Source organism: Falco rusticolus, chromosome 6, assembly GCF_015220075.1.
Source record: "Falco rusticolus isolate bFalRus1 chromosome 6, bFalRus1.pri, whole genome shotgun sequence".
Taxonomy (NCBI): domain Eukaryota; kingdom Metazoa; phylum Chordata; class Aves; order Falconiformes; family Falconidae; genus Falco; species Falco rusticolus.
In genome coordinates, this window is record NC_051192.1 from 82,208,277 (window position 1) to 82,280,365 (window position 72,089).

At 41.0% G+C, this 72,089-nt stretch overlaps 1 protein-coding gene across 1 annotated transcript; it reads right to left on the reverse strand.

The window, feature by feature from the left end:
* Positions 1 to 9,516: 9,516 nt before the first annotated feature.
* ELOVL4 (ELOVL fatty acid elongase 4) lies at positions 9,517 to 45,143 on the reverse strand. The gene is made up of 6 exons (XM_037392510.1): positions 44,711 to 45,143; positions 27,347 to 27,534; positions 23,924 to 24,004; positions 17,235 to 17,406; positions 14,912 to 15,039; positions 9,517 to 14,409 (listed from the first exon to the last, which is right to left on the reverse strand). The coding sequence occupies exons 1-6, from the start codon at positions 44,820 to 44,822 to the stop codon at positions 14,134 to 14,136; spliced, it is 957 nt and encodes a 318-aa protein (XP_037248407.1). The 5' UTR covers positions 44,823 to 45,143; the 3' UTR covers positions 9,517 to 14,133.
* Positions 45,144 to 72,089: the final 26,946 nt, after the last annotated feature.

Genomic DNA, 72,089 nt, shown 5'->3' on the forward strand with positions numbered 1-72,089 from the left:
AGGACCCTGCCCCTGAGGGGGAAGGGGCAGCAGAGGCAGCGTGTGATGGACTGACCCCAGTTCCCATTGCCTGTCCAGCTGTGGGGGAGCAGGTAGAGAAATGGGAAGGGAAGTTGAGCTTGGGAAGAAAGGAGGGCTGAGGGGAAGGTGTTTTAAGATTTGGTTTTAATTCTCATTATCCTACGCTGATTTGAATTATAATAAATTAAACTAATTTCCCCAAGTCAAGTCTGTTTTGCCTATGATGGTAATAGCTGAGTGATCTCCCCATCCTCACCTTGACCCACGAGCCTTTCACTTTATTTTCTCCCCCCTGCCCAGATGAGGCGGGGGGTGATGGAGCAGCTTTGGTGGGCACCTGCTGTCCAGCCAGGGTCACCACACAGAGATGTGCCAGCTCAAGCATCAAAGAGACAGTCTGTTTTACAGAGCAAGCAGAAATGTTTGTTTCCGTGTGATTTCAAGCATAAGCCACAAACACGTACAGCAAAAACCAAATTGGCTTAGCCAGCACTCCAAAGGGTGTGAGCTGCCACCCATGGTAATTCCAGCGCGATGCCTGCCGCCTTCCCCTTTGCCAAAGGCCGCTGGAATGATTCACACGCTCATCCCCTGCTTCCTAAACCGCACACATCGCTCGCTCTTTGCCTTGGACCCAACATTTCCAGATGGTTTTTAGAAGGCGTGTGTGTGTGTGTGTGTCCTCCTGAACGCGGCGTTCCCAGGCTGTGGCGGGAGGCAGGGCTGGCAGCGGGGAAGCTGCCCTCGCCCCGGCCTTACTCACCACCTCACACTCGCTTCTCCCCACCGAGGGACAGGGGATGGGACGGGGCTGTGCCCTCCCTCCCCACCGGCAAGAGCTGAGGCAAGAGCTGCCGGGAACCCTCCGGCTCACCTCAGCAAGGGGTGCCTTGCCCTTTTCTGATTAGGCTGCCAAGGTATGATGCTGACCCAAACAGAAAGCCACAACCCGTGGGCACCTCCTTCCCCTGCTTTACTGCTGGGTGGAGGAAGGAACCGCCACGCTTCCATATCCTCCTTCCTCTTTTTCCTACTGGATCCCCCTGTGCCAGCCCAACTGCTCACCATTTCAAAGAACCTTCAAAATTTTCCCTAAAAAGCAGTAATTTTTTTTTTTTTTTTTTTTTTTGGTAGTTAGAACAGATGGCAACGAGCACATTTAAGCGGAACAAGGAGCTCTGCCTCTCTCTGGCCCTGCAAGGGAAGCTGTAGGGCGCTGGCACGGTGGGTGGGCAGCGCTTCCCATGGCGGTGGGATCGCACAGCCAGGCTCTCCCAGTGCCTCCAGTGACTGATCCACTTGGCAAAGTAGCTCTTCTGGTTAACATTTAACTCCTTAATCCTTTTCTCTCCCTTTCCAGAAGCGACAGCTTTTCTGTTTGCGCCTCCATTGCATCACTACCCCCCACTACAGCTGCCCTGCATTTTTTTGCCTAACAGCATGTAATTAATCAGCTCAGGTTTGTAATAAAATACGACGCCCATTTAATAGACTGAGTCACCAGTAGTGCCAAGCAAAATTGGCCGGTGGGAAGGATAGCAAGGGAGATAACACAGGGCTGTCAGCAGGCAAGGGGCAGGCCTTCCTTGCCCAGCCAGCACTCTTCAGACGCAACCTGGGCGACACCAAGACCCAACCTGCTCATGTTTCCTTGTTCCTCAGCGAGGTTTTGGCACGGTTTCCTGCCTTAGCCAGCGCTTCTATGACAGGAACGGTGTTGGTCAATCCTTTCCATAAGCAATGGGCATGAGCGGAGGGTTAGGCTGGGAGCTGCGAAAGAAACAGAATGAGTGTAGTGGAGAAGTGACCGCCACCCCCGCGGGGACACCTGCCCTTCAGAGGAGGGGGAAGGGTCGGACCCCTCTGAGGGGATGAGACTTTCAGCAGGAGGCACAAGCCGATCTCTATTTGTAGCCCTTTTTGCTGCCAGCTGTGGTACAGTCACATCGTTACTCATCATTAGAGGGTGATAAAATACACATACACCCCTGTAAAAACAGCTGATCACCGGCCCTGTACTTTATGTGCTTTGGAGCCACAAGACAAAAGCAGCTCCATGACATAAAAATCTTCCTCTTGTGGCTCAGAAATAGTCAAAGCTAACGCGGAGTCGTTCTTGTGCGGCTGGTGAAGGCTTTAGGGCTTGCATACGAACAGCTGAACTGAATGTATCTGGGACTGTCATCAGTAACACCAGGATGATGTTGGGGGTTTTACAACTTACTTTGCAAGAGCTGCAGAAAGATACGGCAACAGCAGATTAATTTCATTTTTAACATTAGAAATACAGAAAATAGCCTGCATCGACTGAACATATGGTAAAATACATGCACCTTCGAAAGAAAAGCGAAAAGGACATCATAATTTCAATAACACAGATGCCTGGGCATGTACATCTGGCATACATGGCAAAAATAAACACTTGTTGATTTTCTGGTTAACACAACTGCTGTTGTGTTAGAAGCTTTTTAAGCAAATAATTTTAGCTCTATTTCAAGCAATTATGAATATTTCCATATGATTGCTTTTCAGCTGTTAGAAAATGCTTATCTAGAATTTTTTTATGATGTAAGCTAATTAACATCCCAAATAAAATATTTTTATTTATTAATGAATTAAGATACTGGGATTTAGTGCTTGTTTTCAGCAAGCATTCAGTGAAATGCCCATTTAATGCTGTGCAAACTAATTTGGTCTCTTATCCTGGACCAGAAACTGCAAAAGTTGTGACTGTACAAATCACATGTAGCAGGATATGCATGGCACGAGAGGATTCAGGCTGCTCTGTGGAGGGGCAGGAGAGCAAATGCTCTGCCAGTTCTCGGTGTTCCCCCATTCCACTGTGTCCAGGGAGGCAGCAGTGGCCCAGGGACCTCATTCCCAGCCTGTTGGTGTGACAAGTCCCACACAGAGCTTGCAGACGCAGCGGCAGCCCTGTGTTAGCCTGCCACGGCTGCAGAAAGAACAGAATCAAGAGGAGGGAGTCACCCTTACCCAAATTCTTGCAAGTCTTGTTCCTGGTTGTTTACCAAGTATCCCAACCACTTTGTCTTTTTTTTTTTTTTTTTTTTTATTATTGGAAAAAAAATATTAACAAAGAACTAGCACTAACACAAATTACCCACCCCGGTTTTTATTGTTGACTAAGTAATCTCCTTACTTTGCAAGTACTGCCAGCAGGAGTAAGGCCATTGTTAAGGCCCATTTAATTATTGTTAAGGCACGACACTGCAGAAAGGGAGTCTGCTCAAAACTTTTCAGTCCTCTCTCATCCTTGTCTGTATCCACTGGAAAACATACAAGCCTCCTGCAGTTAAAGAACACAGTAGCCATTCCAGGTAAATGAGAGGTCTTCTCATTTGGTCTCCTTTCCCTCTTCAGGTAAAAAAATACCCCAAAGCTAAACACCCAAGAGCGGTCTTTTACTGGTGTCGAGAAGCTCCTGAAAGAGTAGCTTTGGATTTTGGTGGCAGGGGACACTAGAAAAAACACTTCAAGGTTGCCTATCAGTTAATTTTTTAAAGCTAAGGAGGTGGAGCTGCAGAAACGCCCTACCTATTGATGCTAGAACATTATTTAGCTCTTCCTTAGAAAACATCAGCAGCTAGGAAAGGCTCCAAGTTTTCCTAAGGAAAGGCTGCAGTGAAATGCGTCATCCAGCTGTCTGTGCCTTCACCACCGCTCACCTGTATCCATCCCTATGTAGCGTAATTTGGTGACAGCTCACAGGTTGTGCGAAACCTGCTAAATCCAAGTGCCGCCTAGAAAATGTTTTGCAAGTGGATGCAGTTTCCAGTTACGGGAATTTTCACCTTCCCCACTAAATCGCCTGGAGCAGAAATTCAGCACCAGTTATTTTTATTTATTTATTTGAATTCCTGTTCAGTCAATCCAGTAAGTCCCCAAAAGGAAAACCAGTCCCAAGAAACAGGAATGCCCAGTGATGAGAATGTTGTCATTTTAAAAGGGTATCAGGGCCAAATATTCCTATGATTTCTAAGTCTTTCACCTTCCATGGGATGCCAGGGCCATCCCACTGGGTGTGTATTGAACCCTCCTTGCTAACACAAAATGCTGCTTCTGCTCCAGAATCTGAAATTCTAGCCTAAACATTCAGACTGCATTATAACAGCTAAAAAAAGAAACCAAGAAATACAATTAGCACACCCCCATCTCTGATTGCTTCAGAAAAAAAAAAGATTAATGATAGACTCATTCTTCACAACTGTAAAGGCTATTTTATCACAGCAACAAAGAGAAACAGGTTTCAGCTGGGGCTTTAAAACCTTATACTGATTTTCTTAAAATAAATAGCATCAGTAAGCAATAATGAGGGCATTTCTTAATTTGGTTGCTTCTGCTACTAAAATAGCAGGGGGCACAAAAAAGAACAGTAAGTGATAACCTCAGTGAGCACACTTTAAGGGATATTCCTTCTTTACCTTATTCCTCAATGCTGAAGAAAGAGATGACAAAGTTGTGCTAAATGTAATGACTTAAGAAATATGTATTTATTTGTTTAAATCAAGGATTTAGGACACAAAAAAAGCCGTTTTTTCTGAATTCCTGGTTCTTAAATGTAATTTTGCAGCTAGTAATGGTACTTACCTCTATACCCTCCTCTAGCCACAGTGTTGGAAAAAAGCTGTGGACGACTTTCTGGCAGATTATGGATGTTTCTTTTCTTAATTTATAACTCAGATCCAGAATGCGCTGCTCACCAGGTCGTAACAATGCTGGTAACTAATCTTAGTGACTAGCATTATGTATCCGTGTCTGAGTTTTTCTCGCTAAAGGATATACTCTACAGCGTTCTGTGCCTGTTCTAAGAAACAAAAAAAGAACCACATTGCCTCAAGACGGTATGCTGCCAAAAATTACACCAGAATTTAAATTGAGAACAGAGCCCAAAAATCACTTGTTGGGCTAAACCAACCTGTTGTTTTCAGCATCCTTGCAGTTCAAAGCAAGCAAACCACTAATGCTTGGTGCATCCGTTTGTAACCCAGCGTTATGTTCCTACCCCCCACGAAAAACACACGTCAAGATATGATGTGAAGAAAACACCAAGAGTATTTTAGCTGGATTAAAATACCCACATTGGCCCCAGTCAGTTGTTAAAATTCCAAACAAAACACGTTACAAAGTAAATCAATTCCTTCTGTTTGATGCATCACCTCCTAGAGTTGCAGAGTAGCCATCTTCTAATACTCGCAATGAACTGCTGACAGCTCAGTGCTGCTCCCTGGTAGCTGCTCCCAGTTGCAGGACCAGGGGCTTGTAAAATCAAAGTCTCAATGTGTTGAAAGAGTAAGAAATTGCCTCAAACAGGTGCCAAAAATGAGCTGAATCATACTTTTGCAAGGTAACATGTGAGTCTAAGTACAAAAAAACCAAGATACAGGCTTGCTTAATTTAGAATTCAAATGGTCATCCTAATGTTCAGTTCAGGGATTTTAGTAAATCAGTATCTCCGTAACTATCAACAGGCTTTAGACAACACCTCCCAGATCCAAGAGATTTATAGACCTCAGAGACAGCTAACTTATGCTGTCTGCTTACCATTACAGTACTATAGGTGTATTCCATAGTGCCGGTGCAACCAGAGGCATTCAGGAGAGTTTGAGCTAGAGGCACCGCACATACAATCTCATCTCTCGATCCCTTATTAAAAGCAAATTTAATAAAAGTGTCAGAAAGCAGATAAAAAAATATCTGCCCATGCGCTGGTCCACAGCACAAAGCAGGTTTTCCTCAGTAAGGAATCTGCCACAGCCAACACTGTAGAAGTTCAAAATACGTTGCCACTTCTCCTAGTGTTTTACTAGTAATAACACCTTCACTGTAAAGTCTTTAAAAACAACTAAATAGAAGGTTTGGGTTCTTTTAAAAAAATTATTTTCTGAATATCTTGGTGTGCAATGTGAGGTCTAGATGGTAAGTGAGCTCTTACAAATTCTGTTAGCATCACGGAGTGTCCTTCGCTAGTAAAAATCCTCACTGAAAAAAGTGAAACTTCACCAAGAGAACACCAAAAAGCATCAAAAAGTCAGGATGAGAATTTTTACCTGTGCAAGAAAATATTTGTATGAGTTACCTGACTTCGAAATAAAAAACAAAAGACAGATTTATATGAAAATCTGTTTTTTATTAAACTGATCACAGAAGAGAATAGCTCAGTATAAAATCTCTAACAAAGTGATTTTATAGTGCAGTAAACTCTTCGTCTCTCCCAGCAATAAGCTCTGGTTATGAATGTACAATACATCTTCATATCATAGAAAACAAAACTGGAGTTTGTCCTTGTAGCCCATTTTTTTTTTAAGCAGGAAGACAAAATTTAATAAAAGCTGTTCTTTTTCTAGCTTATTATATCCACAACACCCAGTTTTGTAGTGAAGCTCTGAGACAGTTAGACACGCAATATTGTTAATACTCAACCTGCTCAAACTGTGTGGCTGCTATTTGGTACTTCAGACTGTAAGAAAAGTCACTTCAAATGTCCCAGTGACAAATCACAGCAGTAAATTATCTCCTGAACACACAGAGCAATCTTCACCCAAGGAGCCACCTTCGCAGAGCAGAAAGGCATGCACCGGGGTTACAGAGAGCATAGGGGAAAAAAGGGGAGGTTTTCAGTAAAAAAACTAGCTACTACATAAAGCCATAAAGCCTCATTTTCTGAGGAAATCCTAAAAGGTGGTTTGGTTTGGTGTCCTCCCCCCCCCATATTTAACTGGATTAGTTCTAGCACATTTGGTTTATGTCAAGCAACTAGGAACTGAAAAGCACGTAAGCTCTTTATGAGTACTGAGCCCAGAGCCACATTTTCTCCAAACTCTGTACCTCAAGCCACCAGCAGAAAACATTTGAACAGCCTCTGCCAAGTTTGATGTTTTGAGAGTAGGCAAAACTGCAAAAAAAAAAAAATTCCTCTTTGGCTCAAGGACTTCTCCTGCCCCTTCTGCCAAATGTATGGAAACCGGGTCAGACACCAACTCCCAGGTGAGAACTTGCCGTCCAAGTAAAGAAAATTCCTAATGGGATGGATGGACTCAGATTGCTGTTCCCTGTGTCCGAGAGCAGCATCTGAGGCAAAGTCAGTATACCAAGTGATGCCCTGGACTTGAAACCCCTGACTGTACATCCCACTCTGGAATAATTTAGTGAGCGAGTGCCTGACCTGAAGACACATTTACGTAAAAGAAACAAAGCAATAACAGGAGCTCTGCAAAAAAGGTTTTTAGCAGTTATATAGCAATTTTCATCTTCACAAAGCTTTGTGTTACTGCAAGAAGTTCCTCAGAAGCTCTGAAGAAGATTAGTAATCAGAAAATACAGAGTAAATATTGTGAGTCCTGTTAATGCAGGACTATGATGTTTGTCATTACTTCTTCTACAAGCATTTGTGGTTAGATAGACAGCTCTATTGTAATTTAACACAAAGCAATTTTTATGCACTTCAGAATGTACTTATCCAGAAGTACACTACTTGTATACTGTTACAGCATCAATAAAAAATAAATACACAGCAGTAACAGTTAGAGTCATTTAATTCCTGCAACATCTAGAGGCAAGGGCAAAAACTAGAGAAGCAACTGCTTCATGTTCTCTAGCTTTTGGCCCAAGCTACTTCTTGTATTTCTCTAGTTTCCTCTCATGAACACACACCAAAAGGTGCCAGCATAAAGGTGATTTCCTCATGAAACAAATTAAGATGACATTACTGCAAGAATAACAGTTCTCAATCTAAAGATGAGGACAGACAACGTGTATCTTTGAATCATTTAAAGAATCAAAAGATTTCTTCTCATTTAGCAGACTAAAACCTACCTGATACTGATCTGACAGACAGCAGTGATGCCATACAAGCTTCTATCAACTATGACACACGGAATCAAAATGCAAAGAGCTTTTTCCCCCTTAAAGCTGTACTGACTGTACGGTGCTCTGGCAGGAGCTGCTGGCGCCGTTTTAATACTATCAGAGCAGCATGCACTAATCAGGCCCTGGACAACTGGCACCACAATCATCAAGAGCTGTAAATCTTGCTTATCAATAAGCATCTTTGTAATTAAGTGAAATGTAAAAGTGTGTGTGCATTCTTTAGGCTACCTAGAAGTCTCAAGCATAAAAAAAAGACAGTGAAAGGCACTAGTCCATAGTAAGTACTGTCTTCAAAACTGTCTCTGAGTACAGGCTTCACTTGCATCTAAGACTATAGCCTGCGTTCACCTACTCCCTTGTGGTAGCTCCAGTGCTTTGAGCTGAGCAAGCAAAACCCCTTCCCCCAACCCCAGTTTCCTGGATGTTAAGAAGGAAGTAATACAATAAAGAAAACCAAACATGAAAAACAGAGGATCCAGTCTATTCTACCCAGTCACCTGACACATCGAACTTGATCATGTATGCTTACTGTTAGTCACCAGTGGGGAATAAGTATTATGGAAAAGATGCCTTAACACCACCAGTGCATGTTAATCACCTAACATACACAAACCCTGCTCTGAACATGGAGTGCATGTTTTGATTCCAGGGAGGGTGTAAGCAGTGGATTGAAGCAACAGCTGCAAATTATGCAAGAGATAATTGACCACACCATATTTTGCTGTGATGGCAGACTTGATTCGTTACTACCCAACATCCAGAGTAGCTATTCGCACTTGGGTGCTAGGAGTGCAACACGGGTGCATCTCAGTATTATATGGTTGCCTACAGAGACCATACTCGGTGGACTAGTTACAAAGGAACTTATTGTACACAGTGACATGCAACATGAGTTACATGTTGCGGTGTACAATACCTACTACCTAAAGTGCTCCAGATTCTCCAGGATGAGACATATCACATGAACGCAATGCAGTGTCCAGCAAAATCAAAATCATGGAGTTTATTGTATTCCTGATTGTTAATACGTCCAAGGCTGAATAATCTGGAGCCTTGAGTACAGAGCCTCCTACCACCGCCTTTTCAAAGTAGAAGACTGCTTGAGAAGATTTCTTAGCTAGAACCATTATATTCAGGCATCACAGCCATTTGTCACTTTGCTGATCCTTCCCTCCCTCTCTGCACCTCCAAGGCAGAAGCCATTCGGGGAGAGAAGCAAAGGCCAACCCCATCCAACACTTTCAGTTCATCTGAGCCTTAAGATGGTGTTTGGACCAAATCTGATGCCGATACCTGTGCTGTACAGCCAGAATATAGACCTAGGAGACTTGTTTTTTAAAGCAGACATTCTATTTTCAGTCGGGTCCCTAAGGGTGACTTCAAAACCACCAGACTACCATTTTGGTGCAAAAACCAGCATTAGAAAGTTTTTGTAACCTTAAAATGGGACAATGTGCCACAAAAATGTTTTTCCTCAAAATTCTGGGCTACATAACAAATTACATAAAAACCCACCTGTGCAACACTGTAAAATTAGCAAGCACCCCAAAGCAAAATGGGACACAGAAGAACATTCTACAGAACGTACAAAACCAAACTCAAACAGCATGAAAAAAGTAATGTTTATTTTAGTTGTTTACAAAAGCATGAACACCTTATGCAAAAGCAGCATCCTGAACCATACATTTCCCTCATCCTCCTGGGATATTGGCAGAAAGCAGGTATTTTCTCTGTTCTTTGGGGTTAAGTGTACTCGGCTGAGGTAAATGGGAACCACCCCACCAATTTCCACGGAGCGGAGCGCCAACTGCTTACGTTACCCAACAGGCTGACTCATCAGACCGCAACGCGATGAGATGTCATATGGGTGACTTGCTTTAGGTGCCGAATTGGATTAGTCAGTGCTTCTACCAAGATAAATACACTACCCAGATACTTAATAAGCTCCCCATTCTCTTAAACTTTAACTGAAACATCGCATTTTCATTGTTCAAACATTGTGACTCTTACCCCACGCTAACTTCACGCAAGGTTTAACTTTATGCACCGTGAACAGTTTTACTGAAGTTTAAGAGAAAGCAAGTGTGCTCAGAAGCGGGTTTTTTAGGAGTGAGACCTTTCAGCGCAACAGCTATTCACTCCTTTCTTACCTGCCTCCCCAGCACACGGAGGTCGAGTGCTTACTCTGAGGAAATGTGCCCTAAGGTTAACCTGAAAAAAAAAAAAAATGTGCAGTACTTTTATTTCGCCTTCATCTTTTTCTCCTGATCTTAAGCTGGAAGTAGTTAACGGTCATATAATCAAATAGGCCATGCTTTGAAACCTACAGAGAAACGTTTATTTATTTTAAAAGCGTTTTGTTAAAAAGAGAATTTGATTGCAATGACTTCAGAGACTTACCTGAAGCAAGTTACTCATATTGTTTCCTAAAATGATCCCTACTACAAAACAGCATAATTCCTCAGCTCCTCTGAGTTGAGGTCCCTCCCTTCAGAATCTACAACTGGTGCTTCAAAATTTTTATTACACTGGGAGAAATGGCTCTGGCTTGTCCGCCATCCTATGTCTAAAACAACTGACAAATACTAGATCAAATATCATTCTTGCAGACATAAATATAGATCAATGAAAACTGGGTTTTTTACTGCTTGAGCTGTACAAACTTTCTATTAGCTCCTGCCAACTTCACATTAAAGAAACGTAATTTATTTCACATATTGAAAGAACCTGCTAAGAACCCATATATATATACATATACACACAATGTATGTGTACACATATATATACACACACATATATAATTTGTGTTTATTTTACACTGACAAAGCACTAAAAGAATCCAACAACTGTCACTGCTAGAGATGAGGCTAAATGAAATGATATTACTTATATGGCATCAAATAATTATAAGACTCCAGTCCAAGAGCTTTAGAACTATTTGCAAAAAAGTATCTTTCATCAGCAAGAGCTCCAAATGGTTTCAGTTTCACTTTTAAATAAATTGGAAGCATTTTGCAAAAAAAATTTAAAACCCCATCCAAAGTAGATTTTATAATTTAAATTTTAGCTCTGTGTATAGCAAACACACACATTTATACATATATTCTATTACTTTCATGGCAAAATTCTAAGGTGCCTTGGACTAAATGATGACTTTAATGAATCTGGCAGTATCTCACGTGTGCATCATTGCTTCAAATTTTTTAAAACAAAAAAAGATGTACAAGTTCAGCCCTGTATTCTGTGAGTCTGGCTGCATAGTTAGAACCAGAAGTATTGCACTCAAGACCATGCCTACAAAAATGCACATTTAGTAAGGCCATTATATTCAAGATCATAATGGGACTCAAGTCACATAAATAATCAAATGTATCATAAATAGACCTCAAAAAGCCTTATTGCAGATGATGGACTCAAAACAGCAGTGTTCCTGCAACTTAATAATGGATTTTTTTCCATTAAATGCCCATCTCAAACTGGTTTTACCCACAGGGCCAGACAACGTGATGTGTATGTATGCATGCATTCTCACAATGCATTGTTTCATTTTTTCTTAAAAATTACCAAGTGCCCCAGAGTTTAAAGGTAGGATTCTACTCAAGTTCTGCCACTAAGGTTCAAGTTGGTACCAACTCCAAGCAGTTTCCATGCACGATGAGGGGAGAGAAGATCTGACTTCCAGTTACTTAACTATTTGCCAACATGCAAGACAGAATTGTTACTTTATAGAGTGTAGCAAAGATGTAACTGAACCTGTACCTGAATACTTCTCAGAATGCTCTTTCAGAGTTAGATCATATTAAGAGTATCAGTGTATCCGATCTGGTTTACCAAAAGACAGAGTAAACAACCGAATTATCACAATCCAAGGAATGATACAGACTTACAAGTTAGCTGCCCACATCCTATGGCAAATAGAAAGAAGCTACCCTTTAATCAAAGTGGGGTATGCTACCTTGAATTTACAGTAGGGCAAGTGTATTCCCACCAGCCACTACCGTGGAGATGCAGGTGTGCTGTAAATCTGCTCGCTTGCTTTGTAGTTATTCGCTCCTTCAGCCATTCCAAAGTTACCCAGTCAGCCAGCATTTTGCCTTGGTTAAGGGTAGTGGCATTTGTCCAAGAAGGAAGGGTAGATCACTATCCCTCTTCCCCATGCCGCACTACATAAATACACAGAGTTTTATGCAAATGCAAAAAGCATCAGTACAAAGGCTCGAAGAATCACAAGACACAGCAGATAAGAAACTTAATGGCCACATGCATTACAGTTCAGCAGTGACATTCTTTCGCAATCCTATATTCTGCCACAAAATCCACAGTGGTGGAGATTATGGATGAACTAACCTTCCAACTGAATCAACTCCAGCATTAGGAATTATTTCCGAATACAACAGACTATATCCAACACTTTTTCCTGGGACCTGTTTTTTGAGTGTAGACAGTTTTTTGTCTAGACAAGAGACAAACCCAAGACACAGAAGATGTGACCTGTTCGCATATTATAAACAGACAAACAGATAATCGAGATGCAAAAACTATTAAACATATTAAACACGTCACACACTTCATACCTACAGCTCCACGTACTTTTTTCCTGCAACAATGGTGTCACTTGCCAGATGCAAGTTTGTCACTAACTATGAACATGTTTTTGACCAGAGCCGGGAGGAATGCATTTAGACAGCAACAATGCAGCTCTTGCAGTGATGAGCAAGGAACACGGGAGTTCAGGATATGGTTTCTAATTCCATCCTTGTCTTACACTCACTGCTTGAGGAACAGCTCAAAACACCTCTTTTAGTAATCACATTATTTGGAAGGAGAAAAACACTTTCCATATTTTCTTCACAAAAGGAGCAGTAAGAAGTCCATTAATGTATCATGTAAGATGAAAAGCCATCTAAAAGGCTTCTATTTATTTTAACAGTTTTAATTAGAAAGTGATTAGCAGAATCACTTTGTCAATCAGGTTGAAAAGAGCGAAGAATATTTTGGGAACAGAGTTTCAGAAGCTCATCTCTGACATTCACATTAAAATGGTGGCCTGAGCACTAACATTACTCTGTCTGCAAGTGTCTGAACAAACAGAGTTTTGATGGGTATCAAGCAGTAGTAGCATTTTCAACATTTTATGTTTGCTGTATTTAGTACTTTTAAACTGAATTCACTCTCTCAGTAAAGTGACTGTCTTGTAGTTTGCATGACCACCCCCTCCTCCCCAGAATTTCTAAATGGAATTACATACTGTTGTTTTCTCTCCACCGTAGTATTATCTTACCATTTTCAGTATCAGTCAGCACCACAGGTTTAATGCAGGTCAAGGACAACAAGCAGCAGGTCTACTTTTACTGCTTGCTTCAAACAATGTATTGTCTCATATTTACACATTCTTCAAATGTGTTCTTCACTTAGTTATACTAAAAGTATCGCTCCAAAATGTAAGTTTACATTGAAAAAGGTTATTGATGACTCGACCTAAAAATATCACCAAAAATCCCTTTTACTCCACAAGAAATCATGTTTTAACCTGAATTAGTGTTAATAGATATTTATATTAGAGGACTCCATATTTCAGAAACCAGTTATTTAATGCTCAATATTCTTTTCAGCAGATGAAGAGGTAGGTATATTTCCACATGAGAAAAAAAAAAAAAAACAACAAACCCAAAACAAACTGTAACAGACACTCAATTAAATCAAGTAATGTCTGAAAAGTCAAACACTGTTCTGACAGCACATAAACATAATGTGTCTGAAGATACCCTCCAAGGAGGACAAGAAAAGTTGCGCATTCTGATTAGATAATATGTCATAATTTGAAATTTAATAATTTTCTGGAAAGAAAACACAAGTATCGAAACGCTACTTCCTTCCCCTCCCTCCCCCAAGGAAATGTGGGTGCCAACAAAACTGCCTGTATCAATGGTAGTATTAACTTTTGGACTGCTAAACACAGAATCAACTGCAATTCTTCCTTACATTCACCAACACCAGCAGTCTACAAGTTTACACAGAGACCATATGCATGATAATTACATAATTACAATAGAAATTCAACTTTAGTGTTGTTCTTAAAACAATCTTCATAAATAATGAAAATATCTGTGTTCTAGCTCTTCAGTAACCTAAGGTTAATTGGTACAGATAGTGGTTTTTTTTCTTCCTTTTATAAACCAAACTGGAGGTTCCTCACTGCCAACAATGGTTAAGGCCTGGATCAAGTTACTCTCCTTTTGCTTTTCCCTTTTTCTGCTTTTTTCCATTTTCCACCACTGCATTATTTTCTGGTTTGCTTATTCCATTTGCAACAGCACCATTTGCTATTTTGCCATTCTTTATGGGTTCCTTGGGCAGCTTATATGTCCGATAGTAGAAGTTACCAAACAGGAAAATGAAGGTGACAGCATAGAAAATTACACCCCAGTGCATCCACTTAGGGAAAGGACAATCAATATAAATAGACAAGGCTGTATGGCCAATAGTCACATGGAACTGCACCTGAAAGACAGAAAATATAGAATCAAAAAGGTCTGGATATATTCTGTAAGTCTGACTGCACCAACGTATATCAATGCATTAAGTTATGAAAACTGCTAAACTGGGAGGTGGCAGGGAAGCTGTATTTGGTTGTCACATCATGCATACACACGTACAATTGACCAGGCACATCAAATTTATTGCAGTACCTGGCACCAGTTTTCAGAAACAGGAAAATGAGAAGACATTAAGAGATGTAGATTTTCTCTACCTTTTGAAAAGGTTTCTGCAATACACTTGAAACAAAATAGTATTAAACTTTACTCACACAGTTCTTATCTATGCTGCATATGTTTTGAGAAACGGAATAAAATCTTCCATCTCCAGAAAGTATTCTAACTTGAGATGCGAGTACTAGACAGCTAAGAACTTTTGGAAAGAGCAGCATCTGTTCCAAAGCTCTGCAAATGCAAATCCACTCAGAGACAATACTTTCTGAGATAAGGGGAGAAATTTTACTTACCAACTGCAATATAGTCAAGTATCGTTTCCACCACAGGTATTTCTGAAATTTAGGGCCACAGGCAGCTAATCCATAATACATATACATAATGACATGGATAAATGCATTCATCTGAGCTCCGAAAAAAGCTGTGAGGAACAGAAGGGAAGGTTGCTATGTAATTTTGAAAAAAAAGAGAGAAATAATTTCTAGTATTATTCATGTGACGGTAAAAGTTATAAAGCACAGGAAACGCCAGGATTCCATCTTTGATATATTCAATATTGTAACATAGACCTGACTGCCAACACGTGCTGACACAAATACCTTTTCATGCAAGTAGTATGCCATATCTTCCATGGAACTACTTACACAAAATCTTTTTGCAAGACTTTTGTTGAACAGATACAAATTTTGTGGATTCTACATTAGTTATTGTAGTATAACTGCAATTGTTTCGCTAAAGAATTATTAAAAACTGTATTTGACAGTGCAAACTATGAAGTATCAGATTCTGAACTTAAATCTTTTAAACTGTATTTAAATGTACAAAGTTCACTTCTCAGCAAGAAGAAACTCATGTGGATGTCTGATTAAATAGGCCAAAAAAAAAAAAAATCATACAAAGCAAAACTTCACTTGTGGTTATAAGACATTTAAAGGCATTGCCAAGTGAATTTGTCTATTTGCTCATCTTTAGTTTCCTTATTTATGATCTAGCATTCTTAAATATGTAAATATATAGTATCACTTTTTCCAGAATGATCCATGCTGGAAACAAGGATGACAGTTCTCATTTGCATTAAGATCTCTTTGCTCTGTCAAGATTAGCAGCCATTTAACAGAAACAAATTGTATCTTGTTAAGGTATTCTTACACTGCCAGAGAGGCTCAAAAAGGCTCTAATGTATAATATATTAGGGCAATACAGACAATAGCTGCTGACATCAAACAGCTCAGATGCCCATGTGGTCTAGGCCCAGTTAATTATAATAGGGTCTAGTTTGTAATAGATCTGTCTACGTAAGCAATGTGCTGTCAACCAGAAAAGAGAAGAAAATAGATCTACCCACGTTTATGCAGTAATGCTACATAAATGCAAAAAAAGCAACTCTTGCTTTTCCTTTTGCAGAGGCTAGAAACTAAGAGGAAGCACAAGAACACCAAAACTTGAAAAAAAATTGGAAATAGTTTCAACTGTTGTACCTAGCATGAAAAGTCTGAAAAGGCAACAAGGGAGAGGGCACTTTGAGATATCCAGGGAATTTCTAAGTAAGACTACAAGTAAGCAAAATAGACTTATCTTAGGGGTGCAGTAGCCAATAAAGATAATTAAATGTCTGGTTGAGTACCTGCGTCCTGCAGACTACTTGGGAGAAATTCAAGGATAGTCACAGATACTCATTTTAAATATTTCTTCTTTTGAATATAAGTAACCACTCAGTACAAGGTATCTATAGTAAATGAGAGCATAAAACCCCCATGCATTAAGTATTAGTGTCGTTTGCCAAAAAAACCCCAAGTATTAGTTTGGTGTGGTGTTTACTGTATGTAATTTTCAGTTTTAAGCCTAGAAAGCACATCACAAACAAAACAGGGTATTTTCCCTGAACCGTCAGCTCTGTAGAGCTTATAATTTGAGAGACAGGGCAAAACAACAGGAACAAGGGCACAATGCAGGCAAGGGAGGATATGGCAAATACATTGGAATAAAATTCTTCAATGAGGGCTTTAGAAAGGAAGCAAGGAAAAAAGGCTGATAATGAATTGTGTCTTTGTGACTTTATGACTTGTGTCTTTATGACTTTATGACTAGGTTTTAAAAGTTAATTGACAGATTTATTTGCTCACCTTCAAGGGAAAGTTTCAGAATTTTATACATGCCTCTCTATAAAAAAAGAAAGCAAACCCCAAACTCAGATACAATGCCAAAATAACATCTCCATTAACTGCATTACATTTGCACACAGATTGTGGCTCATAATTAGATTTTGCAGTTCTCTGTATCTGCAAAAATTAAAGTTAGGTAAGGTATGTTCATCTTTCTATTTCATAGAATAAGGATAATTTTGAAGACAGAACTTCAGGCTTGCAATTGATGCCCATGATGAAAAAAAAAAAAAAAAGTTTTGCAATTCATTAGATTACTGCCCTGTTATCTTTTCCTCCCCCATGTTTCCCACAGAGGAAGACTACACATTAAAACTGCTGCACTGCTTCAGTGCTATTTAAACAGTCTTGTGTATTACAATGTTAAGCCTATGATTTTTTTTTCCATTGCTCCCAAACAATAATAATTCTCCTTTGTGTCCAGTCAAAAGGGTGTGGGAGGAAGGGAACTCACCTTGTCCACCTGCAACCCACTTAATACCAATCCACCACAAGGTGAACATGGTGAAATGGTGATAGACATGAAGGAAACTAATTTGGTTAAATTTCTTCCTCAGAATGAAGAATACTGTATCCAAATATTCAATTCCTTTAGAGACATAATACCACCATAAAGCAGCAGCTATCTGCAATGAGAAAAAAAGACAAAACAGAAGTCTCAGTGATTCCAAGCTGAATAAAGTTCCCTCCACCTATCTGCTGCAAGAGAAGGCTACTTCTCCAAATGCTGGCAAATGTTGAGGTGGAGTCATCAAGCATCTGATAATACAAGAACAACAAAAGCAACACTCTATTAATCTATTTTGCACATGGAAGTATTATTTTGAGTCTACTACGCACAAATCACAACTGTAAAAAAGTGTGAACATAATTAAAAGCTTTGCAGTTTCTGACCAGTTTACCAGTTAAGCACAGTGAGTCTGTGTCCTCATTCTTTATCCTAAGCTTTGCAGGAGAAGACTACCACAGGGCTTCTCTTACTAATGAGACAATACTGAAGTGGTCAAAACAACGAGGCAGAAACATGATGCTAAAATGAAGTTGCAAAGGTTGAAACCTTATATAAAATTCTTTCAGTACCACAGGCATATGGGTGGGAAGACACCAAATCACTATTACGAGCTAGATGCAGCACAGATTTTACATCCCTTAGAGCAATATTCCCCCTCAGCTTCTGGCCTGCCCACTAACCCCCTCTAGAAAGCAGCATTTCCCCAGCGGCTCTGTGCCATTCAGGGAACAGAAGAAATGAGACCACAGAAGCCACACTAGCTGCAGAGATATAATCCATCTACTCACCCATCTACTACCAGGGCAGTGCTACACACCCAAAATTCTTTCTCTAATCCACCCATCACAGTGAATCTTGCTCAAGATGCAACATAAACATGGCTTCCCACTGAAATTGGGATAATGTTGTACCAGGGAAAGCCCAGCAGCTCTGTGTAACAATGTGCCAATACTATGATATGGGAGTATGGTGGTGGCAGGGACACCCTTCCACATCCCAAAGCACAGCAACAAGTCTGGCTCCTGGCATAATAAGTCATCCAGCTTGTTATGCAAGGGTGGGACCAGAACATAGCCCAGATGGTGACTCACACAGAGAATGAAGAGAGAAAAGAAAAAAAAAAAAAGTTGGAAATGGCTGGCACCACCAGCAAGGAGAGCAGGCAATGTCACAACACACCTATTTGTAAGAAGTTCCCTAGTCTTTCAGGACTCATCTGATGGCAAATCAGACTTTCTTACCGTAACACGGTGTGAAATAACCCCACCACCCCCGCAGTCCCCAGGAGAGAGAGAAGAAGAAAAGTCAGGACAACGGTAGCTTCCCTTCCCGAATAGATATACACTGTCAGGCAAGTGAGAGAAAGGGGAACGAGCGGTACAGAGAAATGCTACCGCTCTGTAGGATGTTTTTCTCCACCTCTCCAAACTAGCAGGAAAGGGACGCATCTCACCTCAGAGCGAGTTTGTCACAGCCATAACTGGACTGGTGAGCATTTTAGGAAAGATTACAGCAGATGCAAAAAAGCAACACAGGAGCAGAAGAGCGCCACAGATCTGCACCGTGGACTGCGATTTCCCTAAGGGACTGCACAACTTACTGTTGCCAAACTGCAGACTTCTATATATCCATTAATGATTGCTCTTCTCACTCTCTGGCTGTGATTTAGCCTATTTCAGATCTCAGGGAGAGGAGGCAGATTTTGTCAATTTTATATAAAAAGATACTAATATCTGTCATAGTTGGAGAGAGGCTTAACGAAAGAAAAGTGACTCCCACAGATCTTGGGAGTTCCCAGACACACAGGCAAGCTGCAGGAACCATCTCTATACATAAATATATATACATATGTATGTGTTGCTCAACATCCAGTACGGTTCTGCCTCTGGGACAGGTGTTTAATAGCACCCACACCAAGGCTTTGTCTCACACCCATGGATTAGCATAACAGTCCTGCCTATTTTACAGATCTTTGCTAAAGCTGCATCTCTTAAATAAATTAAGATAAGCATCTTTTCATCTCACAAGTCAACAATAAACACTTTGGACTGTATCCATAAAATGACAAGGCAGCACTACAACACTCAAGCTCTTTGGAGGTCCTTCCTTCCAATAAACTTTTTAAAAAATCAATAGGTCAGTTACAAACAAACTGCCATAAAATCTCTTATAAAGCTGATGTGCATTTTGTTAAAAAAGCACCAGTGAAACAATAAACCAAATAGCCAATAAGCACATAGCCAATTTAATGTACGACACAGAGCAAAATGCAGGTGGAGAAAAATCCAACAAAACCCCTTACGTTTTATGCCCAAGATGCCACAGGTTCACTATATGCTTCTAGACAAGTCATTTAACAACACCTCATGCCACTTCGCCGGAATTCCACTTGCACTGCACAGAAAGCAATGGATCAAATGGATCAAAATCAGCTGAACTTTTGATCAAAATGCTTCCCCACCACTTAAGAACAAAAATAGCCTTCATTTCCTTGCAGGATTATACCTCCTGATTCTCCTGTTCCTCTACATTTGTTTGCCTGACAGCTCTTCTTCTCTCTTCCTATCGTCAAATTTTAACACCATTTATTCTCAAACCTGATAGTTTTCGTGTACTGATGATCTATTTCAGTGCTGCCAATGACTTACGCAGTTGTTTTTATCATTAGCTTATAGATGCAGAAAAATATGGAACTGAAATTCAGTCATTTGCTTGAGGCCATGCATGCAATCAGCAACAGAGGGCAGAAATAAAGTAGAACAATACACCGATAAGTAAGCTATGGCAGCAGCAGATGGCTACTATTAAACAGCTTCTACAAAGCATCAGAAGTTAGGACCTAACTTGTAGCCTTTCTGTGGACACAGCACGAAAGAGAGATTTAGCTTACTGAAATTAATAATACTAGTCACAACCATACCTTTTCTGGCAATTTTCATATGTGCCAATCTAAATCTGTTAAAACACCAGATGGCACAGAAAGATTACATTACAGCCTAGGATTAAGGGGGTCAACAAGAGGTCCAATCCCGTGACCTCTGCCTGCTGCAGGGTTTTTGAACAGAGGGTGTTTTAACATAGGACTGTTCCTGCACCCTCTTCCCTAATTTCAGGCTGGGACAGGTACTTCTTAGAAGGTAACACAACATGAAAAATTAAAGTGGTTTTTAAAGAGAACTTTTTTCCCTCCTTCAGCTAGAGAATTTTGTTTACAGGACCACGAGGTCTATTTTGTTAAGTCAAGTTCCCTTTCCATAGAAGTTTGCAGTAAATTATATTTGCTTCATAAGAGGAAACTACTCAAGCTCTAGACATAAATACAAACAATGCAGATTACAGTTACAGTCCAGAAGACGATCATAGCTCAGCTTTATGATAACAATTAGCACACTTAAAACTAGGAAGTAACTAATTCACACAGCCCCAAATTTTCAATTCTCAGATCTTCAGAAAAGCTAATAAAATAGATGAACTTTGACCTGGGAAACAAGGAAACACAAGTGTAAGCGGAGAGGGAAGTGACTACTCACAGACACTAACATACCTTAAGTTCGAACGTTAGGAAATTGTTCGCCCCAAATACTAGAGCTTCCAAGTGAATACTACAAAGCATGGACTTTAACACCTCAGCCTTTTGCATTTATTATTTTGACTCCTAAGAGATAACCAAAAAAGTTCTTCCAACATGCAGCTGCAGCTCTTTCAAAATGCCTTCTTGGGGATTTCTTCCCCCTTTTCTTTCTTGAGTACATTTCATAAACATTTTTTTCTATAACCAATTACAAAACACACTCAAATTCCTGCTAGCAGTCAGTAAGGTGTCTACCTACTACACCCAGAAGATAAGACCTTTAGAAAGTTTATTTCCGCAACTGTGGAATCTAATTTCCATCCCTGCTTGCTCCAGTCATCCATTACTTCTTGTAGAACAATAGCCAGGGAAGCCTGAATGAGATTAACAAGTGTAGGTAGGTTCAAAACAGTAAGTAGGAGGACCAATTTCTTTACGCTATGTGTAAACTACTTACACAATTAATTGTCAGTGAAAGCCAAAAGTTTGATAAAGTCAAAGAAAATGTACAGAAGAATATCCCACTAAAATCTGTCAAAACAAAGAGGCTATGTCTGACTGAAGAGATCTGCGAGCTACAGATTGCTGGTGTTGCTAAACGATACAGGGGAAGTGCTGCCACATGCCCTTACACTGTTCCCTTGAAATCACCACTGCCTTACCGTCTTGACACAATGCAGGTTGGAGAGCAGACGAAAGACATTCTCTGGCACCCAAGATAGCCAAACTTTTTTTTTTTGGAACTGCTTACCAGCTCTCTGTACTCCTTTGAGGAACAAAGGATGGTTTCTTGACCCCTCACTTTGAGCAAGAGCTTTGGTCAAAAAAGTGGCCACTGCATGGCAACATCATAGTGGCACATTTTCAAAAAAAGATAGAAACAGAGGTCATATCAGGGCTTTCATGCTGCCATGAAGACCACCATATACAATTAGTTTCACATTTCTCAATACCTGTTCTAGCTTTTTAAGCCCCACAATAAAGTCATATATGAAGCTGTTGCTTTCCAGAGCTTGTTCCATAATGCCTTCTGGGATCAGTACTGATTCCATTTGAGTTAGTCCCAGTCTCCTTTATCTGACTAATACAGGACTTATTTACTCAATGTCTTACAAATAAAGTTATTGCATTTGTTGCACTGTTGCAGTGCAGCACTCCCCTTCAGAGAAAACCCAGTGCCAACAGACGCTAGACACTTAGTGTCCAGATCTATTAAAAGATTATGACAGATGTGCTACAAGGTTTATCAATTCTAAACTCAAAACCGAAAAAAAGAAGCCTGCATACTTACATTTTAAAATTGCTTTTGCAGGTTTATATTACCATAAATGATGGTGAAAGGACTCCAGAAGGTTTTGGTTGTTTGGGGTTCTTTTTGTCCTCAGTGCAAAAACTAACAACATACCTTCTAAATGCAGAGCATGATAGCTGTAAAGTAGGCCAGAAATGTATCCCAGGGTCTGTAGTTAGACAAAGTATGCTTGTGGAAAGTGTAGTTTTCTACTTGCAACTTGTTGACCTAGGTTGAGAATTCACTCACAAGAACTACCAGCTAACCATCAAAAAAAAGGGTCTTGATGATACGATACAGTTACTGCCACAACTTGAGAGGGGTCCATTTCCCCAGCTTTCTCAACTCTCTCAGCTGCAAACCAAACATGTTGCAACTTAAAACTTTATTTCTAAAGCTTAGGCAAATCCACAATCTCACAAAAAACTTGAAAACTTTGAAAGTCCAAAAAGTAGGTATTGCTAGGGCAACCTTTCTTTTTTGAACATATCATATGCAATGAGCATATTGGGGTTTGCCTTTATTTCACTGTACAATAATGCTTTGTTTGTCATAATGAACAAAACAGAAGATAATTCTTCTGAGCAGGTCTGACCCTCCTCACAACCTCCCACAAAAAAGCGCACCTGAAAGTAAGGCTATGAAAAAAGTCATTACCTCTTGTACTTAGCTAACATAAAAATTCCTTCAATATATGCCATACCAGTCCTCAATGTCATCCAGCTGAGTACAGCGGCATTCTATTTTGCTTGTCTATTAAAAAAAACCCTGCCAAGCATTTGTCATAGTGATTCAAATGGTGAGTGCACAGTACTGGCAAAGGTGAAAGACAGGAGACTACCATAAGGCCAATAAAAATCTACACACAGAGTTGTTCTGCAGTATCAGACATTATACATAAGATCTAAGACTCAAACCTATCCTTCTCAATACCACTCCTGCTACGTGCACAAGTTTTTGAGTAGTACTACCCATGAACAGCCACCTTGTAGACAGACATTTTTTTGAAATGTGTTATAAATATTAAACCTGTTTGGACTATAACACACTTCCATTACATTTTCAGGAACATGTTCTAATCTGTAGGTGAAACTTGCAAGAACACCTGAGAGATTCTCAAGTGTCAGCTCTGCTGGAAGATAAGGTTTAGTACATGAGCTAATCAACAGCATTATGGAAAATAACAAGCATCTGCATTTTTATTTTAATTTGAATGCTTTCCAAAAAACACACGTTTGAAATCTAGGCTTCTACAAAATGAAACGTACTGATAATACATTTGCCAGAAGCCAGCACGACCTCATGAAGGCAAAGAGAGATAAAGGAGACAAAAAGTTGCCTGACCAGCATGGGTGAAGCGCAACCACAAGATATGCTGACAAATCGTACTTGCTCTGATCTAGCTAGAGCACTACACCTTTACTGCGGTTACCCTGGTATCATAAACTTCAGCAAGGTCTACGATCCAAAGTATGTATACAGAGTTTATCCTGGATTGTACAACCACAGATGAAGCCAAGGATGGTATCTTTAAGACTACCCTTACTTGTAGCAGTCAGATGAAAGTTAATGCAAATACACTGATGCACTTTGATTAAACCTGCTATGCACAATGTAGTCAAACCTGAAGCGGTCTGTGAGAATGTAACGGGATACAGTCACGGCTGACAGGAGCACTTCGGAAACAGTATTTTCAGACAAGATTTAAACAATCATGTAGTGCTATATATTACACACATTCATATACAAATACATAAAAGAAATACTCACCCTAACTTCATAAACATTATCTGAATAATCCACGGTCTGGCAGACATAGCTGTACCCTCGAGCTCTTGATGCTAAAAACAGCTGAAAATATTAAAGTCATACATGAGGGGAAAGATGCTACATAAAACATGCTCATAACAACTATCAGCAAATTTCTTGCTACATCAAACTTACCTGAAAAGAAATACTTAAAAAGTTCTTATCAGTCCTGAGAACACTATTGAAGAAAGCCAACATGTAGTTCTAACAACCTGTTGTTACACAGTACCTATGTTTTTCTAGTAAAGTAAAAAGAAAATACTCATGCATGTTTCCCTGCATGTATCTGCCCAGATAATTAGAGCCCCGTACAAATTAATGAGAATTCTGGTATGACCTTAAGCTATTCAAACACAAGTATCCTTTCCGATGGCTCTAGCTTCAGAAACAGAAAATACCTAATTGCTTTCACTATGAATGACAGAAATGCTACTCTCATGATGGATTCTAGAGAACTCTCTCCAAGAGACAGGGATTAGATAATTTGGATCTGCTATTCTTAAAACAGCACACCAATCAGAACTGGGAACAAAAACCTAAACAGCCAATGATGAGCACCCATAAAACATGAGAGAAACCAGATGAAGACAAGTTGCCCGTTTTGTGTCAACTGAAATGGCCTAAAGTACATAAAGTGCTCCTGCAGGGCTGCTCCAAATAAAAAGCATGTTGCAATAACCTGAACAGAAGAGAAACTTGACATTTGAGCAAGTGTCCATTGGAAAGAAGAACACTTGCTTAGAGCTGTACAAGTTTCATTACTACTTCCAATCTTGATATTCGTAAATATTATGATCCAAGACTGTTTAAAGCCAGGTAATCCCACCCTGTTAAGTACCAAAAAAGACATCAGTGGAGCTGACATAACCTGCAAATTGTGAGTTGCAAAAGTAGAGACAAAAAGATCTCCGAAATAAACATGGGTAGGCACTGACTATTCTTACTGCTAACCTGACTTCCACCTCATTTAGACTGAACTTAAGTGTACTTTGGTATCTTGTCTCGCACACAGCACTAGGAGTGCAATCAGATGCAGAGATAATTGTTATCCAGATAAAATCAACATACAAAACCTTGTGAAACTTTGGACTTACTTGCTGCATGTGCCTAAATACGGAAGTGAAAGAATTGTCCACAGAAATGATCTCACAAAAGAAACTGAACTACTTTTGCATCATCCAAGTCCATTTACAAACTGCTGTAACACCACAACTCTCCAGCGAGGTCCCACACAGGCACAAGCACATTTGATAATATCAGAGAAGAGCAAGGGACAGTTCGGTCCACATTGTTAGAGAAACTAACCAATTTCTACTGTGACCTGGGTAATTTGACAAAGGTTCAACTCAGCAAAAGGGAGTAAATTGACTTCACCAGGCTGCTTCAAAGTAGAGTAAGAAATTCATGATTTTGTGGCAGAATAGGTCTATGCATCTGGAACTTCTGCATGTTCTAAGCAAAATTTTCTCCCAATTTGAGTCTGAATTTGAGTTCAATGTATGTGAGTCTTAGACTATACTACTTAGCAGTACTTTAAAGATTTACCATTTTAACATAAGTTATCACAGATGAACAATACAGCTTGCCATCAGGATGATTATTTATATAACATTTAAAGGCATTTCACATAAAAATTCTGTTCTCAGCAATACCTGGAAATTTTACAGTCATTCACAAAATACAAACTATGTGTCATTCCACTCCTAACAATTACATTACTCATGGCAGTTAAAAGAGTGGCACACTGGTATTGTAAACCTCACACAGACCGAAGCAGAAGTTGCCTAGTTAATGGGAGTAACTGAAACTTGGAACACCTTCCTCCTATCAGTCTCTAAGGTCAAGAAAAGAAAAATCCTGTAAATGTTGTATCTGTAGCCTTAACATCAATTGAGTAACAACCTACCATTTGAAATAGCAGGAAACTAGAACCTCTGTGTTTAAAATTATGATCTGTCAGCCTATCAGCAGCGTATTTGCAGTCCCATTCATTTTAATGCTGATTCTATGATTTGGGAATGCCATACAAACATGTGTTTCCCTATAAGCAACATAGGGTTTAAAATTAATTGACCCCAAGTCTGGTATAATTCAGCTTACCTATAAAACTAATTTAAGAGAGTAAGTGAAAAAGACAGGCATGGAAAAAACACTGCAGAATTCATTTCAGAGGAGTTTCAGATTTAACCTGACAAAATTATTGGATTTCATCCATTCCCACAACTATCCTTGGGTATCAGCATTACATTTGATTGTATCTGTAGTATTTTATTACTTAGTTGAACAGTTCAAGGAAACAGCTTAGATGAAATGACAACTGAGGAGTGATGGCTAAAATTTTACTGAACCGTGTCTTAAGGAAGGCTGAAATCAGTTAATGATTTTATTATAGAACCTTTGGAGAAGGGTCAGTATGCAGTTCATCAGATAGGCCATCAGCATGCCATCAGATGTGCTGCATTTCCTGGCAAAAGTACAGAACAGACCAGCCAGAAAAAGAGTTCTGCAATGCTGTAATTTTAACTGCTCTGTTCAGTTGCTTACTTCTGGAAACAGATTTTGCAAATTTATGATCCAAGGTCTTCCAGAAAGACAACTGTCAATCTGCATGAGCCAAGACGTAGCAGCATAAACTAAAGAAGCTGATTCTTAGCATCAGCTATATTCTGGACAGCTATCCTTAAATTATGATTACCAAACTGTTAAGTAATCCCACTTAGCTACTGCTAAAGAGCTGATCCACTGCATTGTTACTCGTCATTTCCTCTTGGTTAGGTTTTCTGTACAGGATAAATGCAGCAACACTGAAGTTTATTAAAATTAACACACTCAAAACATTGCAACCCAAATATTAAAAGACTGTATACTTTTATTTTTATTTAAAGATACAGTTTGCTTCATTTTCATTCTTATTCTAGAAGATAACTTACAGACAAGATACTTTTCCTCACTACAGAAAATGGACATCAGAATTTCTAACAATGATAAACACATTGAAGGCACTAACAAACGGCTCAATTTCTAACAAGATACATCCTGACACCCTTTAAGATTATTATAAAGAAAAAAACTAACATGGTTACAAGTGCTAAATCTTTACAAGTTCTAGTTAAACTGTCCAGTATTTACACTGACATAAACCTATGAACATGGAATAGCCAGTATACAAATCATTTCTATAGACTCATTTAGCGCATTTATTCTCAAACAGAATGTACCTAGCTACAGAAATACTCACGTCAAATGCAAATGCAGCTTTAAAAGCCTGTGCAAAACATTCACCCTCAATAGATATCATGAATACGTAAGATTATTTTCATTTTGCGTTTTGTAGACACCCTCATACTTAAATAGGAATTCCCTCCTGTGAGAGGGCATACATACCTCTTTGAAAATGAAGAAGTTGAGTAGAACCATTCCAAAGTTGTAAACAACCAACAGGAAACGTAACTGGAAGGGCTCTCTTGTCTTCATCCATTTGGGGCCCAGCCAGACAGTGAGGAGATAAATAGTGCTTATAGTCAGTGTTGGAAATGGAGACTGCATCAAGGGCCAGTCATCAACACGTTTGTCTGGGGGGGTGAATAAAACAGGAGGAGTCAACAAGGTCTGAAAAAAGTATATTTCATCATCATTTTAAGCATTGCATTTGTTAATTATTATTCTCCCCTGGAACAGCTGCATTGGACAACAGAAGCACAATACACCCACTCTTTCTAGGAAGGTTAAAGAAAATAGTTTAACAACCGCCCACCCCACCCCCCCATATCCCATTATCTCACACGGAGATTCATTATGTCATGCAAGTTCTGTTGTCCAGTTCTACAACCCAAAGCAATAAAGCAAACAGAACCACGAGCCCAAATACAATTTAACCAGTCCACCAAAACCCAGTTTTGCTTATGATGAATAGTGCCTGTAGTGACAACTTAACCAAATATTCAACACCACCACAAATGAAAGACACACAAATTCGGCAAAACACCAATAAAATTAAGAGCTTTTCTGAATTTAAAATTAGGCAATAGAAAGCCCTCTATTAATTTTACACAGCTTGTACGATGCTAACCAAGAACCTTTGCTCTTTGACATAGGTCAGTCTCATATGTTTCAGACAGAATACTAACAGCCTTACTGAAAAACAACTCAGAGTTTAAAAGGATGGTTCTAGTTGTAATCTGTGCTTCTGTATAGGAGACAAAGGGTTTATTTACAGTCTTCTTCAGTCACTCATGGGATCCAGAGTTCCACATATTCTCAGGCCCAGAATATGCTATATTAAGCTCTGGGTCTGTATCAAAAAAGCACTCTTAGCCTGATGAACCAGTGACATCTGGGATTAGAAGATGGCTCTGCTACAGAGGAGGGAAGGGAGAGACTACAGTGACACCTCCTTACTCAATGTTTCCTTCCCTCCCCCCATATGAAAGCTAATCTCTAGTTATAGCAAGAGATAAAAGGTAACTATTCCATAAATATCAATATTTCAGATAATCCAGGCAGTATCACAGAGCTGTGCAGTATTTTCCAGATGTTTAGGCCAGTTGGAGTTCAGATGGAAATCACACCACAGGGCTCCTTGGGAAGCTCAGACAACTAAACCACACTGCCTTCAGTCATTTGTGGGCAAACTCACAAATAGCAATGCAGTTGCCCATAGATTTACCTGGAGGACAAGTTTCTTTTGGAGAACTGTAATCCAAAGACAGTGGAAAAAAAAAACCTCTATACCATAAATCAATTCCTAATTCCAGGCATACTAAGAAGTTACAAGTTAGAAAAACCTTCTTTTTATCTGCAAGAATGAGGAACTCTGATGCAATGAGGAAAGTACAGAACAGCATTGGCATTACTGCTCCTCCCCATCTTTCTTGTTTCCTTGGTTGCCCTTTAAAATCATAAATCGGAACCTTATTTTATGAACAGATTTCACAAGACCCTCTGTTTCTAATAAACAACATATATTGTGATCTACAGACAGCGTGCATGGCACTGACTCTTCTTGCTTCCAGTTGATTTAACAATACTTGATCTGCACATTGCAAGTAAAATACTAGGAGGCCTAAAAAGAAGTGGAAAAGAAGAAAGATAAACCAGCTTATCTGCTTCCATTATGGCTGTTAATACCAGAAGGGAGAAGTCACCCTAATGCATGGGAACCTCCAGCAAGGCTGATGCTGCCAGAATGAGGGGAGTCAGCCTTGCAACCACAGCCACCAAAAGAAGCCAAGGGCAAGACAGGACAAGGAGTACAGGGAGGAGTAGCAAAGAAAGTATCAGATTGACTGTAGAAACACAGGCAGTTAAACAGAACTGAAGAAAGTGAGAGAAGACAATTCCCTCTTACTTTTCAGCAAGTCCCTAGAACAGACACTTTATTACAATATAATGTGCTCTCTGTAAAACATGGAAACAATTACTTTTGTATATAAGTATAGTGTCTTGGGATCTAAAGGAATGTTTTCCAGACCTCACAGAATGCTACCTATTAAAGCTGAAATCACACCGCTGCGTTGCAATTACTAAACTATCTCCCTTACACTTTAGTTCCTGCTTGCTTTTAGCGATTGCTCTAAGAATCTGAATTTAAAAATAAAAGATAAGAGAAACGGAGAACCTCATTATCCAACTGATACAAAGTAATGGGCAACGACTCATCTCCACCAAGCAAGAAGAAAGGTGTCACTTCTTAATTAAGAGACAGTTCTGGGAATAGCCAATGTGTGACATGCTTTAATCAAACCCACACATCACTTCAGACACCGTAGTGTGCAAAGAGATAAGAGCAGGTGAAGCAAGACACCCGCTTGCTTGGCCAGCTTTCTTGCACTACGCACCAGAAAGAGGCAAGGACATATTGGGGAATCTGTCTTCTGTTTTCTAACCCAGTGTTTCATGGTATCCTGTACACTAAAGCGACAGTACAAAAAAAATGTGAAAAAAGAAGATCTGAATTTTACCCAGGAGCTGAACATTACCACACACTGCTGAAAACAGGAAACCACGGCCTATTCCAGATTTCTTTTGGTGGCAGGAGACAAAGATGGCACAACGAGGATTCACTAGATGATGAAAGGAAAGACAAAGGAACAACTTTTATGAAAGCCCAGCTGCAAGTGGGCTTTGCCTCACGGTCCATCAACGCTGTAAAAAATACTTTCACCTACTTTCCACAAATACTACAAATTGAAGAACTTAACTGGAGAAAACCAAGAGATATTTAAATAACTCCGACAACAACATAAAGGCACCCGGGCAGCTGCCATTACACTTTCATACCTGTATCATGGTTTCAGCCCGTTTCAGCCTTCTCCTTCTGCACAGGGTTTTTGGACAGTGAGCCACAACATCTCAGAGACAAGTCTTAAAATATTTGCAAGAAAAGCATAGCTTACTGATACAAACTGAATAACTGCCCATGGAATCTATCTGACTGGGATTTTGCAGGCCTGAACTCTCCTAGGACAACTAATTACACTTCAAACACAAAATGCCTGTATGAGAGGGAATACAGTAGGCAGTTCAGTTCTGGAGTACATCCTGGCCAAAACAGAAGCATATCAATACTCAAAGTGTTTACTCTAATTCCTACTGTGCTAACTAAGAACACCACCTTGCATTTATTTTAAGGGCAGAAAACATGCTACCGTTTGTCCCAGAAACTGCTAGATTTAGAAACTTGTTCATCACAAGATCCCACCTGGACAATGCAAAGTAGCTTGTTCAGTTTTAAAGCAGCTCCACGCACCATTCTTACTGCACAGAAAGTATTACAAAATCAATTTCATTTCAGTTTGCCAGGCAAACCTGCTTGTCCATGTTCTACACAGAAAAGTTATATGCAGACCCTTATTCCAAACTTCTTTTCAGATACCCTCTTCCAAACAAAGATAAATTCACTATCTTAAGTTACCTGCTTAAGTGCAAATCTCCAAAGCCACTACAACACCCTCCTCCCTCTCAACCCATTTTAGCAAAACCAGCATAATTTTGTGTCCTACTTACTACCTGGTGCTGATGACCACAAATGATTTCTGCAAACCAGAGAGAACTGTGATAGCTTAAGGGGACATATGAGGGTATGAAGTAGTGCAGTACTTCATACGCAATAGGTACATTATTACCTGAAAAATTAAATAAGCTTGAAATAAAAAGGCCAGATCCCTGAAATAAAAAACCCCTCCAACTGCTTTGAAACAAAATGACCAATGCCTTTACCTGATTAGAATTGACAGAGATTGACTGAATCTTTCAGGGGATTAATACGTTTGCCTTTCAAATCCTAAGACCCAGATTCTAATTTGATCACAAATAAAATGTTGTGATGGCCCAGCCTGTAGTACAGTGCTTTTTTTGTAAGGTGGGAGAAGTTTCAGAATAAACGTTTAAAGCTGTACTCGACAATAAAGGTGAATCCAGAGTAGAATCAAGGCATCTGCTAACACGCTCCTGATAGATAATTACTGTTATGTAAGGAAAGAACACGAAATATTTATGTATGCAAGGTTTCCCTGACATTTTGTGTATACGCTTTTTAAAGTTTCACATTACCGAGACAAGACAAGAAATAGAAGAACATATAGTATTTGTTTATATATATATATATACACACAATAAAACCAATTGAAATTGTCCTGAGACACATACCCTTGCATGATTTGATTCCTTACATGGGGCAATTAACATGAAATACACACATAACCTCCGACTTCTTTCTCCAAAGCAAGAACAAGAGCAGGGCCAGTGAAAAGGACTGAATACCTGACACAACAAATACCCTAAGAGGACATAATTAACCTATATTGAAACACGGAAGGCAAACAAAGATGAATTTCAATAAGTAAGGCTGCACCGATGGTGATCTAGAGTTAAGAATCACAAGAAAATTCTGTGAAACATACTGTGTTTTAATACACAAACAATTCTGTTAAATGTGGTTCAACATTTCCTCTCCAATAGAGAGGATTTTAGATGATTAAATTCCTTACATATTACTGAGCCTGTGATCAATTTTGTTTTCTTTCCTCAACTAGTAGAGACTTTAAAAATAAGCAAACAAATGCATAGCACCATTGCTCCAACATTCACCAGGAGAAATCCTGAAAGAGTACAATGATGACTACCCCTGTGTTTAATATTAGTTTTAGAGAAAATGCTACATAACTAAAATATATGACTTCTGAAATTTTCTGCATTCATATTAGATTCAAAAATCAATACCTAGTAAGTCTTTATTTTTACTTTAACAACATGTATTCCTTAGCTATAAGGTCACTACTCTCTAATTTATCTGGAGAGCCTTTCAAAGTTATTAATAGCTATTGATACTATTCTCAGCGCAAAGACACTTACAGTGCCAATCCAGCACATCCATCTGTCCAATTACATTTCTAAAGACACTGCAGAAATGATGGCGACTGTTTAAAAGCAGTTCTTAACAGTGCGAGCTCTCTGCAGATCACGCCACTTACAACAAAAAGTCCTCTCAAAGCCCAATCTCAATTTAAGTAAAACTTCACTCATTTAAGGAAATATTTGTTCCACAATATAAGAAAGGCAAACCAGCATTATCTAATTGGAGTACTGTTCTGTAACTACACCGTTTTTAATTATCTATGAATTTCCCACATCTTGTTAGCTCCACTAGCTCTGTAATTGAAGGATATTACAAAATGACAACATGTATCATATAAGAAAACATGCGAAAAAACATAACTTCACACACCTTAAAACATTTACAAAGCTTTCATACTAGATTCCTTTGCAGTATTTTAGTGCCCCTCCTCTTTTCTTTCTGGTCACAGATTAATATTCTATACAACATATTTCTCTTTATGCAGTTGTATGAGAAATACTGGCTCAGTCCTGTAAATATTTACAAGTGAATATAAGGTTTACTGTGGCTATACAACCACTGCAGACTGGCTCAGTTGAAATTAAACTTGAATAAGCATCTACCTGATTAGACCCTAGGCTTTTCAGAATCGCTTAAAAGTACACTTACTGTTATCAGTTTGTAGGGTTTCCAAGAAAAAAAGCTCAGTCTTTGACCAACTAAAACCTCAGAACGTACAAATGGAACAAAAGCTATGAACTTGGCCTTTAAAACAGCACATGACTAACTACATGGGCTGCACAGCTTGAAACTGAAGACTGTTAACAGAAGTATCGCTTGCAGAGTCAAAATTGAGAGGCCATGTATCTGTGTACTGAATACCTACAGAAATAAAAATTTTCTATTCACTTATTTATAAGTTTCAATAGAACAGTTTATATGGCCCAAAATAAACAATTCTTTTAAAGGTCTCCAGCGCTTCAACTAACTTGACTGCCTTGATATTGATTATTCATTGCACATATTGCACTCTAATCCTCAATTATCTTCGTTTGTCAAGTTTCTTCATGAGAAATCCTATGACAGAGGATTGAAGCCAGTACACAAACTAAAATAACATGCCTGTAGCCTCACTTGTGTTTCAAACAGAAAAGAATTTCTATGTCCTTCTAGGAGGGATTGTGGAGACACATTGCTCCAGGGAAGCAAAAGCATTGGGACACAAGGAACTTCTTTCTCACCTTTACCTAGCCTATCCTACTTGGCTATCCTGCAGGCTTCTGGGGCTATGGGCATTTCTAAGGAGTCTGACGGGGTCAAAGACGCCTGCACCTGACTTGGGAGCACTGCAATCTAGTACAACCTACCAAACCAAGGTCATGAAACTTGCCTTAGGGTACATTTTAGTGAAGAACAATTCCATAGAATAATTTCCTGTTTTGCTGTAAGATACATCTTATGACAGTCAGAAAACCCAATAAAACCTGCAAAATGTTAACTTGACCACCTGCATATATTTGCTCCCTAAATCCAAAGTAATTACAATTAAACTTTAATGAATTTGTGATACTTTTCTCTGCTAGACTGAAAACCAATCTTTTATCATTTTTTTTTCCCTCCTCATTTGGGTAGTTGTAAGGAGATATCAAGTCACTCACTAGTTGCCCTTTTATTTATTTTATTTAAAAAACCACCTCATTTCTTTCACCTGAAGGCTTGCTTTCCAGTCCTTCAACCATTTTCATGGCTCTTCTCTGGATACTCTACATTTAAGTCAGCCTTGCACCTGTTTGACAGGAAAAAAAAAATCATCCATACCAATCAAGTCCCTGTCACTCTCCCTCGGAGAAGAATTCTGTATTATCACAATAATGTCACAGCATCAGTGGTGGTTACGATGGCAAGAAAACAAAGCCATGAGTATGTTACTGGCAAAGCTAAGGACGACATGCACAGGATACCATACGGACAAAGGTTCCCATAACCTGGCACAGAAAAGGCACAACAGCTGGCCTGATTGAAGCCATTTTTAAACATACAAAACAGTCCCCAAAAAACCATGTTTACTTTGATCTTCAAGAATGAACAGAAATATCCAAGTTAAATATTTTGTCTATCCTCAAGCTTGGACTAGCCAAGATCAAACTAATTTGTTTTGGCCAAGAACACGAGATGCCAAAATTTTATGGCAGAGCACTGTCACTTTAACAGGCTATGAAGCTGATGAAGCTAAGATGCAACAACAAAAATATTCAGTCTCAAGCACAACGAATAATGAAAGCATATACTCTGAAAAACAAAACAACCCACAGATTAAAAAGTTTGCAGACTAAGCTGTACAAATCCTGTTGCACTTGGAAATGAGAGATGTCTGCCCCAAACTCAAAAGGACTATAGACAAGGCTAACAGGTAGGGCTTATAACCAGCTGTGGTTTTGTTTTAATTTGTAATTGACTGTTTAGTTTTCTTTAAAGCTACTTACAGCAACATAAAATCAAAATACCACACAGCCAAGAAAAACACCTCCTGCAGCTAATGAACACCTGTGTAATATGCATGTGTTTTAATAAACTCCCACTAAAGTAACAGGAATGCCTAATCCCAATTTGCTGTGAAAAGGCCAGATGTATTTTAACTAGTATTCCCATTATTCTAACTAGCATTGTAGTCCTCTTGGACTCCCATCATTCAATCACTAATACCATATTGTCTTTGTGCCTGTACACAGCAATTTCAGGATACACTTGTTTCAAGGCAAGGATTAATAATGGAAATATTATGAAGTTCAGGAGCCGTATCAATTCATCATCAGGTCTCAGGATTATCAAGTCTAAATCTTGTTCAGATTATTTTTGATTTACCTCCTCCATTGATTATGATTATTTGTGAGGACTGCAAACACCCTGCCTCAAGGAATAATAAAAACATAATCCTCATTGAAGCTTACACAAGATTTGCAAGGTAGTAAGCCCTTGAGGCATGTAGCATTCTTTTGTTTGCCAAATCTTACTTTTCCAAACATCACAAAAGCAAGATGCACTCCCAGCACAATGATACCTGTATGTCTTTTCTTAAATGTTACAAGTTATAGCGTAAACAAATGATGAAAAAACAAAAAGCAAAGAAACCAACTCACCCATGGGATGCAATTTTATGAACTAGTTGCAGAACTGTATGACACAGCCCATGTCTCTATAAAGAAATAAAAGTGATGCATAAAACACACTTCTACAAGCTTTCCTTCTACAGTGTCTTCTTTATTGAAACTTTTGTTCAAACTTCTCTGGCCTTAGCTAGAACTGTGTTTCTGAGAGCTCAAACTGGAGAGTCATTACTTCACACAAAATAGTGGTGGTGTTTGGTGCTATGAAAATAGTTGTAGGGGTTATCAGTAAGCAGTAACACAAACACAGGATTTGTGCACACTCAACGTTGCAGTAATAGATGAGGCTATTGGCTCATATAGTACGATTCAGGGTTCTATGAGTACGATTTAGGGTTCTATAATGCCAAAGGGGACAATCATAGAATAAATCTCCATAAACAGAGTATTTATTTTTAAATTAGATTCCCTCAGAGGGAATGCTTGAAAAATGTGAAGGATTATTAGTAACACTTTAATAATGACTCTGCAAGGTCTTACCCACTGCAGAGAGACATGTATTACATACTCAGCATACACAGGACAGTAAGTTCAGCATTGATATATGTCTTACTAATGTGCTAACACAGCAAAAAGATGCTGAATCCTAACGACACAGCAGATGTAAACAACTTAGATTGCTGCGCTCATAACACAGACTGATTTGGGGTTGCAGATGAACATTTAGAGACTCCTAGATGCAGTGATTGAACATGTATAAAACCAGCAACAGCAAGTGAAATCTACCTAAAAATAATACCAGAAAGCTACCAGGGAACATTTGCAAGAAGCTGCACAGAAATTTCTGTGATAAACTATCAGTTTTTTCTGTTTGCATCAGCACAAGGGTGTTGCTCATCAATTAAGTTTTACAGAAGGATGAATGAGGTAGGAATTCTGCTTTGAGTAAAAACTAGAAAAGGAGTTACTGAAATATATTAGCTCTTTTCTGCAAAGTTAAGGGACAGAAGTAAAATTTACAGTTGTGAGGTACACTAGGTCTTCTGTTAGCCTAAAACAAGTACATCAGTCAAAGCCTACAAAGAAAAATAACACTGGAAAACACTTAGAACTTATTTCCTCAACATGCCTTCAACATCAGCAAAAATAATAAAGGGGGGTGGGGGGAAGGGAGGGAAGACTGACATGGGACTGGGACAGACACCAACACCAGAAAAGCCTAATTTTGAAATGTTCATTTTCAAAACATGAACTGAATGATAAAATGTTCTTATACACAAAGATGACCAGCAGAACGATTAGTATCCGAGTATTTCGCTCCCTAAGTATACAGTAGCAAAGTCATCAGTTTGGCAGCTAGGTAATGCCCTACCCAAATAACTGCTATAACTAAGTCTCTTTGCTTCTACAGTCGTGTTACCTTTCATGGTAACATATGCCCCCCCCAAGTCTAAGCTTCTCTAATGGTTTCTGCAAGTTTCTCACTTGCGATCAAAAATTCACGCATCAGTGAAACCGAGATTAGACACAGTAGAAGAAAAACTGACCTAAATATGCAAGCATTTTGGGGTACTCTATGTGTAAGTATTTCTATTGGTCACATCTGTTCCTGGTAAACCACGAAATATTAAATGTAAACCCAGAAAATATGGTTATGAAATCTCCTATTACAGCCCAACTATTCAATTTAGCACCTGTATTTTATTGTTTGTTTTTTTCTTCCTTTAGAGTATCTTAGCCATTTAAAACCAAGGTGTTATGATGCTCTAGGAATAAAAAGACATAAGATCTTGTCTAGAGAGGTAAGGTTTACTGGCTCAACAGAAAAAGTAAAAGACATGGTTTATCGATTCCCTTCTTCCAGCAACATTCTGTGAGCATTCAGAAAGCAATAAAACAATCTTTCATATTTGCTGTAACTGGGAGAAGGAAACAAGGAGATGATATCTGTAAGCAGACAAAAAAGAAAAGAAAAATAGAAACACACCACGGTCAGCATGCCAGCTGAAGCATAACATGTAGAAGTTCTGGAAGAAGACACTTCTGTGATACTGCAGAAAGACATAAGAGGAATAGGAAAATATGATGGAAACAAACCAAATGGTCAAGAGTCCATGATTATCCTACAATAGAGGAGTACATGTGGGAGGTAGATGGATGGAGAGAAACTAGGGAAGAATCTCGCGGTACAAGCAGACACAACGCCACGGAGAGAGAGAACACTCTGGGGCAGAAGTTAAGGATCAAACCACTGAAATTATTCAAGTACATAAAGGAAGGAGTTGAGCTGCATGAGTTAAACTGACACAACCAAGAGCAGTTAATGCCCACAGGCACGCCATTATGTTGCATCAAATGCAAGCCAAACTCGGGTAGCTTATTCCCACTCACCTTCCGTAAGACAAAGGGAAACTAGCTCATCTTTGTCTTGCCATCCAAGCACACACAATGGGAGTTAATACAAAAGATGGTGCACGTAATTCATCCCTAGGCTTGCCTTGGAGCTACTTATTGCTTTACTTACAGTCTAGGGTGCAGTCCTGAAAATCCCTACAGAGCTGACACCTAAGTCTTGGCGGGGCTGAGTTTCAGAGTTGCCTTTGTTTATGTCCTTAAAATGCCACAAGTCCTTGAAGTCCATATGGTCAGAAGCACTCCAGTCCTGCCAAAATTGAGAACAATTGTGCTGACTTGCCACCTAAACAAGATCTAGAAACTATGTATCCACATGTACATCTTCCTAAAGAAGATGTCTGTCAGGTAGTCCCACACACAAGAGTTCCCTATGTGAAATGCAATGGTAGCTTCAACTCCATTTTCAAATATAGCCTAAGAAAGCAAAGCCCTGTCATGTAACAGTTAACCAGTGAGAGCAGCTCTACCCTGTGGATCAGATCTGCCCTTAAAAGCACATTGTCCCAACTTCTGTGCTCCAGGCACACTCCACTCGTACCAATACTCTTCAAAAAGCCAAAGCTCTCATTCCTTTTATGGCAAATCCTTTTTAGCTACATGAACTCTCATTTAGCTCCAGTTTTTCAGGCCATTCATGTTTAGTCTCATTTGCCTTGCCTCAAAAAGACTCTTCAGTACACACCACAGCCTTTGCCCCCCCTCCCCAGTCTTGGCATCCTAGCAAATTCTTCCTCCCAAAATTCTCTCCATGTCTGCTTGCATCCTCTTCATTCATTCACCTTTCATTTAAGTGTTCCCTTAATCCTTTCCATGTGAATCGAGTAACTCCAAAAACCTGTCTGGACTGGTAGAGGAAGGTGAGGAGTCTTGCCTCACACACTCCTCGTGGCTCTTGATCTACAAGACCTTAAAAGGAACTACATCCTATGTCTCCTACACCTTCCTCTACTAATCATCCTTATGCCGCCTTTGACAATCTTTCCTGGTTGCGCAGGGCAGTGTAGCATAGCTGCCTCGAATACAACCTCTTCTGGTCTTCCACAGCTATAACCATAGCCCTGCTATATGCCTCTTCACCCTGAGCACAGCATAAACACAGATTTGACTACCATGATCAACTTCTAGTCAAGCTTCTCCAACTAGAGACAGCTACGTACAAACAACAGTTCAACCACTATGCTCAAACAATATATGTAACAAGTGCAGTTGCCAGGATGAATGCGTCTGCTTCGTGCCACAGGTATTTCAACTGCTCAAGAATTCTTCACCTCTCGTTGCAGTATGTGGCTCCAGGACCACATGCTGATTTGCACCACACTAACGGCGTGCAGCTTTAGCTGAGAAACATGATCTTCTGAGAACCTCCCAAGAGTAATTTACTGTGTGTTGCAATTTTAAACATCTAGTCATTTGGCTTTCTGCAGTTAGGCGCTAAGGTCACGCAGTCAGCTTGGTTAAATTCTGTATAAAGTAGTTTCCCAACCTTTTTTATTTGGAATCTGCTTTAAGAGTATTCATAACATCTTATTTCCTCCAAAGATTTCAAGAAATGCTACCTATGCAGCCTTAAAAGGCATTTTCAGAAGTTCAGTTATGTTCTTGCTATTTTGTCCAAACATCTCCTTTTGTTTCTGGAATATGCTGAGAAGTGTTCAAACAGAAATTCATATCACATTCTTGCCGGTGCTCTTTGAAGGCTTTTTTCTGTTTCATGTCTTTGCTGGAGCTGAGTTGCAGGTCATCACCTACAATTCCTTCTTCATTTTAGGAATGAGAAGTCTTCCACTCACAACTCAGTTCCCTATCCATAGTGTCAGCTTTGCTTCAGGCTGCTCCCTCAGGCTCAGGTTCTTGAAGCTTGGCGATCCAAAAATCTCTAAGCAGACATTTCCACTTCCATAATGCACTTTTCTGAAAATGAAAAGTCCACTTTTCCATTTCCAAAGGTAGCTAGTATCTGTTTTGTTCTGATTATCTCTTGAGTTCTGCGATCTGATAAAATCTCCTGGTGATAAAACATGGGTGCAATTTCCCTCAAACACCCAGCAAATTGTCTTCAATACCCACAGCTGTTTTTTCTTCAAAGTCCTCCCCCCCCCTCTACTGATAGCCAGTTAAATGTCACGGTTAAGAAAATGAATCAAGTAAACTTGGATGCTCCTATCGTTCAGTTTGGTTGACAGTACTCTCACATAATCTAGCCCTTAACACTCCTTTCTTCTGTAATCAATTCTTCAAGTGCTGCTTCCCACAAAACAGCCAAACCCGATTACATTAGCTTCTCCAGTTTCTGGTGCGTTTATTCCTGTCTAAACCTCGTGTTTTACTGTTGTGCTCACAGATGGAAAAAAACTGTTCCCTTGAGAAGAAAATTGTATCTGCAAGACAAGTATTGTGCCAAGTCACCAAGTCTGATGCTCAGCCAGCTCTCCGAAAGCTTTGTTTCTGTGAAACAGGCTTTGTGGACCTTGATCTCACCCTTCGTTCTCTCTCCCCATCATCACCCTCTTAAGAGCTTTCATCGGGATTCTATTTGCCTCCAGCTTTGGCACAAATGTTCAAGTAAAACAAGGTACTACTTGGACTCAGACTGCTCTGCTAACAATCCCAATGAACTTTCCTCAAGCATAAACACTCAGGATCCTTTAGCCACACTTTGTTTCTGCATGGGGAGAAGAAAGAGGGAAGAAAAAGCTTGTTTTCTTCCAGTTCCGTTCCCTGGACCGAAAAAGAATCTGAACCTGAACTGCCTGAGCATTCTTACCTTAGTCCCAAGACCTTCCTGGTAAAAGTTTTTACGGCACTTTGAGTTCCCATAGAAGCTGCTCCACTGGTTCACTTTCAAGGCAAGCAGCTCTAAGTTACCCACATTTCCCATTCTCAGTGCCTTACACTTCTGACCCAACTACAATCAATATTGCTCCCGAACAAGATGCTACTCAGAAGACTATCCTACCACTAAAGTGAAAGTTTGCATCTTTCTCCTCTCTCCTCCTGATGGAAAAAAGTCTGTAATCTTATTAACTGCAACAGCTGTAAATAGTTGCTGTTCCAAAGCAGGCCCACGTGGCCTGGGATGGCCCTGCCTCCTTTTACCTTTGAGCTCCAAGAACAATCATTCTTACCCAAAGTCAGTAACGCTTTCTGTTCTTTAGCTCAAAGCATTCAAATTAACTGGTTCCTCTAAAATAAATCTTTTTGATACGGGGTTTCACAAACCTCCATTTAGAGACACAGTTTTCTGCTCTACCTCCCCAACTACCAATGGTCTTTTCACCCGTGTTTTGAGACTTCCACATTCTTCTTTCCTGGATTGTGTCCCAAATTATTAATCTTAATAGTTCCCCTGGACTCAGCCTGGAACCTCCCTTTAAGTCACTTGCTCAGTCATCTAATCATTCCCTTAATCCCTCCTCACAGATCTAACCCCAACCAGCTACCTGAGCCGAGAGAAAGGAGGAAGCCCTGCCCTACCTATTACGCGTAACCAGTCCCATGCCCTTACAGAAATAATGGCACGGAATTCCTAGATCATCCTTCCTGATAGTAACTGTTCCACCAACCACCTTTTTTTCTCCTGATGACTGCTAAGACCAAGTTTTTGTCCTTTCTGTCTCTCCTTGAAGTTTATGACTTCCTACATGAGCTCCTTCAGCCTTTTCAGGTGAATACATGATTACAATGGATTTTAGGCTTTCAGGAAAGGGGTCCAAAAAGATAGTCAAGGAAGGAAAGAAAACAAAAAGTAGTTTTTCAATCAATTAACAAGCAAAAACATTAACCTAAGGCTGAAAATGTATTTGATAATATATACAGGGGATATGTCACAGAATACTGTTATTATCCCCATATGCAAGATTTCAAAACCAGCTTTAGATAGCATACTTGATACTAAAAAGAAAACTGTGACATGATTGAAAAAAATCCAGTTAGGCTCATTGTAGACTCAGTCTTTTGGGTTCTTTCTGGTCTCAGAAAAGGTCAGTTGCTTTTTAAATAGCATAAAGCAGGTGAGGAAAAAGACCAAATCTTTACAGCACAAAGCAGCACAAAACTCAGTGGGACATTCTGGCAGAGTACTACACAAGTCTCATCACAGGAGTCCAGGGCAGCGTTAGAAAACACCTGCTAGCAGGACAATCCTACTGAACACTGAGAACACGGCTAAAGACAGACTTGGGTGTCCAATAAAAAAATGTGAGAACTGGAGAGAACAAGTAAATTTGGTTTTATATGAATGAGAAGTTTTTGTGTAGGAGTAGTAGTGGGAATAAAATTTCTTCACATTTTATTGTGTAATTTTGCTGTGTAGTAGTGTTTCAGTATGATTTATTGTGTAATGCTATTGCATGGCATCATTCGTTGAGCAACTTTGCTGCGTGGTATAGTTTTTTATTTAATGATATTGAACATTAGGCAATGGTCTTGCATGCCATAATTTGTGTTTCTGTTGAGCAACATCACTGCCATCGTTCTTGACACAAAGCTGAATTGCATGAATTCATGTAACAGCACTGAATTCATTATTTTAACATATATTTACTCAGAGATGGCAAATGGAGACAATTTTTTTCCGAATGAAGACATGCAGAAAAGCAGCAAACTAAGCAAGCATTTTTGCAGAACTTAGGGCATTAAGATGATTTCATTGAAGAGCAACGCAGCACTGCTTCATAAATGACACTTTCTTATCGGGAGCTACCTTGTAACTACATTATGTGATATTACATGTTTTGCATAACCATACCTGACCATAAAAACTATAGCAGGACCTTGGTTTACATACTACCGGGTATAAAACAAGAACAGTAACACGTTCTTGATGTGACTTAGGGTATACCCAAAACTATCCTTGCAGGGATGGAACTGCTGAAATGTAGGCTCTACCCAAAACAATCCCTGCAGGGATGGGTCCGCTGAAATTTAGGCTCTACCCAAAACTATCCTTGCAGGGACCCGCTGAAATCCAGAACCTGATCAGGAAACTCTCCACTTCTTACGCAAAATGGAGCTATGATTACTTCACTGTGGTGGAATCCCATGTTAACACCAACACTTCTGAACTTAGTGCAAACATCTAAAATTTTGCATTAGTAAATGAGTAAAAGAAGTAAGCATACTTTAGATGTCATAACAATGTCATCCTATTACTCCTTAACGTTCTCCAAAGAAGCAGAAGGAAGAAACAAAAGTCTGTTCTGTTTGTAGTACTAACGTAATTTACTTATCTTTACATTCCTTACATAAACTTGCTTTTTCATGCCTCCCCCCCACCCCCCATCATTTCTGCTTACAAACAAACATGGTCTACATACAGACTTAAATAACACCTTTGAAGTTCTAGAAATACATCAGAACTTGAAGGCTTTTTCCAAACTAATCAAGTAATCCATAAGGGTATCAACTTAGTACCCACATCTATTTTTACATCCACCTGAAAATGCTATTGATTGGCTAGAACAGCATCTCTTTCATACATTACCTGACAGCCTATGAACAATTGTATGTTGCAAGAGGCAGAGAACGAGAGCAAACACTGGCAGATTACAATGCAGTGCTGCTGCAAGCATTTTTATTTGCTAGCTCATATTCTAGCAGGTTTTAAATACAGAAGAAAAAAATATGCACACAGGCTAGATTTTTAAAACATGCCAAACCCCAGAAGATAGGCTGGGAAGGAAAAAAAATGAGCTCCCTCAATCTATAACATAAGATTAATTTATTATCTAACAGATGGCAGAAGAGAGGGGGGTGGAAAAGAAGGGACTGCTGATGCAGTGAGCCTCCAGTCCGTAACGAAGGCCCCACATTCTCACTCATCATACTGCCACAAAATACATCCACAGTCGCATCCGCTCCAGAGTTTTGCTCCGTGTATTTCCAGGTTTAGACCGAAACAGCCTAGACCTCACTGCTGTACGGACAACTAAAAAAAAATGAAGAAAACATCCAGAGAAGCGATTCCTCTGTCAGCCGCCCAAGGCTACTCACAATAGCAACCCCGCAAGCCGCAGCTCTGCCCTGCTTATTTTGATGACCGAGAGCGTGAGCTGTTCACGCTGACCAGTGCTTCCAGTGCTACCGGTCACTGCAGCAAGTTACAGTCTCCTTTGCTGTCCCAGCATCGAAAGCTGCTTTTTCACATTTCTCCATGTTCCAAGACGTTTTCGCTCCTGTCAGCATCTTCCCCACGGCGGGGGGGGGAGCTATACACTAACGGAAAGCCGCAGAACCGACCCCAGCGCGCTGCATACGGAATGAAAAGCTCCCGCACTGCCACCAACAGCCATTTCCCCACCCCGCGCGCCGCGCTGCACGCGATGCTGTCACAGCACCGACCGGCGACACCACCGCCTTCACCTGCCGCGGCAGCCCCGGCCGCGCCTCGCCGGCGGGCCGCACCGCCCTCGGTCAGCGGGCTCCCGTGGGGCCGGCCCGGGGCGCCCGCGGCGGGATGAGCCCGGGAACGGCGGCTCCGGGGAGCGGATTCCGCTGCAGCCAGCCCGCAGGCGCCCGGCGCGGGGGAGGGGGGACGACGGGGGACGGGGACACCCTCACCTTGTCAGCGAGCGATGCCCCGCGCACCCCGGGCCGTGACACGGGATTAGGGCAGACAAACAAACAAAGCACCCGCGCGCACCGCGGAGGCAGGGAGCGCAGGCAGGGAGCGCAGGCAGAGGAGCGCAGGCAGAGGAGCGCAGGCAGAGGAGCGGCAGGTCCCCCCCGCCCGCCGCAGTCCCGGGCCCGCCCGCCGCCTCACAGCCCCGCTGGGCGCGCGCCGCGTCTCCCGGGAGACGGAGCCATTTTGAACCGCTGCGCCTCGGTGACAGCGGGCGGGGGGCGCCGGGCGCGGCGGTGGCCGGGGGTGCTGGCGGGGCCGCCCTGGCGCGTTACCTCGGATGCTCCAGGTCCAGCGGTAGAACTCGAGGGTGTCGTTCACCACGCTGGACACCAGGCCCATAGCGCGGGGGGGCTCGGCGGCGGCGGCGGCGGCGGCGGCACCCATGGTGAGCAGCAGCAGCAGCGGCGGCGGCGGCGGAGCCGGCAGACCTGTCTCGGCGCGTGCGTCCGTGCCTCTGCGCCGGGGCTGCTGCTGCTGCTGCCCTTCTACAGCCAGGGATGTGATTTAAATCTCTATCTCTCGGTATCTTCCCTCCAGACTCCGCCTCGCTCCCGTCACCGGCTCCTGCGCCCCGCGGGCAGGGCGGAGGGCGCGGAGGCGGGGAGGGGGGTGGGCTGGAAGCGCGGCGGCCGCGGCTCCGCAGCACCGTCCGCAGCGGGCGGCGCGGCGCGGCGCGGTGCGCTCTGTCACGTGACCGCCGGCTCGCTGCCCGCCGGCGGCTGCCCGCGGGGCTCGCGCTGCCCGGCCCGGCCCCCCGCGCAGGCGCAGTGCCGGCGGCGGGGGGGAGCGCGGCGGCGGCGGGGCCGGGCGGCCGGTGCTCCCGTACGTGCGCTCCCGTAGGGCCCCGCCTCCTCCCGCAGCGCGCGTCCCGGGTGCAGAAGAGGTGCTTGTTATATTAATTTGCCTTTTATTTCCAAAGAGGTATTTTTGTACCAGGCGGAGGAACAAGTACTCGTCAACGTCTGTTTCCTTTCTTCCTCTGCTCTGTTCGCAGCCTGGGGTTTTCTTCTCTCCTTTTCCTCGCACTCCCCCTGGGCGGACGGGCCAAGGCACCGGCGTCAGTGGCGCTCACCTTACCCAGGCTGTCGGCTTTTCAGCAGCCTGTCCCGAGAAGCCTGCGCTAAAATCCCTGCCCCTCCCAGCACTGAGGAAGCCAGCAGTCCCTAACGGGATCTCGCCGCCTCCCGGCCCCACCGGCGGCGCTTGTGGCATTTCCCTGGCCAGCAACTTGCCCAGCCTCTTCCAGGTGCCACCGAGGTTCCTTTGGCACACTTCCCTCCATCTCCTGGACCGAAGCCTTTACGGTCGCTTCATGGCGCAGAGGTTCGCCTCATGGACCATCGCTGGGGGCTGCAGGAGAAGGAGCCTCCGTGGCAACAGCGTGCAGTCCCAGTTCATCCGTTCTGCACCCTGTGTTTCAACCCCAGCAAAACCTCTGGCTGGTGTGGGTGCATCAGCTGCTCCTCACACCTTTGCCTCTTATCTCCTCCTGCCAGCTTGTCTCTCCCTCTCCCATGATCTGCGTAGTGTGAATGGCTGCATGACACCCATGGGACTGGTTTTCCCCACTGAGGGACTGGAGGACAGCTGCTTCACCGGAGTTGAGAACTTTCCTCCTGGCAGACAACAGATCAGATGGTATCTACCTCTCCCTCCCCCAGTGCACCAGCACCTGTGTCACTCGTTGTCACCTGGTCTTGGTGAGCACAGCTCGCACTCCTCTTCCTGATTAAGCCACCCTCTGCTCAGCTCCTGGACCGCCCTGGCTGCTGTAACCCCATCCCGATGGATGCGAGAGGCACACTGGCTATTGCTAGTTACTTTGCCGCAAGCAGAGCCACTGTGCCTGCAGCTTGGAAACCAGCAGGTGTTTGGGGGTAGGGATTGCCTGCACTGGGAAAAGGAAGAGGAGCTACGTAAACCCCTGGAGGCCTGGATGGACAGGGACACCCAGTGTATCGCAATGCTGCCTGAAAGTTGGAGCCAAAGCAAGGTCACCACGTGCTTCTGCGTGGACAGCTGCTAACCTCTCTCACGTGAGAAGAGTCAATCGAAAATCTCATGAATTGCACTGACTTGAATCACGTTTTATTTTCATGGCACTGATCGTGGCAGGAGGTCCGGTGAGAGCTGTGAAATGGATCTGTCAGTGGGTAGGACAAGGTGAAGACCAAACTGCTTCCCACGTTGCAGGCAGACAGTGTGGTGTTAGCTGTGGTTCCTGTGCGTCCTTTAGGTGAAACCACCGTAGCATATCTGTCCTTGGGCAGTTAGAAACTTGATGCATGGTTGGCATTGTTTAAAGCACGGCTTCAGAACTTTTGTAAACATTATAATTTAAATCAAAAGGAAACGAGAAGAATGAGTCATAATCCTCAGACTGGTATATGGCCGTTTGCCTTGGCCACATGTTTGAAACAGAATGGGCTACTGAATGAATCGACATGACAAAGGGTCGCACTCCCTTGCTGTCCCTGATGCCAGGCAAGATGTGGACTAAGCAGAGTGCCACCAACGCAAAGAGTAAAGATCTACAGTCTACCAAACAACAGAAAAGAACAAGACACATTTGCACTATTAATACATATTCATAATGACAATTATTTATATTATAGCCTAGATATACTTGCTTCTTTATTAAAATGATCATTTATTTGTTCAATGGAAGTCTTTTTTGCCCAATTGACACAAGTAATTACTGTTTATAAAATATTTATACAATCCAGTTTACTGTTTCATCTATTTCAGATTAGATAACTTTTCTTGATTGCAATTAATTCCTTTGTATTGGCAATATGATGGTACATGGATAATTTTAGAGCAATTAAGCCTGGAGAAGAGCGGCAACAGAGCTGCAGAGCTTGGAGAACAGGGAGAAGATGAACAACCTAACCAGAGTAACTTCTTTTATGCTTTGACATTGACTTTAAAAAATGTGATGAAGTTTATGACAAGCTATTCTCATTAGTTTAACTTTCAGCCTGCAAGCACACGGTCAGGCTTTTAAAATTAGGTCTGTGTATGAAAGCTTCCAAACACATCCCAGCTAGTTTCCTACATTTGTGCACCCAGCAGGATGTGCTGGTTCTATGCAAGCTGAGACCCATGTCTTCTACTTAAAGAGAGCAGAAGGAGGAAGGTATCTAAAGGCATAGCATCAAAACAGCCTCCAAGGAATCTGCAGTGTGCTAGTCAGAAAAAGATGTTTTTTAAAATATCATTAATTAGCCGGTGTTGTCATCTTCTACTTGGTAATCTACACATTCCTAAAACCTGGACGTCTCAGATGGGCAGTTTCTGCTTGGAAAAGGCATGCCTGTCTGTGGCAGCTAACCTTAGAGGAACATGACTTCCCAGTTATGCTCTGGCCATTTGTCCAGTGCTCTAGAGTGCTTGTGCTGGCAGCAAGAAAGGTACAGAAGGCAACAAGAATCTGTGGCAGAGCCTGCCCCAAGAAAGGTCTCCTCCTAGTTCCCATTGGAGATAGAATCTGTTTATATTCCTTCCAGAACTTTTTGTAAAAAGAAAACAAAACAAAAAACCAAGAGAGATCTGTCATTTCAGAACTATTTCAAGCCATTTTCTGCTTCTTCACGGCACAAATAAATAGCAATAGAACTGTTACAAAGTCCAGTTGATCAATGCATTTAGTAATGCACAAGAAAAAGCATTTATTCATGAATTTCAGTGAAGCATATTCTACTGTAATATCTGATGAAAGAGCAGATGCTTCTGCACTAATTGAAAGTATTCCCACTCAGGTTTTTCTTCAGGCTAGCAATGAGATTGTTGTAAGGTGAAAATGAGATACAGGTATGCTGGATAATATTTATGAAGTCTAGTAGGAAGAAAGCAGTCACAGAATCACATCAGGGTCAGGGCTGGAAGGGACCTCTGGAGATCATCTAGTCCACCCCCCTGCTAAAACAGGTTGTCCTAGAGCAGGTCGCACAGAGTGGCATCCAGGTGGGTTTTGAATGTCTCCAGAAGGAGACTGGGCAGCCTGTTTCAGTGCTCTGCCACCCTCAAAGTGAAGAAGTTCTTCCTCATATTCAGATGGAACTACTTGTGTTGCAGCTTGCTTGTGCCCGTTTCCCCTAGTTCTGTCACCTGGCACTACTGAAAAGAGCCCGGCCCCATCCTCTTGACGCTCACCCTTAAGATATTTGTATGCATTGATAAATGCATATTAAAAATGCATGTAAAAATGCTTTGTATGATGCTGCCAGTGATCTCTCCAGGCAGCTCACCAAAAGACAAAAACGGCGGTAAAAAAGCTTTGCCTTGCTACAAAGAGAATCGCAATAACCAGGAACTTTCCTGGTGGGAAACCATAACAGTGCTTGAATCAATGCATTTGACAGAAGATCTAAATGTGACACCATGCGATAAGGGACAACCTGTTCACTTACCAGTAAAGACGGCACACAAAGTATTATATGTGCTAAACGTGACCAAATCTAAATTGTTCAAAAGACCTTAACTTTACGTGTGTTTTTATTAGCTATTGAACTATCATATTTTTTTCATTTGATTCCATCAGTGTTTTAAGAGGGAAAATGATGAAATAAATTAGCACATCAATTTACAGTGCATGTCAAATTCATAGGCTCCTTGCATTGAAGCTCTCTAGCTGATATGCCTTATAAAGACTGCTAGCTGTGCCAAAAAAGCTTCTCTGATCTTTGAATCAACAAGTACAGCCTCAAGCATATGCATAAGCAATAGTACAATTGCTATCTGTTTCAATACTGGGGCTTAAGGCAGCTTTATGCTATTCATGCTGAAAAGAAGCTGTTTCCAAACAACCATAATTTTTTAAAAATACCATTAAACCCAACAACGTATCTTTCAGCACTAATTAATTTTTTTTTGTTTATTACGTAACATGTTGTTAACTCCATAATTTGAGGTGGGGTAACTCAGGTACACAGGGATTACACAGCTTTTGCACAGGGAGTATTCTGTAGGATCTGAAACAGATCCAGTTCGTCTCCTAAATCATCTGCTAGATGCCATCTGTCCTTTCATACATTCAACTGCATCAAAACAGTTTTTTTCCAAACCAAATATATTGGAATGATGCATCAGGAAGTATCCAGAGATGTTAATATTTAGTGCAGGCTTTGGCCAAAAACTACCTTTGATGTAAGTTCCTACTAGGTTCCATATCACTTGCATCTGCCAGCACTAGCACTAAATTCGATTTCTGGTCTGTACCAACTTCATTTTTTGAACATCAGCCATTTGTGCTGTGGCTCTATCTGAAATACCAGAATTAAAATCTGTTTAATATCCTGGCTTAAATGCTCAAGGGCCAGATCCAACAGAGTGGTTTCCTAGTGAAATAAACTTTTGTTTCCACAGGGCTCTATATACATGCTGACATTCCTTCTCCATCTTTCTACCCAAAAATTTGGTCCTGAGAAGAAGACCGGGGAAGTGGTGGACAACTTTCTCCCAAGCCACATCAGGTTTTATTCCCAAGTAAATGTAACTATGGTTTCATTCCAGATCATTATGTGTACAGGTTTTAAACTGTAGAACTAACCCCATTTACTGCAAATCTGGACAGTGACTGGAAGTGTTGGCCTGCAGTGGTGGGCTGCATCCAGCTTAAACTGCTGCTGTTCTGTACTGGTCCAGAAGAAGAGCCATTAATCCAGCACTTCCCAGCCCCATTCTGAGAGATTCATTTATAATTAATTCCTCTGTGGGAGATTTCACCATAACCAAGAAGCTAATGTGTATACGCAGTATATGAGATGTGCTGTATATATATGTACCTGTGTTTCAGCTTCCTTTTAAAAATGAGTGTTTCATGGACACAAGGATGTTAAAAGCTGTATGCATACTATCGCATTCTGCCTTACTGATACTTTTCTTACATGGTTTCTCATACTTTTACACAGCTAAGATTTTTATCTACAGTGATATCTGTCACAGCATCTATCATTTGTGAGGTGTGGCAAGCACACTTTTGCAATGAGGGCTTCATATGTGTACATGCTGGAGAATGGCTATGTCAAACTATCAGCTGATGTTTTGAGGGCACTATGTTGAAATGACAGCAACATGTATAGTCAGATCTGCAGCATGTCACTAACTACCAAATCCAGCTTTTTCCATAGGCGTGTGTCACTGCTACTGCACCCACTTCGCTGGGTGTGTCAGCCTCCTGAAGGCGTGTAGCTGTTTGTAGGGATGATTTTGCACCTTTGCTTCTGCACTAGTAATGGCCTGAAATGTAGGGCATAGTCCCCTGCAGAAGCCGCTTATAGCAATATAGTTAGGTGGAAGGGCGTTGATTGTGCAAGCTGTGTGCTATTACGCTCTCTCCAGCTGTAACTGTGTGAGTATGGGCGGTAACGATGGTCCTGGGCATACCCTTTATCTGTGGGATGTGTGGAGGACAAAACTGTGGTAAAGAAGTTACATAAAGGCTGTGTCAGCCTCTGGGCCTCTGAACTGGTGCGACCTGGTGCACGCTCTGCCTTTCGCTCTGCCAAGGGGATGTTCAGTAGCTCTGTATGCTCTTGATGGACAGCCTGAGTGCCAGTCCTCGTTAGAGGTGTTGTCCTAGCCTCAGAAGATCATGTGGAAGTATGTACCACAGGGTTATACATTTTATAAACATCAGGTCAGCCATAGAACACTCCACTGGGATAAGCGGGTATTATTAACTTTGTCTTACGTATGGTGAAATCAAGCCCAGAGAAAAGCAGTAATTCCAGCTCTTTGGGATGGAACAGAGCAAAAATGCTGGGATGTCCCTTAAGTTAGCTAAGTCTTGTCCAATCACTGGTATAAACCTGTGGCTCAGTGGTCTTCCCAGTGTCATATTCAGGCATGATCAGTTAGGGCATGAGCATCAGGACCCTACTTGGAAAGAACCTGAGGATCCACTAGGTAGCTGTAGGCACGACAGACACATATAAAACATAAGAATTCCTACGTTGTATAGTGAAATTCCGAACTTCTCACAAAACGTGAGCGGTTTTTTGTACATATTCATGCAGTGGCTACTCTCTAAAGCTTTTTAGTTGGCAGGGTTCTCAACAGGAAATTTTGTAGTAGTTTGCGTGTTTATGTAATACCATGGTGTTCTAAGAGAACAAAATGAGCAGAAAAACATAATACACCGTAAGAAAATTTAGTTGTTAAAATCAGAAAAACAGCCATTACCTTGTAAAGGACCTTGAAACTGTCTTCTATAAGCTCCTGCGCACACTCAGCCCAAGTTGCCATACGTCCTTCTCTCCAGCCTGGGCATAGGCAGGGAAATTCCCAGGGAGCAGCAAGCGCACCGTGCTTCCTGCTGGGGTTTGCACTGACTGTGGCAGGTTGTTGTGGCACTGGGCTTGGTGTCAGCCTGTGAGACATCCATTCTTAGTGCAAGAAGCAATTAATACTTGGGAAGATTTTACCAGGATTACAAAATTCTGGCGGGAATGAAGTTGCCTGTCCCCAAGGTAAGTCACAACTCTACATGGCAGCTAAACGGACTCCCAGAAGGGAAGGTGACACCATAAACTGTTGAGCTAAACAGCTACTGCATATGAGTAGGTGCACAAAATAGGCACATTTCATCTGCTGTGCACATTTTATCAACCCTGCATCTGTCCACAAATCTTTATTTTGCCTCAGGTCTTGTCTCAACATTTCAGGTCTTACCTATGTAAGGAGCAGGATGCTTAAAATCAAAACCTGAGAAGCCTGACACTGGAAGAGGATCTGTCTGTTAGAAGCAATACTAAAGTACGCACAAATGACAAAGACCAACCAGATGCTATAATACCTGCCCCAAAATCATAGGAACGGAGGCCCACGTGGACACAGAATAATGGCTCTGTGTCTGAATTACCTCAAGAATTCACAAAGCAACAGCTGGAACAGGTCCTCAGCTTGTATAAATGAACAGGATTCTGTGGACTTCAGTTGCGTCTTTATGGACACCTATTTCACATCATTTACAGGCGGAAACACCAACAGAAATATAATACTTGTCTTTTAATTGAGAAAGTGGTAATTGAAAATGTGAGGGAGGCCAAAGATGCTGCACTAAAAGAACACAATGAAATATCTATATTAACATATTCTGAGGATCAGTTTATTTATACATGTCAAAACAAAAAAAAAATATTCAAAAATAAACTTGCTGAATAATAAAGTTGGGTTTTATTTCTTCCTAGCTGATTCTAATAACAAAAGAATTGGGCGCGTTTGGTCTAGTCTTAGTAAGCCATAGGATTTGAAGATGGAAAGCAAAAGCGGCAAGTAGCAGTAACAACTCTGTCAAAGAGCAGACTTCAGGGAGACCCCTGCGCACTAGCTCCAGAAGCTGCTGCTTTGAAAGACAAAGGAGCCTAGGAGAGTAGGTTGATATTCAGGGACAATCTCCTGAAAGCACAAGAAGCATCAATTTCTGTCTGCAGGACATGATCCAGGTGTGAGAAGCTCAGACTGGCTGAAGTGGGAACTCCTGACTGGGCTTAGATAAAAATGGAAGCCTATGGGAGATGGAAGCAGGGATGGGCTGCTCAAGTGGGATAAAGAAGGAATGCCCAGGCATGCAGAGACTGAATCAGGAATGCCAAAGCTTAGCCAGAGTAAAAACTGGTAAAGAACATGAGGGGTTACAAGAAAGGCTTCTACAAGAACAAAAGCAGCAAAAGGAAGACTAAGGTCAAATGGACAAGTGACCTAGTGATGAAGGAGATGGAAAGGCTGAGGTTTCTGTGCCCCGCTCTTTACTGGCAAGGTCTGTTCTTAGGTGTCGCATGTGTTTGGTGGAGTACAACCCATGTTAGAGGAAGACTGAGTTAGGGATTCCTTAAGCAACCTGAACACTGAGCCTAGCAGGATGCACGGCTGATATCTCTGCAAGGCTGTTCTCTATCTCTTTGAAAGACTGCAGCGATCAGAAGTTCCCAATGTCTGCAGAAGCGAATGTCACACCCATCTTCCAGAAGGCCAAGGAGGAAGAGCTGGGGAAATACAGGCCAACTGGCTTTACTTCAGTGTTTGCAAAGGTTATGTAGCAAATCCTCCTGCAAGCCATATCCAGACACATAAGGCAGAAAAAAGTAACTGGGAAAAACCAGCATGGATTTGCCAGTGCAAATGGTGCTTGGCCAACCTAATTGCCTTCTACAATGTAATGACTGGATTGGAAGATGAGGGCAGATTAGTGGATGTCATTTTCCTTTACTTAGGCAAAATGTCTTTTGCAGCATCTTTGGCATTAAACTAGAGAGACAGGGACTAGCTGGGTGAATTACAAAGTGAGTAAAAAAAGGGATGGAGCAACAGGCTGAAAAGTGTCGTGGTGGCTATTTATAAGTAGTATTCCTTGGGCATTCATATTGGGACCAATGTTGTTTAACATCTCCGTTCGCAGCTTTGACAGTGGAACAGCACGTGCTCTCCACAAGTTCACAGATGATATCCAGCTGTGGGGAGCAGTCGTTGTGCTGGATGGAAAGGCTGCCACTGGGGGTACCTTGACAAGCTGGAGAAATGGGCTGACAAACATTTTATCAAACTCAACAAGGGAAAATGCAGTCCTGCAACTGGGATGGAGTAACACCATGCAGCAGTACAGGGTGTGGACTGAGCCAGAAAGCAACTTTGTAAAAAAAGACCTGGGGGTTCTTCTGGATGACAAGCTGAACCTGAACCAGCAGTGTGCCTTTCCAGCAAAAGTGGTCAAACACCTAATGGGAGCAACAGCAAGAGTGTAGCCAGCAGTACAAGGGAGGTGCTTCTTCCCTCTGTTTGGCACTTGTGAGGCAGCATCTGCAATGATGGGTGCAGGTCTGAGCTCCTCCTTGTAAGAACGATTTGGGCACACTGAGCCCATTGGAGGGCCACCCAAGATGGTTGCAGGCTGGAGCATGTGATGTAGAAGGAAAAACCGGAGGGAGCGGGCTTTGCTCAGCCCAAAGAAGAGATGGCTTAAGGAAGAACTTATGGCTGTCTACAGCTACCTCCTGGGAAGAAGCAATCCTAAAACCAAAGGGCCTGAGCAATCTGCTCTGATTTTGGAGTTGTCCAAAGTCTGAGTAGGGGATTGGACTAAATGATCTTGAGATCCCTTCCAACCCAAATTCTGTGATTCACCTTCAATTCCAGAAGTTAAATCTTCCTTGCCTTAACTCCAGATGTTAATTTTTATCACTTGCTTCAGCACTCCAATCCAAGCACACTGATGGTGAGCTGAGGTTGGTATTGTTTCTCACATCATCCCTTGCATAGACTTGTACAACTTTCTGTATATATTTTAAGATTGTTATTGAGAACATAGCCTAAGGAAGTGCAAGGTAATGCATGATCATAATGCTACGAAGTAAATATAAGCACACCCTTGCCAGCATGTAGCAGTTTCATTTTATTTTTTTTGTCTGTGCCTCATTGATTTCACTTTAAATTTCTGTGTTTCCACACTCCATGTGGCAGCAGCAGAAATGATCACAACCGTGGGGCTGTTCATGCTGGACAGGACCGTTTGGCAGTTGGGCTAGATGACTGTTCTAGGTCCCTTCCAACTGAAGTATTCTATTCTACTGAGAATAAGTCGTCTATACATTCCATTTAAATTGACAACTAATGAAAGGAGCTGGAATCTGTAGCTTCTGGAACAAAGGTAAATGTCATACTTATTGTAAGAATGTAAAAATGTCCAAGCAAAGGTAGGCTGTGTCTGGTAAAAATCAACAGCAGAACAGAAGGTAACAACAGGAGAAGCCAATGAATGGTAATTCTCCAACAGACTTCCCTAGCTGCCCGCAATCTGTGACTATCTGATCTACCTTTGACATGAGTTTTATGGGCATCCTTAAACAGAAAAATTAGCCTTATTTCAGCAGCAAAGAACCCTGTCTGAAACACTAAAAAGGGAATTTCAAAAAAGCATGGAGTATGATAACACTGTAGCTATTTAGTAGCATAACTTTCTGGGGAAGGAAAATAGTTTCTTTGCTGTTCTAAGAATTTTTTTAGTATGTCAGAGAAACTATGGATGACTTAATTTATCTGTATCTTCCACAATCCTTTAAAAAGATCCATTGTTAAAGTGTATTAAAAAGAAAAAAAAAGTTACTCTAATGCAGTTTAACAACATACATCAGACACTGAGTAAGAAAAAAAAAGTCATAATAAAGTTAACCCTGAACACGAAAATGGCTATCAGACAGCCAAAAGTTAATAGATGTATGTATGGTATATAGTAGCATTTGTTATACCAGCGTGCTCTAGAAAGCATATCTATAGGTACAGAGCTAGCTCCAGGGGTGTATTCAAACTCCACAGGGGCTATTTAGCTACAGAAAGGGAATCATACTTCTAATTTTTTACAGTTTTACACAGTCCAATATTAGTACCTCAAAACAATGCCCCGTAAGACAGTGTCTTATATTATAAGAGGATCTGTCCCTCTCTTTTGCTGATGCAGGTGTAAGGGAGCACACCAGATAATTCTGCCAAGGTGCAGGTCCATGTGTAACCCAGTGCCAGCCCAGAACTGGTCAGCAGCTGCAGCACAGATGACATGGTCCTCACACCTGCTGGTTATCGTGTCCAGGAGCTGAAACATCTGTCTGGGTTGCTGTCACCATCTCGGCTGTCTTCAGCCCAGACTGGCTGCCCATCTAATAACTTCCATTTAACCTTCAGCAGCAAAGCAAAAGGAAAGTTGTATCCTTTATCTCTGTGGCATACAAGAGTTCCCATTTCTCTTCTGTTTTGAATTAAATACTTACGAGTTATTATTTATAATTTTTCTTGTCTGAATGTCTCATTGCAGCTTTTAACTACCTGTCATACTTTTCTTCCCTATTGTATAAATCAGTGTACTGTCAGCAATCTCTTCTTTATATAGGCATTCATATGTCTTCATTTAGTAATCTCTTGATTTTTTATTAGATTGCAAACCAGATTAGTCTTATTTTGACTATTATTGTTAGGCATATATTCCAGGTGTTATATCATTCACCAAAGTTATTGCAAGTTTTCAGTATTGTTTCAGAAATGTCAATGCCAGATCTATCCCCAGTATCTCAGAAATGGTTTCACTGCTTACAGCTGATGGTTCCATTTGCAGTTACCCTTTCTGTTCTGTCACTTAGCTACTTGTTAATCCACATAATTTAAATCAGGTAATTTTTGCATCTCTTATTTTTTTCCATAAACTAATGCAATTCAGCTGCCTACAAAAGCTTTATCTTATATACTAGTACCATTACTTTTATCGGTCAGATTTTTGACGTTCAAATAGCAAGCCTATCTGACAAAATCTGCATTTCATAATATTGGGTTGATGGACATTAGTTGCTTATACTTTAAATTTTCTTATGGAATCCTATTTCTGCCTTTTTAATTGAGTCCTGAATCCATGTCGTGTTAATGAGTTACAAGTTTGTGAAGTCAACCAATTTAACATTTGGACATGTTTTCTCTAATGCATTAAAATTTTTGAGTGTTTCAAGACTTGGGAAAAATCAACTGCAATATTTAAGGGAGTTATCTGACAAACTATTGTAATATTTTAATACTTTTGGACAATGAGTTCTCCATTTGTATTTTTTTTTTAATATTACCAATATCATTAGAGATCTGTGTCCAGTTAATTATAATATTACTTCCAGTGTTTGAAGTGTGATAGCTTTACTTAGTGACTTGTGAAGTGGGTAGGTGGGATGAAAATTGTATTCTGTTCCATGTGTATTGCATTTAAAGTGTCAAAAACAACAGAAAAGTTTTTGTATGGCAACTAAAATAAAATCTCTTCCTACCTGTATTTTGTCTTTTTTTCTAATACGTTGAAAAGTATTCTAGAACACAGGTTACACTGTGATGTGCCTTGGGCTATATTTCCAGTCTATGGTATCTCACAGTACTTCATACAGGACTTATGATCCATTAATGTTAATAATCCCAAATTTTCTCACTGCATGAATGATACAGATAAGACAAATTGTAAAGGAATATTTGTGAATGTTCAGGTATGATAATCACAAATATGCTAGTGTATAGGAATTTAAATACTGTGACTGATAATAATAACAGTAGTAACAATACAGCCAGACGATCCCTCATGGTCATCACAGGAGTGTTTGCAAGACTGCTTTATTTAGAGAATCAAACATTAAACCATATATAGCATATATAGCAATTTTTATTGCCACTTGGGTTCAGAGTGCCTACGAGCGTATAAGGTTTTTTCTTGCATGACAATATTAAATATGTCAGAATATCTTTCAATATATCCTAAAATGTGAATATTCTGTATGTCTAGTACATATACGAATGGAATTTTATCCATGACTGGAATACATCCAGTCTATAACAGCTACGGATTATAGGAAGTATAAATAATATTCTTTTAATTGCAAATAATAATAGTTTATCTGTAATGCCATAGCAATGATAAACTCAGGAACTTGTATGCTAGAAATCACCTACACCTACAGCAGGGAAACAGCCCTTATCATAAAGGCCTTGCAACATAGGCTTGGATAAAAATATCTTACAAGCAAGTTGGATATTGGCAGTTTCAAAACACTCTGGCATGTTTGCATGAAAAATGCTCTGGCCATGGGATGGGAGGCTAGGGAAAATGGTGTCTGGTCCATGTTATGGGCAGAGACTGCCGAGAAAACATTCCTATACAGATACAGTGACCTGTAATAATGATTCACTGAAATTACTACTGTTTAAACAGGTACCTGAGGTGATACCACCTCCTTCACCTCTTCCTATTCCTCCTTTCCTTTTTCTAAACATGAGCTCAGCTTTGATGTTAAGTTTAAATAGACTCTTGCAGCGTATTCTGTTTCTGTGGTTAGGGCTTGCCATGCGTTCAACAAAGAAACCTGAGCTCATGCCTGCAGGACTTGGAGTTTCCAGGTGATTCTCCTGTGTCGTGTCAAAACAACCCACATGTGCAATATTAGAGTGGGGTACATGCTTGTATAATTTTTGTTATGTGGCTGTCCAATTTGACTTAAAGGATATGGTGGGTACAATGCACATAATCATCTTCTATAGGTGATATTTTAGCCATATCATTCTCATGAATAAATAATACATAGCAGCAGCTGATTGAGCAAAATGGGAACTCTTTGATTAATCTCATTTTACTTTGTGCCCACATATCTTCTATGAACTACTCTAGGTTTCACAGCCAGTGGGGAGAAATAGAGACTTGCAGAGAAAGACTCATTCTATCACCCTTAGATAAAACAAGCCATTGCCTGAGGTTTTCTGTCTCTATCAATAGTACCAAGAGCCTAGAACAGTGACTAGATGAGATACCTAGGTGTTAATCCCACCCTATATATAGTTTAGGTAAACTTTACCCATTCTGAGCCAGTGTGTGCTTATTCTTTACGTACATACAAGCAGAATGTGCTGTCCTATTATGAATAACAAGAATACTTTTTATGTATCTATCTCATTCATCCCAAGGTGTCCTCTGTTTATAAATATTAATGTGCCTTCATAACAATCTCATGAGGAAAGAATTGCCCCCAGTTTAGAGTTGAAGAAATGCAGCCATAGCATGCTTAAATAAGTTGTCCCAGGCTGCACAGAAAACCACTGGTATAAATGTAAATACCAGAGGATGCCTCACAATCATAGCCCAAAGATAAGGTAATCATAAGGTGTGGATCCCAAATCAATACAAACAGTGTAATATGGTGCTTGCTTCCGCCCTGCTCAAAGTAAATAGGTTGAGGTGTGGTGTGCATAGGGTAATTCCTGATGTATGCACATCAGTCATACATTATAACTTGGTACAGATGTAGCCAGACTGGCAAGGGACAGAACGACAGAGCCAGGGTCAGATACCTATTCCACACACTTGAGACATTTGTTTGCCCATACAATTCACATATTTTGATTCTGCAGAACCCAGCCTTTCAGCAAAGAAGCACAATTTGAGAGCAGCCCTGTGGAAGACTTGGGGGTACTGGTGGGTGAAAGATTGGACGTGAACTGGCAATGTGCAGTTCCAGTCCCGAAAGCCAACTGTATTGTGGGCTGCATCAAAAGAAGCGTGACCAGCAGGTCGATGAGGGTGATTCTGACCCTCAGTTCTGGTGAGAGCCCACCTGGAGTACTGCATTCAGCTCTGGAGTTCAGTACGAGACAGGCATGGACCTGTTGGAGCGGGTCCAGAGGAGGGCCACAAAAATGACCAGGGGCCTGGAACACCTCTCCTATGAAGACAGGCTGAGAGTGTTGGTCTCCTACCCCCTGTACAAGGCTTAGGAGCAGCTGGGGAGAAGGCTAGTTGGTTCAGGCTGAAAGCAGGACAGGGAACATTTTTTATTGGATTGCAAACCAGATTAGTCTTATTTTGACTATTATTGTTAGGCATATGTTCCAGGTGTTATATCATTCACCAAAGTTTTTGCAAGTTTTCAGTATTGTGTCAGAAATGTCAATGCCAGATCTATCCCCAGTATCTCAGAAATGGCTTCACTATTTACATTTTAGGAGCTTGCTAGTGCAGATGATTTCAGTTCAGGATCGTGGATCATTCCCTGATGCCAATTTATTAGTGGGGACACAGGCACCTAGTGATGCCAGGTTTTGTTCACAACTTCAGTAGGCTTCATGTCACTACTTCCAAGGTTGTCTTCAGTAAGGATTTGCTGCACATTTTTCCCTACACCACTCCTCTCCCCTCCTGGCTTCATCCTCTTACTGCCATTGTTGCCTAACACCTCTTATGCACGTGTCTAAACCTACCATCATCAGCGTGTGCATCGCCAGAGCTGCAGGACACGTCATGAGGTGAGGTTACTTCCCCGCTTTGCCATACGCAAGCAGCAAACACATGAGTACTTCGGATGCTGCTGAAGTAGTCTCAAAGTACTATTCACAGAATTCCCTTCATGTTTTTACTCTCCTTACTTTTTCCTTGTCAGTTCCATGTACTGGATAACTTCCTGATGTGTTGACATTTGTACAATGTTTCCATATGCCCCCCTTCATCAGTTCATCACAGTTATGCCAGCCAACAAAATGCCAAGTCACCTTTCCTGCAACTGTCTGGGTCATGGTATGACTTGGGTTAACTACTTGTGTGAGCAACCAATAGCCAGCTCCTTCAGGCACCACCACCTGCTATGACATAACTTGGAACAGAGGCTCTCTCATCCTTTTCCTGGAGGATACAGGTGAAAGTAACTGAGAGGTTGCATGTTAATGGCAAAGAGGAAGGAGAAGAGACCACGATGGCCATGGGCCTCAAGGTCTGCCTCTGTACGTGGGATGCACTGGAAGGTGTTCTGAATGCAACAAGTGCTGGATAAGTAAAAGCTGTAGACATGTCTTAGAGAGTGGTCTATGGCCAGAAGAAGGTCCACAATCTTTCTTACTGTTGCCATGGGTGAGCTGTAAAAGAACAGGAAGATACTCCTGGATTTCACTGCAGAATGCAGCTTTACACACTGGATTTATTACTGGTTTACAGCTATAGATTGTATTTGGCTTTGTGTAAAGATGGGAGCAAAAGCATTTCCCTTTTGCCACTTCTTCTTTTCCTGTATCTGGTAATCTATGGATATGGAAGGGGAGTGACTTAAACATACGACTTGGGCCCCTTTTATTTGCAATTTACAGAAATATAAGAGATATAGGTACAGTAAGGAAAAGTACCCATCTCTTCCAGTATTTTTATAGCTCTATCCTAGCAGTAGGTTGAGACAGATTAACTAACACTGAAAAATTGTCCCAAATGGATGGGCTGTTACATTCTTTGGCTTGTGTCATTTCTTAGCAAGCTTTTTCTGACTGAAAGGAATAGGGAAATGCGTGTGAAACAACTTGCTTTTGGGAATTCCTCTCATAGTTCAGCTGCTTGCCTAAATTTTCCCTTTAGCTGGCACCTCAGAACACTTCTGCGTGAAACTGCAGGTGGTCAATGAGATGCTGGTAAGTGCATGTTTTCAATGGCAGCCTCCGTAACTAACATCTTACAGTCCATAATACGCTATTGAGTCACCAGCTAATGAAGAAATCTCCTTTGCATTAACAGGTGGAATTGTGCTTATCTTTCCATAGTTTGCCTTTTTTCAGTCTCCAATACTAATGTGTTCCAGGACCTACTGAGTATGAAGTAATAGTAAAACCATTTCTGGTAACAAGATCATTATGCCATATTATGTTATATTATTATTTTCCCTAGCAAATCCTCTTTTCATTTTCCCAGTTATTGAAGTTTTTTACTAGTTAACAAAAAAACCCCAACGAAATTCTTAACATAGTTTGTGTTTGTTTATTTTGGCCGAGACTGCTTTAAAGACTTCCAAATGCACACTAATGTACATAAATGTATGTCATGTTGATAACAAATCCTAATCAGGTTTAGTTTTTGCCTAGATAAGAGGAGGACATTTTTTCCCTCTTCTATTAAAAATATTTTCAGTTGTTCTGCAGAGACTTTTGGTTTTGCACATACATTTGAGTTTGTTGATACAGTGGCTGAGTACCCTAAAAATGGGGTTATGTGCTTGGAAAATGAAGGAGAAACATGTTATTGCACCCAAAACTTTTATTGTAGGTAAATCCTCTTAAAATTCTGTAAAAGCAAGTCTCTGATGCACAATTTCAAATCAGCGCATGATAGGAGAACGGATTTGCATATCACACCAATGCACAACATACCACATGACCATGGTAGCCTGGCATTCCTTCACTCCTAAGCCATGCCACCCTGCAATAAGGGATGTGGGAGCAGGAGGCATCCCTCATTTCCCTTGGTTGCCTCCCCTTAGTCTCAGAGGGAGGAGACAGGATTTCTGTCTGCATGCCAGACTTACAAGCTGAATGTGTATTGAGATAACATATTCGACCAGAGCCTGCCATTATCTTTTCAGATAATGAGAAGATAACGTAAAGGAAGTGTTCGCTATGTAAGCTGCTGCATACTGCAAGGGCATGGCAAGGACCGCATTCAGTGTTTCCCTACACAGTGACGTTTTAGCTGCAGCCTGCACATTCTTCCATCCTCCTGCAATCACTAGGCATCAAGTAGGAGCAGGTCAAAGGGATTCCTTGCAGCAACAGTGAAATCACATACTTTATTGATTACCTTGTCAGTCAGAGAGTAAAGTCTCTGTTGTCCCAAAAGCCAAACATTGGGTCTCTTCAAAATGTGACAATATATACCTTTGCTGATGCTTCTAATATATAGACATACATGTGTTGAGTACCACTTGAGAATGATGGAATAGCAGCCTCAGCAATTCAGTTTCCATTTGATGGTCAAATAATGTGCATGTGAGTACCACTGATGACCTTACTGACACTTGGTAAGTCCAATTCCAGACAGCTGCTATTTCAGGGATATTTGAAGAATTGTCCCGTAACCCAGAGGTGTCATTTCAATGCCTGACTCTATGCTACTCTAACAAATCCGTTAGAAAAGGGAACAGGAGTGAAACATGTGGCAGTAGAGCTGCATCTTGATGCAAATAATAAGCCAGATGCAGAGGAGGAAATGGATGGCCCTTTCTGTTTAGGAAAAATGATGTGAAGACAGAGAGAATAAAAGTATTATTTTACTATGTGAAATTGGGAAGGAATTCTCCCAAAGATGATGAGATTGTTTGAGAAGACATATTAATATAGTATTGCCAAAATGATGCCAAGTGATAGAGGCATCAGGTAGGAGTGTACATGGAAAGCTGATGAGAATTAAGTGTGGAAAAAGGAAAAAAGGTAAACTAATGGTGAAATTATTGGACCAGGCTCCAGGATTACAAGTGTTATTATAGACATATACATGTTGTTTTCCTGAAGGAAGGAAAAAGGCATGCTATTACACTTCCACTACAATGACTTTAAGAATCTGGTTAAACAACCAAAAACATTTGCGTACAGCAGTCTCACTGATGTCAGGTCTCTTCAGTGTTATTCACCTGTCACCAGAGCTGTTCCGTCATTAAAGAGAGAGGACGCAGGTAAATCTAGCTGTAGCTTCTCTTATGAGTGCAGTACAACCACTTTTCTTGGAAGCATGTTCAAAAGGGACTGTAACTGAATATTCAGTTTATTCCTTTGGATCTGTTCTGGGGTTCTTCAAGCTCTTCAAGTAATTCTGCAATTTAGTTTACTTCTTTCTTTTTACTCCTAATGATACAAAATTTTGATAAACACATTATTCCACAAAAAGCTGTGCAAGTCTTGCAACAATTATATATTCCCCGTTCAACAGAATGGATACTTCTGAGAAAACTACCTCTCAGAAGTCTCATTTTAAAGTTACCTTTAGCAAATTTGCCATTTCAACAGATGGACTAGAGAAGAGGTGGGAATAAGGTGCATAGTAGTGAAAACTGGACTATGATGCCAAAAAAGAGTTCCCCAAAATATTCATGCCATATGAATTACACCTCCTATACAGCTATGCAACCCAGCCACTCAGCATATGGCAAGTCATTTAGGAAGCAAAAAGTAACTAATAAAATAAACATGATAATGTATTTTGTGATTCTGGAAAATTTCCTTAGAACATAATCGACCCCATAGTCAATGCTGCACTGTTAACAATGGAGAGTTACATACATACACAATTAGCTAGCCAATGATGACAAAAAATTGACATAATTCCATGGTAACTTTATTAGTACAAAAATTAGATTGAAACACTGCTGAGTAGGAGTTTCAAAATGTTCAGTGTTTAGTGTGATCTCTTCTCCTTTTGATAAAATGAACTCATGTTTTACAAGATCGATTTTCCTGATCTATCTTTCATGCACTACATGCTTTTAATTCTCATCTAATTTTGGTGTTCATGCCTGTCAGCGACCAGAGATACCTCAGCCTGACTGATACTCTTCAGGTGTACAGCATCAACCATACTGATCAACAAAGGGAGTATTTTTTGAAGTCCCACATGGGTTTTGGCCATCAAACTCATTGTCACGACCTCTGAAACGACTATATTTTATAGAGTTTTAGGTCAGACAGGGCTGTGAAATGAACACCTGTGCTGATATATCACGACTCGTTGCATTTCATTGACTACCTTTGTATTGAGCCAAATACATTTTTGACAAAACCATCTTTCAGAAAAAGTAAATTTGTTTCAGAGATGATTATTCACAAATCCCCTTGAAAGCTTTATTTCAGTGGTTATGCTCAGTGCTGTGCCAGGGTCTCTGGTTCAGATGTGTCCAGTTTCATCTTCCAGACATTAGTTCCTTTGAACTTTTTCTCTACTAAATTACAGACCACTGTAATACCTATATTTTGCTCCCAGCAAAGATAATCACACTAATCAAATTATCTCAGACCTCTTTTTTTTTCCCCCTATTTAAATAACTATGAAGGCATTTTGTTCAGGTCTGAGGTATTTTTTTTTTTGCCCTTTTGTGCCTTTTAATGACTCATTTTTTGAAATGAGGATTTTTTGCTGTTGACTAATATAAGACTCACCAGCATCATATATGAAACTAAAATTGCCTCTCAGCTCCTACTCAGTAATCATCTGATTTTTATACACAAGGAATGAATAATTTCCTTTTGCAATACCATCATGGTTTTAAGTTTCCTGTCCTTAAAATCCATATAAATCTCAGAGTTTTCAAGATACATTAACATTCTGGAGCAAGGAAGACTTTCCCTTGGTGTAGGAGGATCCTGTTAGGGACTATTTAAATAAACTGGACATACACGCTGGACTTGGTGGGATGCATCTACAAGTGCTGAGGGTACTGGCCAATGTCATTTCAAGGACATGTTAAAGGAAAAATTCACACAGACGTGGGTACCACTGGGCTTGCTTTAGTCACAACTGAGAGTTGGGTCACCACCCCAGTGAGTGGCTGAGAACAAAGGGATACAGCACAGCTTGTATACACTTATCAAATCTGTTAAAGGACAATGTTAAAACAACACTTTGTTGAGATAATTATTTCTGAATTGATAAATAATTTTGCATCTGGAAGTTGCAGGAGATCTCTGTTCTATTGATGATCTCCAGGAAATCCAGAAGAAATGGAGCAATTCTAATCATATTTTGTCAGTGCCCAAAAAGCACTCAGAATGAAGTAATTACAAAATGGGCAATCAGGTACCAGCCCCGAGAAAAACAAAGTAAAAAGCTTTGAACCTTGATGTATCTTGGAAAACTCTCAGGTCCATATAGATGTTAAGAACAGGAAACTCAAAACTATGATGCCATTACAAAAGGAAATTATTCTATCTTCATGTATAAAAATTAGTGATGCTGGTGGCACCTCTGTGATAACGTAGTTATGAAAGGGTAAAAAACATTGCACAGCAGCTGTGAGAGGGGAGTGAGGAAAAAGAGGGAGAAACAAACCCTGCAGACACCAAGATCAGTGCAGAAGGAGGGGGAGCAGCTGCTCCAGGCGCTGGAGCAGAGATTCCCCTGCAGCCCGTGGTGACGCCCATGGTGGCGCAGGTTGTTCCCCTGCAGCCCATGGAGGTCCATGGTAGAGTAGATATCCACCTGCAGCCTGTTGAGGACCTCATGACGGAGCAGGTAAATATGCTCTGAAGGAAGCTGCAGCCTGTGGACAGCCGATGCAAAATGAGGCTCCTGGCAGGAGCTGTGGCCCGTGGAGAGGAGCCCACACAGGAGAGAGTTTTCTGGCAGGACCTGCGGCCTGTGGGTGACTCATGCTGGAGCAGTCTGTTCCTGAAGGACTGTACCCTGTGGCAAGGACCTGTGCTGGAGAAGTTGATGAAAGACTGCAGATTCAGCTCCTGACTGGCTTTGGCTTTCCTAATTCTGTATCTGCATGCTCCAGTCATGTCTCTGTGCTCCTCCTGAGTCACCTGTCTTTGCTCCCCCCTCTTGTACACTTCCTTTTCATGTTTGAGTTTTGTCAGGAGCTCCCTGCTCACCCATGGAGGCCTCCTGCCACTTCTGTTTGACTACCCGATTGTCAAGATTGAGCATTCTTGAGCTTGTAGGAGGTGATCCTTGAATTTCAAATAGGTCTCCTGGATCCCTCTTCTTTCCAGGACTGTATCCCATGGGATTCCTCCATGTAGGTCCCTGAACAGGCCAAAGTCTGCCTCTAGGGTTGTGATATGACTTTTTGCCTTGTTACCTCCTTACAGGGTCCCGAACTCCACCATCTCATGGTCACTGCAGCCAAGCCTGCCCTGGACCTTCACATGCCCAAACAATTCTTCCTTGTTTGTAACTATCAGATCCAGAGGGCATCTCCCTTTGTTGGCTCTTCAATCACTTGTGCAAGGAAGTCGACAACATTGCATTCCAGAAACCTCCTGGATTGCTTGCACCCTGCCATGTTTCTCCTCCAGGAGGTATTGTGGTGGTTCAAACCCCACATGAGGATTGGGGCTTGTGAACGTGAAGCTTCTTCCAGTTGTCCAAAGGAGGCCTCATTTACTTCTCACCAGGCAGCCTGTAGCAGACACCCATCACACTGGTCTGCCCTTTACGTCACCCATGAGCGTTCAGCTGGCTCATCACCTGTCCCCAGGCAGAGCTCCATGCGGTCTGGCCACTCTGGCACATGAAGGACAACTCCCACTCCTTGCCATCCTGGCCAGCCCCTCCTGAAGAGTCTGTATCCATCCACAGCAGCACCCCAGTCCTGTGAGCTACCCACCATGTCTCTCAGACCTGCAACCACACTTTTAAAGCATTACACAGAGAAAAATCTTGATGTTACTGTGTATATTTAGTTTTCTTGTTGCCATTTCTTTATTTAGTATTAACAGGTCTTCCATTCAGATTTTATGTCTTTAAAACTGGCATGGTGATGGGAGAATGTCGTAAACTTTTACATAAAAAACAACGATTCTGTAGCTCCATTTACAGGTGACATCTTTGAAACTGTAGTTTTATTTTTAATTGAAGAAATTTGCCTGTTTGAATCATGTAGAAAAACCCCCATATCCAGTAAACTTGTTTCAGCCATTCTTCTTGTCCTTTGCCTCATGGAGGACAGCAGATCATTGTTGACATTTCAGTAGACACTGCAGCTTCACAGTAATGCTGTGAGGCATTAGATGCATTATTTATAAGCTGCACACCTCAGTTATATTTAAAATTCACAGAGAACCAGATTTAAAAAAAAACCAACGTGAAAGATCCTTCTTATTTCAGACTCGCCTGACTTGCTGCTGGGAAGCTGTGGGCAAATGAATAAAGTGATGTGCTGTAGCTGGATTGTAAAGGGAGATAGGGATGATGCCAGGGCCAAGTAGTTCTGTTGCTACCTTGTTCATTAGTGCAGGTCCAGGTTAGAACGGCTGCTTCTCTACAGCGCAATAAAGCAGTGCTTCCTGGGGTCTAGTGAAGCAAGTGTCTCATGAATCCAATTTACTTTCTCTGTTCTTACGTATGCCACAACCTTCAGTAGCTATAAATACTTGCTTTTGGATTTTCTCCATATACTGTCATTTAATTTCTTGGCTTGGTTTTCCATGTTTATTCAGATTAAAGCTTGGTCATGTCAGGACAGAAATCTTAATAAAGGCTCCTGTATTGTCTTGGTTTTTACATTTATGTCCCTGGATTGGCGTGGAAAAAAATGGCAACATCTTGATCCTGCTTCCAAGTTGCAAAACTACTTATATAATAGGCTGTCTGGTAGATTTGATGTGGTTTGCATTGCCAAAAAAAGAGAAAATGCAATGGTTATCTTTTCAAAACATCTAAGCGCTCCAATCTTTGCTCGCTTTTCCAGAGTATTCTGTAACAGAATTTCTCAGAAAAGGTGCACTTTATATAAAAAATCAACCTGAAAATCTTTCCATAGATAGTATTAGAAAGTATTTAATTTAAAGTCATCTGATCCTGCAGTCTTTAATATGTAGCAGCATTCACACAATCACAGGTTAATGTGCTATCTCTGTAAATAAACAGGGAAGGATTTTGCTTCATGGAGGTGTCTTAAAATACCCCTTCCTGTTTCAAGCTTGATACTGCAGGTTTCCTGAATGGAAATCTCAATTGCAATTGCTGTCCCTGAGCTACAGGCAATCAAACAGGAGAACAGCAAATGGACAGAGTGGCAGGTGGTAATCTAGGGGTCTGAAGTCCCCATGTCAGCTACTCATCGGTACCTGCCTATGTGTCTACTCTCCACTTGTGGTAGAAGTGAGTTCACTGAGGGGTGACCTATTTGCCACGTTCTTTGGAGATTAAACCAGCCAGTAATGCACGGTAACACGGGCAATTATGAGAGAGCTGATGCACTGTAAATTCATACCCTACCTTAGCCTGCAGCAACTGGCTGATAGGTTCGTCTCTTCAGTTTACCTTCCCAGTACTAATATGAGACCCCCACATGGTTCCTTCTCAGAGGACATGTAAGATAAAGACCGGGGCAAAACCCAAAGTAACATTATTGGTTGCTCTGCCAGTCTTCTGGCCAGCTAGTGTAAAACATTGTGAGATTTTTAGACATGGGAACTTGATTCCAATGAAATGGTCAACATGGGGCACAATGGTTTGGTATGTGAGAAAATTCTGCTATGTCCGTCTAATGTTGGGTGACAATTCAGGAGATATTTTTAAGGTGCTTTGTGTCTTTTGTGAAGAAATGCAGTAAATCAGGCACTCAGCTGCCATGCACTTTAGAAAGACTGCAGGCACTTTTTTTGGACAAAACTGGACTCAGTATTTTGTAGAGCACTCACAGAGTAACATAAGCTATAAGGCATTGGATTTGTGTGACCACGAATGCTTGATTCTTTCAGTTTAACATGGAAAACAAAAATCTTCCTCCTTATCCACTTAGATTATGTCAGATTTGCACATTACAGCGAATGATTCACTATTCCTGCTCTGATAAGTTTTTAAAATTTAACTTCTGTTATCTGAAGTTATAATTTATTTTTGGAAAGAATAACATTGGTGAATAAGACAACTTTTATTTGTAATCTGTTTTTCTAAGGCATCTTGAACATATTAGTTTACATTTTCATATGAAAGAGTTGGTATGGAGGCATGAGACATGCCTGTTATTGGTTGGTGGCTGAGTAACTAGGAGTACCTGTAAACATGCAGGATGTAGGCTTTATCTCTCTTCTCTTTAAAGAAACGATAGAGATCATCTGCTGAAACCACTTTGAATATCTGCAGCATAGTTTTCCTTGTTATCACTCATTGATAGGTCAGATTAATTGCTAATTCAAATATACCTCAGTCATGCTCTCTGCACACTTTTCCTTTATGCTAGCTCAGTCCTTGATCTTTGCTGCTATGCTGCTACCATGTTCAACACTCAGGTCATCTTCAATGGGTTCAGTACTTTCTAAACATCCACTGGGATTTCAGGTATTAATAGCCTAAAGTTTCCAACATAATTCTTCAAACAATATTCAGCTTGAAGGGTTCCTGACAGGTTTCTCTATTTGGAAGGCAGTCCTTGCAGTACTTTCTTGGTTGTACAGGATCTTCCTTTTTTGACAACCAAGATATTTCATTTAGTCATAATTAAATCCCCTTTCTGCTACTGCAAACAGGCACAAGCTTTTAAAACCAGTTTTTGTGCAAAGCCTATATAAGTATACACTGGAGCACCCTTTGGCTACATCAGCATAAGGAACCTCTTCGCTGAGAATGAGGCTAAGTGCCAATGTCTTACCAAGTGATTTCTGTAGCTAATAATCAAGTGTTTATAAAATGGCCAGCATAGGTAGGGTCAAAATATCAGCAATTTTGCCCACCTGTGACTGTACTTCAGTTCTAAAGGATTTAATATCAGCAGTGTTAAGATAATTTTCTTGCTTAAGACAATGGTCTTAAGTTCCTCTAAGGTGTCATAATCTTTGAATTTCAACTTTCCCAGGGCTTAAGGTAATAAACTGGACAACTGGTATGGTCTCTCCCCTAGACAGCATCAGAAATGTGCACTGCCATGATGACTCCCCTTCCTTTATTCTTATATTTTTCTTCCTGGGGACAAGTCCTCTTGTGATGCACCCACAATAATATTTTTTTTAAAGTATGGAATAACTGGTTATTCTCATGTCTTTGCTTTTGAAGTTTTGTTTTGTCTTACCTCTGGGTACTTATTTCACGCACAGTTAACCTAAGTGTTACTGCAAGACTACAGCAAATTGATCAGCCCTTCCAATGAGCCTGGAGCTGCCTTGGCAGGTTTAGCCCTCTGTGTAGCATACCCCACTGTCTCCATGTGTTCACCTACAAGTGGGATGCACGCTAAGTACCACTATGTGGGCTGTAATCTGGCTTGCTCCGGTAATCACACTGCTGATAATCGTGACATCAGCAGTAGCCAGGGCTATACAATGAATACAGAATACATCAGTTACTGGCCCAGACTGTGCTGCCATGTCTTGACTTGCTACATTGCCTCTGCTTACTGGATTAAAGTTAACTTGGTGCACGTCTATTTATCCTGCTCACACACCCAATGGACAGTAAGGCAGACAAATAATTCTAGTATCTTTTTATCAGTATCATGTCTGGACATTTGCTAATTGATAATTTCAGCTCTCATACCTTTGATTAAATCACTCTTGGTGGTTAGTTCCTTTGTGCCATTAATCTATGGGTTACTTTTTGAGTAACCTCCTTCCTTGAGAAACCTTGGGAGGACATGTTGCTGCAGTGAGTTAACACAAGTACAGTTTGCTACCCAAGCCATGGTTTCTTTCCTAATTTTCCACTGCTTTCTCACCCCATCAATTAGAGAAGTGTGCAGCTCAGCACACAAGATCTGATTCCCAAGGAGGTAACCTGATTTTTCATTATCAACCTCCTTGCAAACCTATTCTGTCAGGACAGGATAGAGGAACCGGCTCTGTACAAAATTGTGATCATCTCTTAAGTTACAGTCAGATTCTTGAGGAGCAAGCAATGCCTTCTATCAGACAGTAGTCTGTACCATACTATATCTTATTGGTATTCCTGAAAAAATGCTGTTTGAGTACCAGAAGCAACAGCGACAGCATGGAGAATCATGCAGGATAGAGCACGGCTTCTCAGCTTGACAGTTCTCAGCAGTGTATGGGAGCCCATGTTCCTCTCTGTGGCTGCCCTTGGACTGCTTTCAATAACCAGGTTAGCTCATTTAAGATGAGCTAAAATTAAGAGCTCTAACAAGGGTGTCCTGAGGTGGATCTTTTGGCTCTTGTGCTGCTATTTACAGCTGTGATAAAAATCAGTTACATATTTATTCCTAGTAATAAGATCTTAAAATGCACCTTGTGTTTGGCAGGCTCAGATCAATTTTTTTCTGCTAAATATCTCCTGAGGCTCCATTCTGGGCAATCTGCCTAGTAACAGCTTCCACTAGCTTTGCTTCATTGTGTCCTCTTGGATTGCATTTTCAGCTGGAAAAGTCAGTTCGTTTTGTGGGAAAATGCCATCCAGTATCATTATTTTAGCCCTTTTTAATAACTTAGTATTGAGGACCAGACTTTTCCCTTCAGCTTCAATTTTAATTTCCTTTGTGCTTTATGGAAACTATTCCAACCAATTTTGTGTCTATTCTAAAATTTCAGTTTACTTCTCTTTTGCTGAAGTTTAAAATTTATTTTTTAATTCCAGCACTTACAATAATCCCTGATATTTCAAATCTTACCATTCTTCACTGTTTATGTAGTCTGGTATTATGAAAACAAAAAGGCTTTTTATGGCCATTTACAGGGTGGCAT

What these genes read in the sequence shown, in the direction of transcription:
- ELOVL4 (XM_037392510.1), bottom strand. Translation starts at nt 44,822, where the DNA reads ATGGGTGCCGCCGCCGCCGCCGCCGCCGCCGAGCCCCCCCGCGCTATG. An exon ending in ATAATGTTTATGAAGTTAGG is followed by an intron (nt 17,407 to 23,923) that starts GTGAGTATTTCT and finishes TTCTCATTGCAG; the next exon opens with ATAGCTGCTGCTTTATGGTG. An exon ending in ACTTGACTATATTGCAGTTG is followed by an intron (nt 14,410 to 14,911) that starts GTAAGTAAAATT and finishes TCTGTCTTTCAG; the next exon opens with GTGCAGTTCCATGTGACTAT.